The sequence below is a fragment of the Beta vulgaris genome, chromosome 4 (assembly GCF_026745355.1).
Source record: "Beta vulgaris subsp. vulgaris cultivar EL10 chromosome 4, EL10.2, whole genome shotgun sequence".
In the NCBI taxonomy this organism is placed as follows: domain Eukaryota; kingdom Viridiplantae; phylum Streptophyta; class Magnoliopsida; order Caryophyllales; family Amaranthaceae; genus Beta; species Beta vulgaris.
This window is the reverse complement of record NC_079205.1, coordinates 24,318,851-24,390,939: the sequence shown is the minus strand read 5'-3', so window position 1 is coordinate 24,390,939 and position 72,089 is coordinate 24,318,851. Positions and strand designations below refer to the sequence as shown.

Here is a 72,089-nt window from a genome sequence, read left to right as displayed (position 1 = left end):
AAACAATTTTTTTTTCGAGAGGAAAAAAAAATTAATTTTGTGAACGGAATGAGGCTCTGTTGCAAACACAATCGTAGATTTGTTATAATAAATTACAGAAAATAAAGAAATAGAGATAATTACATAAAAAAAGAATACATAAATTACAGAAAATCTAATTGTATACAACTCCACAACAATATTGTTTTGATTCTGCACATAATTTATTACTGTTACTATCAAAAAAATGTATTACAAACTAATCGAATAAGAGAAAAAAAATATGTAAAATAAATACAAATAATTACATTTTGCAATAAAAAAAATATGTAAAACGAAAACTGAATCTAGAATCATGAGAAAGAAACTGGGCAAACGATGTTTGTCGATGAGCTTGAAGAGGAAGAAGGCTTCGAGAACATGGCTTCGAGATCTGAAAACGAAAAAAAGGAATTTCAGAAGAGAAAATCTAAAAGAAAATCCTAAATCTGAAAAATAAACGCTAGACTAGGATAAATACCATAAAAAAAAAATGAGATTTAAGAAAAACGAAATGATATTATTTTCAGTTTTATAAAAATGAAAAAACTAACTTTCAGATAAGAAAATTAAAACAGAAAATTAAAATGGAATACCAAGCAAATCAGATATAGAAAATGAAAAAAAAATCGACAAAGAAATCAACAAACAGATATTCAATTGATGAAGTGAAAGAGTACCGAGAGAAGGAGATAGTGCTTGATTGTGCTTCAGATCGTGCTGATGTTGTGCTTCAAAACTCGACGGGGGTCTTCAAAAGCTGGTGTTGTTGTTTAGTTTTTGCCAAAATCAACTCGACGGGGGTCTTCAAAAGCCGGTGTTGTTGTTCAGTTTTTGCCAAAGTCAACTCGACGGGGGTCTTCAAAAGCCGGTGTTGTTGTTCAGTTTTTGAGATTGAGAGAGAAGGAGGGGGGAGAGGGAGAGAGTATGGTGAGAGAGATTGAGAGAGATCTAGGTTAGAGATGGAGAGAGAGAAGATGAAGAGGAAACAGCTGAACAAATGTAAATGGGCTTTTTATATGGTGTACTAATTTCAGTTTGTTAGGGCTCCAAAAAGTAAATAACCCAAGTGATTTGCGTCGGATGGGCCTACGGGTCCGACGCAAATCACCCTTTTGCAACGCCCTTTATAGAGGTGCGACGCAGATAGTGTGAAAGGTTTTTTTTCAAAGATGAGACGAATTCCGTCGGATGGGCCAGGGGATCCGACGCAAATTGGGCTTTTGCAACGTACCTAAGGCACGTGCGACGCATATAGTTCGTATCTGGTGATTATGTACCCATGTTGTGTGTCGCACTCCTCCCACATGCGACGCAACTCCCAACTGTGCGTCGTTTCAGTTTCTGTGCGACGCAATTGAGGGGACGCAAATCATCTTTTTTCTACTAGTGCTAGTAGAATAATTGTTGCGACTATATTGCTGCGATTTTACCTATACGCAGCAATAAACCACGTCAAAAGAAAAGAATAAATAGAAAATAAACGTATTGCTGCGGTTCCCAACCAAAACCGCAGCAATAGATGGTAATGGGACAATTTTTCAAATTTAATCGACTATTTTGACTAACTATATTGCTGCGGTTTTTTAAAGAAACCGCAGCAATAGAAAGGCCCAATATTATATAATGTTGTTTAAGATCGCAGTACCCCTCTCACTAAACCCTAAAAAAATCGTGCCTCTCTCCTCTCTCTCTCTCTCTCTCTCTCCTCTCACCCTCATCTCACGCGTCTCACCCTCCTCTCACGCATCCCCCTCTCTCTCCTCTCCTCTGACGCCTCTCTCTCCTCTCACGCATCTCTCTCTCCTCTCACTCTCAATTCTTCGCCTCTCCTTTCCTGCATTCAACAATGGCGACAGAAGAATATGCGCAGGCGAAAACACATCAGTTTCACGCCTCCGTCGTCGTCGTTCTAGTTCGTTCCGACGATACCACATCGTTCCATAATTTTGCAGCGTTCCGGTTTCACGCCTCTGTAGTCGTTGTTCGTTCTTCGCTCGTGCAGCGTTCCAGAATTTTGCTCGTTCGTTCTTCGTTCCAGTTTCACGCCTTTGCAGTGTTATTTTGTAATTGTTATTTTTTTTTGTAATTATGGTTATTATAATATTTTTGTAATTATTTGTGTAGAAAATTACTACTGAGTTCGGAATGGCTTACAATAATGAAGAAAACTCAGAGTAGATTGGCGGCCATTGATGGAGGTAATCAATCTCGACAATTGATTTCTGATTTTGAAAATGTTGTTGATAAAACTACAATAGCAATGCGAGTAACTCAATCTCCAATTAAAATTGAGATTGAAGATGTTCAAGAGGAGATTGATTATTGGCAATCCTCTGTAATTTGCTATGTGATGGGAGCTAATCCACCATTTCCTGTTATGAATGGATTTTTGCAACGAATTTGGGCAAATAAAGGAATTGAGAAAATAGTGGTTGTGAATAAGGGAGTCTTTATTGTTAGGTTTTATAATGTGGAACAGAGCGATGGAATTGTGGGAGAAGGATTTCATTTCTTTGATAAGAACCCCTTAATTGTTAAGAAATGGCACGCTGAGATGGATGTGCAGAAAGAGGATATCAAGACAGTGCCAGTTTGGGTACAATTACCTGAATTAGATCTGAAGTACTGGGGGAGAAGTGTCTGTATAAGCTGGTGGCAGGAATTGGGAAGCCTATTAAGTTAGACAAAGCCACAGCTAACAAAGATAGGCTAATGTATGCAAGAATCTTGATTGAAGTGAACATATATCAAGATTTTCCTAGCCTTATTGAGTTTGAAAATGAAAGGAATGTTCAGATGAAACAGGAAATCCATTATGAATGGAAGCCAATGAAGTGTACCAAGTGTCATGGTTTTGGCCATGCTTTGAATGAATGTAGGAAGGAAGAGAAACAGAATAAAGTGCTTAAGCCAGCTTGGATCCCTAAGAAGAAGAAGGTACAAGTAGACAATGAGGGATACCAAGTGGTCAAGGGACCAGGCCAACCTGAAACACATGAACCAGAACAAGTAGATACAAAGAATACCTTTGCAGTGTTGGCAGATGAAGTTTTAGAAGTGGAAGCTGAAGGAGTGAAAGGCAGGGATTATGGTATTGGAGTTCATGGTGAGGAGGGGGAGCCTCCTACCATAAATGGATAATGTGCTATCTTGGAATGTGAGAGGGCTAAACAACAAGAAGAAGTATATAGAGGTGAGGAATTTTTTAGTTTCTCATCATATTAGGCTATTTAGCTTTCTGGAGACTAAGATAAAACCTCACTCACTTGGTGAGTTTTATCTTACAGTATGCCCAGGATGGTGTATTACCACCAATAATAGTTGGCATGGAAATGGGAGAATAATAATTGGCTGGTATCCTACTTCTGTGCATGTGAATATCTTAAAATGCACAAGTCAATTGATACACACTGAGGTGGAAGTTATAAATGGTGGTAGGAAATTCTTATGCACGTTTGTCTATGGCTTTAATGATAGACAGGGAAGACAAGAGTTATGGAAGGATATAAGAAGTGTGGCTAGTGATACTCAACCTTGGATTATCCAAGGTGATTTTAATGCCATAATGTGTATAGAAGATAGAATAGGGCAGAGAGTAAGAATAAGAGAAATTGTAGACATGAGAACATGTATGGAGGATTGCCATGTGAGGGAACTGAAAGCTTCTGGTCAGTTCTACACTTGGAATAACAAGCAGGATGGCTTAGATAGGGTCTTTTGTAAATTGGATAGAGTGCTTGGAAATGATGCTTGGTTTGATGATTGGCCTCTCACTGAAGTTACTATACTAGCTGAGGGAGAATTTGATCACTATCCACTACTACTGAAATCATATACAGATCACACAAAGAAGAAACCTTTCAGGTTCTTCAATATGTGGTGCAAGGCTGAAAACTTCCATAGCATTGTTAGAAGAATATGGGAGAGAAGAATTGTGGGCACCATTATGTTCCAAATAGTGTCAAAGTTAAAGATGTTAAAACAAGACCTGAAGCAGTTGAATGTTAGTCAGTTTGGTAATGTGTCAGAACAGAACTACCTATGCTACAATAGCATGCTTGCAGCCCAGAAGAATCTTCATTCTCATCCAGAAGACAACACATTGAGGGCAATAGAGAAGGAAGCTAGAGAGGCATATAATCTTGCTCATAAGAATTATGTTGGATTCCTAAGTCAAAAAGCAAAGATTAGATGGATTCAGGAGGGTGATGATAACACAAAGACATTTCATCAAAGTATTAAGCTTCAAAGCATGCAGAATAGAATCAACACTATTAAGAAAGAGGATAGGAGTTGGGCTAGTAATTCTGAAAAAGTCACTAAGGCTTTTTTAGACTTATCTATAAAACCATAACAAAGCTCATTTGCTCAAAACTTGGTAAAATATTACCAGACCTTGTTTCCCAGACTCAAGGAGCCTTTATCAGTGGAAGAAGCATCATTAGCAATATCCTGCTTTGCCAAGACTTAGTGAAGAGATTCAACAGAAGCAACAATCAAGTCAAAGGGTTGTTAATGAAGATTGATCTAAGAAAGGCCTATGATTCAATAGAGTGGAAGTTCATTCAAGATTTATTAGAGGCATACAATTTTCCCTCCCATTTCATCAAATGCATTATGGAATGCATTACTACTCCCAGCTTCACTCTCTTAATCAATGGAGGTACAGAAGGGTTTTTTGCTGCAAAGAGAGGGTTGAGGCAAGGGGACCCAATGTCCCCATTGATCTTTGTTCTATGTATGGACTACCTGACAAGAATTCTAAACTACATAGGAGAGCTGCACGAGTTTAAATTCTTTACTGGGTGTGTAAGTCTGAAGCTCAATCATCTGTGCTTTGCAGATGACTTGCTTCTTTTCTGCAAAGGGGAAGGCAAGTCTGCTTATTTGATATTACAAGGGATTCAATTGTTCTCTGAATCTTCAGGCCTTAGAGAAAACAAAAGTAAGTCTGCTTTATATCACACTGCCATGGAGGATAGGGAGATCACAAGGATAGAGTAGTTTTCTGGCTTTTTCAAAGATAAGCTTCCTTTTAGGTATCTAGGGGTGCCAATAAGCTCCAAAACACTTAGAGCTGCTAACTGTGAAGCTTTAATTGAGAAGATGATCCTGAGAATTAGGATATGGAGCATAAGAAGTCTCTCATTTGCAGGGAGAGCTCAACTTATCAATTCAGTGCTGCTTAGTGTACATAGCTACTGGGCTCAGATTTTTGTCCTTCCTATTGCAGTATTAAAAAAAATTAATGAGGTGTGCAGGCATTTCTTGTGGAGTGGGAAAGCTGAGAGTGATAAAGCAGGGTATATTAGATGGGAGCTGGTGTGTAGTAGCAAGAAGTATGGAGGATTGGGCTTTAGAAACATCAAGATGTGGAATAAAGCAGCTGTGGACAAGCTAGTCTGGCATATAGGCAGCAAGAAAGATGACTTGTGGGTGAAATGGATACATACTGTATACATTAAAAACCACAATTGGTGGACTTTCAAGGAACCTACAGGAGCAAGTTGGATAGTGAAGCACATATGCAAAGTTAAAGATGACACTAGAGAAATTGGGATGCAAAACTGGGCGCCTAATCAGCAGTATTCCATTAGTAAGGTGTATAATCAGATGATGGGGAGAACATCCTACAGTGCTATGGGTTAAGGGTGTTTGGAATAGACTGTCATTGCCCAAGCATAAATTTATAACATGGCTTGGCACCCATGACAGGTTGAGAACAAAGGAGAGACTCTTCCAACATCACATCAGTAGGGATGACCTGTGTTGTTTATGTGGCAGAGAACTGAACCAATACACATTATTTTTTGGGTGTGTATTCAGTACAAAGCTGCTGACAGAAATGTTGAATTGGCTTGGTGTACAGTATCAGAGGAGGAACTTGATGCAATGGATGACTTGGACCAGGCGTTCATATAATGGTTCTAAGGCAAGGAAACAAGTGTTACTTGCAACACTTGCTGCTACAGTATATATGATTTGGAAGAATAGGAATGAAGCCTTTTGGCTTTCAAAAGTTCATAGTATTACCTGTATAGCTATAGAGATTGAAAACATAGTTAAAAATAGAATAAACATGTGTAATAGAAGCAAATGGAGTAGAAGAGACTGTGAATGGAGTAGCAATTTGTAAGCTACTTTTTGGCCTCATGTGGCCTGTTGGTTTCAGCTCCTCATTTGGCGCCTAGGTTGTATGTTGTTGAGAGTGAGCTATACATTTCCTTACTTACCCAAAAAAAAAAAAATTACTACTGAGTTATATGATTGTTGTTATAAAATTTTCAGATCTCGTTTTTTATGGTATTACTATATTATAATTGTAGTTACATTCTAAGTTATATGATAGTTGTAGTTTTTTGTGGTATTACTAATTATTTGTGGAAATTACTACTGAATTGTGAAGTATATTTTTTTTGGAGTTACATTATTGTTCTTTTGTTGGGTGATTTTTATGATAATTGTTATAATTTCTTTTCAAAACGGTTTTTTTGGTACTATAATTTTAACTTTTTTATAATCTGCCTTAAATATATTTTAATAATATATTTCAATATGTCTTTTTGTATTTTTTTATGTTTTTGAATTTTGTATAATAATTTTTTATCATTAATTTCAATCAGTAGTGTTTTATTTTCTTTCAACTTTTTTGTCTTTCAAATTTGATGGAAAAATGCAAAAAATAAAATAAAATAATTACTTGTACAGTACCTATTGCTGCGGTTTTGGCTAGAAACCGCAGCAATAGGTGTAATATATTGCTGCGATTTTGGCCGGGAACCGCAGCAATATGCTTTATAAATCTGATATAAATTAAATATATTGATATGGTTTTACCCAGAAACCGCAGCAATATGTTCAAATATTGCTACGGTTTAAAACCGCAACAATATATTAATTACTTATTGCTACCCCCTTAATTGCTGCGCGACCAAAATCGCTGCAATAGACCAGTTAATGATCGCAACAATAAGCATTTATTCTACTAGTGTTAGTTCCTCATCATTATGATTAATTTCTTCTGGACGAGTTAATCCAATTTCAAAGTCATTGTCATGACTTTGTTCCTGCAGAGATCTAGTTTCCAAATATAATATAGATACTTTCCTCAACACAAATTGTATGCTTATTGTAGACACGGTAAGCTTTACTATTTGAGGCATATTCCAGAAATATAGCCTCATCGATCACTTCTAGCATCTAACTTTCCTAAATTGTCCTTTCCATTATTATTATGTACAAATCATTTACATCCAAAAATTCGAAAGTGAGAAATATTTGGTTTTTCTTCCTTTGAGAAGCTCATAAAGAGTCTTCAATGTAATTGGCCTCATGATGTGTTTACTGCTTCCGCACAAAAGTTCTTCGAAAGACGGCTTGCAATTAACATTGTCCTTATCATATTGCCATATCCTCTAGGGTCCGGTTCTTCCTCTCTACTACACCATTTTGTTGTGGCGTTTGTGGGGCTGACAAGTTGTGATCTAGACCCTCATTGATGCAAAATTCATCAAACTTAGAGTTTTCAAACTCCTTTCTATGGTCAGGTATTAGATGTGTTAATTTGTAAACACTAGTTCGTTGAATTTTAGAAAACGTTAAAAATTCATTGAATGTTTTGTCTTTGCTGTGAAGAAAGATAACCCATGTATATCTTGAGTTATTATCTACAATCACCAAAACATATCTCTTACCTATTCGACTTTGAATGCATACAGGGACACATAAGTCCATGTGAATGTGTAACAACACCCCAGAATTTCAAAGCGAAAATGAAAGAAATAATAATAATAGTAGTATAGGACGATAGCGGATTCATCATCTTCTGGAAATGTCAATGCTACAAGAAATGTATTTAAAATCTAAGTGATAAAACTAACATAAAAAATAGTATAAATAAATAGTATAAATAAACTCCCTAGGTTGCGATTTAGGTGGTTGGCATGTTCTTCACCGGGGACTACATCTATCCAACCGGATATCTTAATCTCAATAATATACTTCTACAAATAAATACTATAATTTATTCATCATATATAAATAATAATGATACCCTTCAGGCCTTACACCTAAAATCAGCAGAAACTAGGATCGCAATCCAAGAGTCTCAATTCAACAATATTTATTTTTCTCAAAGTAATAGTGATAATAATAATGCCAATAAAAAATCATTTCGCCTAACCAAAAAGAGTAAGCACTCTTTAAAACATAATTATACACCAAAACACAGTATAATCAAATACTCCAACTATTACACCCTCGTTGTCTGAGTTTTGATACAAAGTTAATTACAACGTCAGTTATAATACCCCCGGTACATAACTCTTAGCAAAATGGTACTAAAGACAATATTATTCTCCCTTGAGTACTGTAACATCGATAACTTAGATATTGATTTATAAATTACTACATTATTGTACTCCCAATTTAATTACAAAGAACAATACCATCATAAAATAAATAAGACACTCACTATATTATAACTATATGTAAATATATCATTCAACTCATGTACACATATAATAATAGTCATATATAAATATATTAATCAACAAAGATAGATGTAATTCTCCACAACAACCCATCTGACTATGTCAAGCACTATCCCTTTTACTGCTACAGGACAATGATATAATATATATTATAATTAACAAAAGAAGAAGTAATTATCACAACTAACCATCTACTTATTTCAAGAACTCATAAATCAAGGATATTATACATCACGGAGGATGTATCAAAAACTTTAAGATTATGTAAGACATAACAATCTTGTTAGCAGCTATAGAAAGAAAAGTCACGAACAAAACTCTTTCTTCAAACGACTTATACTAACATACATTAGACATTCATGCTCTCAATTACCAACATCATGATCATGTTCAAGCTAACTCATAACTGCATAATGATATGATTTACAAAATTTACTAATCAAAACATAAGTTATACAGAAGACAATAAAACAAGAATTGTAACCAGTAAACTCAAGCAAGAATAACAACACGATAATTCAATTTTCTTCCACGATATTTAACACTCATCATATTTCATGTATAACAAGTATAACATCAAAAATATGAAGCTTTACCCACCCACAAATCTTAGGATAAAAAATTTACCCCAACTTAGATATTAAGAACCAAATAATTCCTAGATGGATGCTAGTCGTGTGAGGGTCGCCATTAGTTTCCTGAATTTTAGGTGGAAAAATAATACGAGAACGGAGGAGAAAGAAGAGAGTAACATGGCTCCCGAAAACTCCAAGAAAACTGGATGACTCGTCTGCTTGAAACGCAAACTGCAACCAATTCTTCCAGTTTAATCTAAAAATCACAGAGGAGGAAGAAATAATTGTGACGATTGACGATGATTCTAATTCGAATGGAACTTTGAATATCTCAATGTCTATTGTTGGTAGGGTTTTGTCGAAGACACCTTACAACTTTGAGGCTTTCAAGAAGACAATAAATCATGTATGGATGATTTCTAAAAATGCTTTATTTAGCGTTATTGAGAATGGCCTTTTCATTATTCAATTCGCTACACTCCGAGATAGGGAAAAAGTGCTTGATGGACGCCCATGGACTTTTGATCAGAATTCAGTGTTGCTCGATGAAATTGCGAAAGGGGTTCATCCCTATGAGATTGTTCTAAAACATAGCCCTTTTTGGATCTGGTTATACAATCCCCCCCTGGATTGTCAATTGGAAAAACATGTTCGATCTTTTGCGAGTAATATTGGCGAGGCATTGGAAGTTGAGAATGATGGAGTTAAGTGGGATAAATCTGCGCGCCTAAAGATTGCTCTGGATGTGACTAAACCCTTACGGCGGGTGCTTCGTTTTCGCAATTGTGTGGGGATTATCTCCATGATCGAAATAAAATATGAATGATTACCTACATTTTCCTATGTGTGTGGGGTCTTCGGTCATATTGAAAGGGATTGTGTGGTGGTTACAGAGAATGAAAGAAGTATGGAACATCAATGGGGATCGTGGTTGCGGAGTCCTCGAGGAGGGGTCGTCTTAAGATGCAGGAAGAAGCTAAGGTTTTTCTGAGTTGCTGTAAGGTTCTCAACTTTGAGAGCCTTAGTGTCCAGCGACCGACGATGGGTGCTTTGAATGTTGCCCCTCGAGAGCAGGATGTTAACATGTTGGCGGGGGATGTGGGATTAGGGGCTGATGATGGATTGGGGATAACTGATTCTGATAATCTAGAGGAAGGGGATAATTTATTGTCGCCCCCATGACATGTGTGGACAATCACCAGACTCCCGTCATTATTGTGGGGGATCTAAACTTGGGTCAGAATGTTAGTCCCAAAATCATTAATGCTGAATGAGGGAACTTCGCTGCTACAGGACAAAACGAATGCACGGGGTAACAGCTGAGGATTCGAATTTGGTGGTAAGTGTTGTCTTTAATATTGGTGTTGGGGGTATTGGGGGGGTCAGTCAAAAAAATGAAAAAGCATCGTAGTAGTAAAAAACCTGTTATACGTAGCCATGGAGCCATGGAAGTGGATGTAGTATCTCCTAGGAAACGAAAGCAGGATTTTTTTTTATAGTAATATGCATGTGCAGCTGGACGAAGTGACTGGGAAACGAGTGAAATGTAATTAGGCGGATGTGTTAGTGTCTGTCAAAGTAGCGGAGGTTGGTGTTGCCCAACCCTGCGAAGAGCCTTGAATATATTAAGCTGGAACTGCCAAGGTCTTGGCCATCCTTGGATAGTTAACTCTCTCCCTACGTGGTGTTAGAGAGATAGGCTGAATATCGTTTTTGTTATGGAAACGATGCTACATTTAAATGATCTGGTAAAAGTACATAATAAATGTGGTTTTTCTCAAGGTTTGTGCATTAGTTGTACTGGTAACTCAGGAGGACTCATGTTATGGTGGAGGGATATTAATGTGGACATCTCTTCTTTTTCGGATCATCATGTTGAAGCGGTTGTTAAGAATGAGGAAGGAGTGCCGATGTGGAGGGCTGTTGGGATTTTTGGATGGCCCGAAGCTTCTAACAAATATAAGACTTGGGAGTTGATGAGGAGTTTACATGGAGAAAATTCATTGCCTACAGTAATGTTTGGGGATTTTAATGAGATCACGTTTATGTCTGAAAAAGAGGGTGGTGCAATACGTTGTGAAAGACAAATGGACGCGTTTCGAGGGGCAATTGATTATTTTGCCATGTGAGATTTGGGGTTCCATGGGAGTTGCTTTACATGGAGGAGGGGGAATTCTCAGGCTACTTTTATTCGCGAAAGCCTCGATTGTTTTCTGAGGTGTGTGAGTTGGTTCGAGGTCTTTCCCTGGTGGCATGTCCTTCACTTACCTATATATAAATTCGATCATGCACCCATTCTTCTCAAAGATGGGTAGCAGGATACTCGGGGGAGAGGTCGACGATTATTTAAATTCGAATCCTTGTGGCTTTCACGAGAGGAATACGAAAAGGTGGTGGCTGATTCGTGGCAGGTTGGGCTGGGTGATGCTATGCATCACAGACTTGAAAATGTGGCTGCCAATCTGTCGAAGTGGGCAGCGTCGACTTTTGGTGATATCAAGAAGCGCATAAAGGATAAGGAGAAGTTGTTGCAGGAGGCTCAAAATAACCTCCCTGATGCGATTATGTTCGCAAAATGTAATGAATTGTCGAATGAACTTGACGATTTACATAGGTTGGAGGAGTCCTACTGGCATGTGCGTGCTCGTGCAAATGAACTTCGTGATGGGGACAAGAATACGAAGTATTTTCACCATAAAGCAAGCCAAAGGCGTAAACGGAATAGAATTTCGGGGCTCTTGGACTAGAATAATAATTGGAAAACGGACGAGGATAATTTTGTGGAGATTATAAATGACTATTTTAGCAACTTGTTTACATGTGGGAACCCGACGGGTTTTGAGGAGGCTATGGCGGGCTTGCATGCGTGTGTGACAAATGAGATGAATAGGGTTTTGGATACGGCTCCAACGGGGGAAGAAATTCGTAATGTTCTGTTTGAAATGCACCCGAACAAAGCGTCGGGCCCTGATGGTATGCACTCTCTTTTCTTCCAAAAATTATGGCATGTTATTGGCAATGATATTATTACCTTTGTTCCGTCTTGGTGGTTGGATAATAATGATTTATCGGAGATTAATAAGACTTGTATTCTATTGATTCCGAAATGTGTTGAACCTAAAAGTATGAGTGATTTTCGGCCCATTAGCTTATGTAATGTTCTATACAAGATTGTGTCGAAAGTGATGGTTAATAAGCTGAAAATGTTTCTGGGGTCTATTATTTCTTCACAACAAAGTGCCTTTGTCCCATTAAGACTGATTACTGATAATGTGTTAATAGCTTTTGAAGTGTTTCATGCCATGAAAAGAAGAAATGAAGGGACAGAGGGGTCGATAGCTCTGAAGCTCAACATGAGTAAATCATATGATATGGTGGAATCGAGTTTTTTGGCGAGTGTCATGGACAAAATGGGTTTCAGTTCTGCTTGGATTCAGAGGATTATGAGCTTGCTGGCGTCGACTTATTTCACTTTCAAAATCAATGGTCGAGTAGAGGGTTCGTTAACCCCTTCGAGAGGATCGAGACAAGGTGATCTGATATCCGCCTATTTGTTTCTTATTTGTGCTGATGCTTTCTCCATGTTGATTGACAAAGCGGCGAGGGCAAGTGAGATTCATGGTGTTTCAGTTTGCCGGGGAGTTCCGAGGGTGTCCCATCTGTTCTTTGCGGACGATAGTATTCTTTCTGTAAAAGCTACGTTGCAAGAATGCTCTAGAGTTGCTGATATTATCAGTAAATATGAGAGCATCGGGTCAAATGGTTAATCTTAGTAAAATCGAGGTAGTTTTTAGTAAGAATGTCTTTGTAGATAGAAGAAGGGATATTATTGAAACTTTAGGGGTGCGTGAAGTGGACCGTCATGAGAAGTATTTGGACTTCCCGACGATCGTTGGCCGATCTAAGAAAGCTGTTTTTACTTGTCTAAAATAGAGAATATGGAAGAAGCTGCAAGGTTGGTAGGAGAAGCTTTTGTCTAGACCCGGAAAGGAGATAATGATCAAAGCGGTGGCACAGGCTATCCCTACTTACATGATGAGCATATTTAAAATTCCTGAAGGCTTGATTGATGAAATTCACTCCATGTTTGCTCGTTTTCAGTGGGAGTCGACGGATCCTACTCGAAAGCTTCACTGGCACAAGTGGGAAGCGCTCTATCTTCCGAAGGCTATGGGAGGTTTGGGTTTTCGTGACCTTAAAAGTTTCAACTTGGCTCTGCTTGCTAAACAAGGTTGGCGCCTCATTCATAACCTAGGGTCACTTTTGCATAACATACTGCAGGCACCATACTTTAAGCATGGCACGTTTATGGAAGCAAATTGAGGTTTTGGCCCTAGTTTTTCATGGAGGAGTATATGGGGAGCAAAAGAGTTATTATTGGAACGGGTGAAATGGCGTGTGGGTTATGGGGCCAATATTCGGATATGGGATGATTCTTGGCTCCCGGGGCATGGTTCCCACGTAGTCCCAACGCCTACTGAGCGTTTGAACCCAAGCCTAGGAGTTTGTGATTTAATATGCTTCGAAATGGGGAGATGGCGAACACAGATGCTTGTCAAAAATTTTGTTGCAACCAAACAGCGGGTCATTCAGGACATTGGTGTCACGATGTGTTGTATTGGTGGCCTAACAAAGACGGCATCTATACGGTCCGATCAGGGTATTGGTTGGCAAGAGGGGGGTACATTCGCGCATGGCAGACACAAAATGGTGTTGAGGATATAGACCGGTGGCATCATGTATGAAAGGTGGAGGGACCTCCAAAACTTTAACACTTTCTTTGGAGAGCATGTAAAGGAAGTTTAAATGTGCGGGAAAGGTTGAAGTACAGACACATTACCATGGATGCAAAGTGTCCTATATGCGAGGAGCCCGAAGAAACCATTATCCATTCTATATTCCATTGCAAATATTCCAAGGAGATTTGGGATAGTAGTGCGTTGAAGGGGACTGTTTTACAAGCCTCCCCCCCCCCCCCCATCCTTTGCTGGCATTTTTGAATGGATCCACGCCAAGGTGAGTAAAGCTGATTTTGTTTTTTTTGCTACTTTATGCTGGGCGGCTTGGTTCTCTCGTAATACTGCTATATTTGAGGCCAATATACCGCAACCTTTGGAGATTGCTAGGGGTATGATGGTCAATGAGTATGTGGAGTATGCGCATAAAGTTTTTGTTCCAAAGCTAGATTCTCGTGTCTCTGGTATTTGCAAATGGAGTCCTCCTCATGAGGGGTTTGTTAAGTTGAATGTTGATGCTCATATTATGGAGAATGTGGGAGTGGGACTGGGTGTAGTTGCGCGTAATTCTATGGGCCAGGTGGTGGGTATGGTGGTGTGTCGATGTAGTGCAAGGTGGGAGGCTCCTATGGCTGAAGCAGCAACGATAAAGTTTGGGACCATGGTTGCTAGTAGACTTGGGTTAAGGCAAGATTGTGGTAGAAAGTGATGCAGAAAAGGTTGTGAAGTGTATTACAAAGGAAACTCATGGTTATGCACCAATCTTTCTATTTTATGATGCTATTAGAAGAGCTAGTAGTACTTTTTCTGCCTTTTCTATTTCTCATGTCAAGCGTGCGAGGAATTGTGTTGCCCATTTTGTTGCTAGATGGGAGATCAATATGGACTCTGAATATGTATTGTTTGATTCGTTTTCCCAAAGCATTTTAACTTTGGCGGAAATTGATTTAATATAATTCTAACCCGCTTTTCCCCTAAAAAAAGGTTTAATTGCATTAAGATGGGTTAATGGAGGGATGGCTCTACACCTTTTGGTGGTTACAATATATATATATATATATATATATATATATATATATATATATACTACCTCCGTTCTCTTTTAGTTGCAACGTTTGACAAATTGCACTATTCATGTTCTCTTATTTAACCACATTTATTGATTTATATGTTAAACAAAATATAGTCATGTGGGGTCTTGTTTGATTTGTTTCGATATAAGCTTTCATAATATCAAATTTTTATAATTTTTACTTACATACAATTAGAGATAAAACGATTTGAAATTGTACATTGGCAAGCGTGAAAGTCAAAATGTTGCAACTAAATAAAAACAGAGGTAGTATATATATATATACTACCTCTGTTTTTATTTAGTTGCAACATTTTGACTTTCACGCTTGCCAATGTACAATTTCAAATCGTTTTATCTCTAATTGTATCCAAATTTCAGAGCCATATTTTATCCAAAAAAACACAGGTAAAATTCTTAGCAGGACTCCCAACCATCCTAGGAGAAAAAGTCAGAAACAGAATCCGGGAAGACTTTGGGGAACATATCATCCTTTATGATAGACTAACCTACGGTGAATTAGTTAGCCTAACCTCTAAACAAGGCCTTCAAATCCTGACATATTTGAAGGCCTTGTTTAGAGGTTAGGCTAACTAATTCACCGTAGGTTAGTCTATCATAAGGGATGATATATTCCCCAAAGTCTTCCCGGATTCTGTTTCTGACTTTTTCTCCTAGGATGGTTGGGAGTCCTGCTAAGAATTTTTCTTTCCAAAAGGGTTGGTTAGAATCTTCCCTAAGCATAACCCTAGTGAGAAAAGTATTCTTATATCATTGAAAATCACTAAGTTTTTCGCATCTAAGATTAGATAAAAGATCTGCGTTTTTATCTCTTAGATGGGAGGAATCTCCAATGAAATGTAGAGATAAGGTAAAGATTAGGGTCGAGACAGAATCTTGGGTTGGTTCTCCATTCTGGTTGAGAATGGGAACCCCATCTTCTGTTGTTTGGATAGCATTTAAAATGTCCAGTTGCTGTTGTTTGGTGAGATAGAAATCCCACCATCCCTTTAACTGGCCAGAGAAGCCTGCAATTAACAGTTCTGCAACCGTTTTATCTGACGTACCAGATTGGGTTTTATAAGCATTTGAAGCCATGGTCATCTGTTGTAAAAGGTTTAAAATCTGGTGTTCACTCATGCCATCTATGTTCCATTCATAAATGGAAGATGCGTTATATTTTGGTTGAACAATTATGTTAGGCTGACTTCCAACCTGGAATTCACTAGATCTTATAGGAATAACATCAAGAGGACCAGAATTTTGCCAAGAGAGCTTAGCTATTTCAGGTGTTTTATCATGGATGGAGGTGGTCTCGGTATTGGTGTCTTCACCTAAGTTTAGGACACTGATAGTGTTATTCTGGACTGTTTCTTCCTCAACAACTCGTGAGGTAGAAGGTTCCACCCTGCTAAGTTGGTCTTTGATAGCTTGAAGAAATTCGGTTTTTGAAGTCATGACCTCGTTTTGTGCCTTTTGCGAAATCTGAAATGGTTTAAAAATCGGATTTCGGAGGATCTTATCTACAGGGGTTGAGACCGAGTTTGTATCAGTTTTAAGGTTATGTTTCTCAATTCTGGAAAGTTGCTTTCCTAACGTGTTAAGGGTAATATTGGTGAAGTTGTTTTGTAGGACAATATTTTTGAGGTTTGTGATATCTTCATCTTGAGGTATCTTTAGAGGTGAGGCCTCTACCTTGTGCTCTCCTATGGAGAAGGTAATTTGTCGCAAAGGAGGATGGTCAGCTTGAACAGTGCCATCTGGAGTCTCCCAGACGGATGTCCTTTTGCTGGTGTTTACAGGTTCTATGGATTTAAAAGGGTAAACAATGTTGTGGTCAAAACTATAGAGTTCAAACCAGTCAAAAAATAAAATATGAGCTTTGTGTTGAACTAAAAAGTTGTAGTAACTTTCTTGTATTTGTGCACGTATATCTAGGAAATGTTCAAAAAACCACGTTCTCTTTGAGAGATTATGTGTGGCATAAAAGTCTTCATGAACTAATTTTTTATTGACCTCAAAGTTCTTTTCAAGGACGTTTAGCTCATTTGCAATGTTCTCAGTTATAACCGAAGCCGATGGCGAGTCTGTAGGAGACTGTCGTTCAGCATAAACGGGGTGTGGAACTTGGGTTCTATATTCAACATTTTGGATGGAAGGTGAGGGTATATCTGAGGTAGAATACCTTGGCCTTTCTGGATAATTGTTTCCAGGACAACTGATTTGTCGTTTGTAATGCATGTTGTTTATAGAAGGTAGATGAGAAGACCTTCCAAGGTTTTCAACAGAGGAATGGTCTGAATATCTGGAGCTAATACTCCTGTTAAAACTAAGTTTTACACTACCATCAGAGTACTGTACAACTTGTTGTAAATCGGTGTTAGGTTCTGGAAGAGCTGGGGATTGCTCTTCAGGTTCAGCTGCTCCCTCGAGGAACCTATCATCAGGAAGACTGACGTCATTCCATTGTATTGGTCTAGGGATTCTTATGTTAGACCTAGATAGGTCGGTTTGGAGGAGGAGAGTTTCTCCTTTCTTGCTATGTTGTATGTTTTTAGTATTAAAAGCAGACATCATGGCTTTGTAGTGGACTTTATAAATCAAAGCTACTGGTATAGATACATCGAACATTTTGTAATTATGAGTTTTGATTTGCAAAAGCAAGGAGGATAAGATATTTTTATCACTTAAAGAGACACTGAAATTTGGATAACAATCGAACGAGACTGGACCCATGCATAAACTTGACTCTATTGTTCCTAATAAGGAATCATTAAAGTCTTTGAATCGGCCATCTCTGAGAGCCACAAGGACTGAAGAATTCAATCCTTCTTTTGTAAGAGGTTTTAAACCTACTTGAACCAATCCTATATGGATGTAACGATATCCCTTTTCAACATGTTTTTGCAAGGTTTTAGCTGAAAACAATTTTATAGTATCAATAGGCTTTGTTAAATGTATATCACGTTCTTGGGATTTGATAATATAATCTGTTTTAAAAATATTATATCTACTCATTTTGTAAATTTGGTCTTTATTGACTCTGGGTATTTCCCAATTGTCAATACTTTGTTCAAGATTTTCTATAGTAAAGGTTTCATTTTTTACCAGCTTATTGGCTTTACTACTACTATTATGAGAAGAGGATGAGGTTCCTCTGCTCCAAATAGAACTCATGAATCTGGTTAAAAAACTTAGACCAGGGTTAACACTTGGTACAAGCCCTATAATCTACCTGCCATAGAGAAGGTGTAGCCCTATGGTCTGACCGTCACTTTTGGGACTTACTGCCTCTACAAACCTTAAAAATAGCCGAAATAAAAGGACTGGAGCAAGAGTTAAGAATGGAAAGTACTATAACCAGAAAGATAAATTTTTATAAGGAACAAAAATACTACAACCCCTTGGCTCTGATACCAGGAAAAAAGACCAAGGATCTGGGGTTTTAACAGATAATACAGAGATAAAATAAAATGTTAAAATAAAACATTAAACAATTAAAACTAAGGCGGTTTAACCAGCCATTGCTTAAAATGAAAGACTTACAAATCGTCTTGATATGAAACTGAAAATACTAAAGAGAGTTACAAATTTATTTGTGGAAGAAGAGAGAGAGAGAGAGATTTTCTGAGGAGCTTTTGTTCTCGTGTATTATGCTCTGCAAAGGGGTTGTGTCGATTTGTCTTCTGCTTTAAATTGTTAATTTAACAATTATAGGCAGGGGAGAACTAGTAATGTCACGTTGTTTTACTGTGTATGAACAATTTGTCTTCTGCTTTAAACTGTTCACAATTTTGTCTTGTAGAAGCTTTATACTGTTGATGAATAGTTTTGTAGCTTTATACTGTTGAGAAACTTGTCTGTTGCTGTTCAAAATTACTATTGAGACTGTAGTTCTGAAGCATTTTGTCTGTTTGCTGCGTAAAACCTGTTGCTGTTTTGAAGAAAGTGAGCGATATCTTTTTTTTTTTTTTTAAGTCTGGAAACCAGCATCTTCTTCATCGTCACTCAGGTGGATGGAGGAGTCTGCTATTGTTTCATTGTCCGAGGTTATGGAGGATTCAGACATGCTATTAGCTAGCTGTCGAAGGATCCGTGCGTAATCTTCGGGGTTTTAGCTGAGGCAAGCAAGGAATTTGCTTGTGATTTACGGGCTAGGAACTGAGATTGTTCTGCCCCTGATGTCATGATACTGTGTTACTATTTTTCTTTAGCCATTCTCTAATGGCTGGTTCGAGAATAGACTGCGGAGCATTGAAGTTTGACCACCATCTAGTTTTAAATTTTCTTTGTAGGACCATGCCCCCTTGATCTTGGTTGATTTCGAGGAACCATTGACAAACCCAAGGGAGGTAGAACTTCATTGAAAATAAACTAAGGCAGGAAAACGCCTTTCAATATTTGAAGGTTTATATTGGGTTCTAAAAGTATTATAGCTTTTTGTGACTTCAGGGTGAAGGATTTCTGTAGAAGAGCCATAGAATTTCCACCAATGTGTAAACCAAGATGGCAATTTTTCTGGCTGTATGGTTTTAGTGTTAAAGTAGATTAACCAAGAATGGGATAATCTATTGTTTTGTATTAGGAAGGTGGAGAACCAAGCCTGTTGGTAATCCCAATAATTAAAGGTTTTACAATGTGGGAAAGTGTTGTTGAAGCTAATAGGGAAGGCTTGTGTTTTGAAAGGTCTTGATTCCATCGTGAGGACTGAGAACCTTTAGGATTTTGATGGTTGAATAAGATGGCTCAGTATGTTCATTCTTATAGAAAAAGTCTTGAATTCAGCAGAGCCAGTGGTTTCAAGGATCGTCTGGTAATAATCTGTTGTTTTAGTACGATCCCACGGTTTGTAGAACCAGTTTTTCCCAAAAATCTTTTGAATTGAAACATAAGGATCATCATCATGATACCCATGTTCAATAGTTATAATGTTTTGAGAAGCAGTTTTTACAAAATATTCGGAAGTCTCATTTTTCTTTGGTTGAGCCAACACAACCTGAGAGCTGCCTGTTTTAACAAATTGTTTTTGAGGAAGGGTTTTTTGGGAAGATTCTCCTTCCTCTGGTTTTGAAATAACTGTAATATTTTTACCTGCGTGATTTTTGTCTTCTAGACTGCTTTGTTGGAGTTTCTCCTGGCTTTGCTTTGAGCTTTGGAAAGCTTGGAGTATTTGGGGGTGTTTTAGGATAGAAGAAGGGTGCTCAGAGATGGAAAGGAGCCAGTCTTGAACTTCCTGAGTTCTATCAATGGAGGAGGTTTCACTTTCCATATTCTGAACTGCGTCGTACCAGGTTTTTATTGGCTTTTGTGTGGTGCATATGGTTTTCTCAGGAGGAGGTCGGGACTTCTCCTTATCTTTTGTCTTTTTTGGCATTTCTGTAAGAAATTCACGGGTTAAGAAGTCAGGGATAGAATTCTCTTCTCCTTTTATATGCTCAATCTCAAATTCAAAAATGCTTAAAATAGACTGCCATCTGGCAAAAATGTGTTTTGCAGCAATGTTTTGGACATCCTTTTTTAAAAACTTTAGCAGCTTGACAATCAACTCGTAAGAGGAATTTTCTATTTAATAAATCAGACTGGAATTTGTAATACAAAGAACAATTGACAACATTTCTTGTTTTATAGTAGAGTATTTTTTCTGGGTATCATTCCAGTGCCCTGAGGTAAACCTGATAATGTATTCTTTTCCATTGTCGACTTGTTTTAAGATACCTCCGTAACCTTTGTCACTGGCATCTGTTTCAACAATTTTAGATAGGTTAGGGTTTGCTAAACTAAGGCATGGAATTTCTAAAACACGGGTTTTTATTGTTTTAACAGCCTGGGTATGGACATCAGACCAAGGTGGTGGGTTTTTCTTTAATCTATCATGGAGAGGTTTGGCAATTCTACAAAGATTTGGATAAAAGTCTAAGACATAATTTAAGCTACCAAGAAATCTCTGTAGCTGTGTTTTGTCTAGGATTTTATCAGGAAATTTGCTGGTGAATTGGAGAGATCTATCAATAGGGGTAATAGTTCCACAAGACACCAAGTGACCAAGGAATCTAATCTTTGTTTGAAATAAGGAAATCTTTTTTGCTGAAACGACGAGACCATTTTTTTTTATTAGATAGAAAAAGGTCTTTAGATTTTTGAAATGCTGGTCAATCGTGCTTGAGTAAACTAGCACATCATCAATGTAAACTATGCAAAATTCTGAATAGGGGTTAAAGATATCGTTCATTATCCGTTGATATTCAGAAGGAGCATTTTTAAGGCCAAAAGGCATTACATTCCATTCATATTGGCCAAAAGGAACAGTAAATGCGGTTTTATAACGGTGTTGTGGTTTGATCTGTATCTGCCAGAATCCAGATTTCATATCAAATTTTGAAAAGATGAAAGCATGGTGTAACTTCTGCATCAAGTCTTTTTTATTGGGTATAGGATAACGAATCCATCTAAGGGCGTCGTTAAGAGGTTTATAATTTATAACTAATCTGGGTGTGCCACGTTCAATTTCTGAAGCTTTGTTAACGTAAAACGCTGCACAACTCCAAGGGGAGCGAGATTTTGAAATTAAGCCTTTACTTTCGAGAAATATAATCTCTTCATGACAATGACGTTCTAAATCGGCATTCATCTGGGTTGGCCGGGCCTTGGTAGGGATATTCTTCTCATCATAATCTGGTTCATAAGGTAAGTCGACCATGTGTTGCTTTCTATCCCAGAAGGCATTTGGAAGATCAGAGCAGACTTCTCGTTCAAGGAGACTTTGGAAGTCAGCTATTTGGGTTTTTAGAGCACTACTTTGTAACTGATCTTCGATCTTTTGTAAATGGATTTTTTGTTTTAGATCTGCACATCACTTTGCTTTCGGTTGATAAGAGAATTTATCTCACTATTGTAAATAGAACTTGCTTTTATAATGTTGAGATTCCTAGTTTTTGGTTTTTCTAGGAAAAGGAATTCTAGTTTCTTATTTTTGGTTTTGAAGGATATCCTATCATAGCTAACTTGTAAGGGGTTATTATATTTATGAAAGGTGTTCCCAAAATTACAGAATGGTGTATATTGGTAACAAGGACAAACTGGCTTTTTAGTGAAAGACCTTGATTAAGAATGCTGGCTTCAGTTTTTCCTTCTATTTGCATCTTGGTGTTATTAGCCGAGCTAAGTCTTTCAGAAGTTTTTTGATGAAAACGTCTCGGGACAAGACTAGATTTAATACAATTTAAATCTGCCCCGGTATCGAATAAAGCTATGGTATTAATTATGAAATCACTAGAAAATTCAAGTGTAACCTTTATATAATATTTTCTGAACTGATCTCTTTTAAAACAAAGAGGAAATCCTCTGGGACTTTTGGGCTATTTTCTTCACCTGGGTCGGTGTCAGGATCACTCTCGTTAGGGGTGTCTGTAGTAATATGAGAGGTTAGAAGTTGAATTATGGCAGAGTCATGCTGTTGTTTTGTTTTAAGATCTCTTATGTCAGCTTTAATGGTTTTAACTTCGGCTTGAAGATCCTGTATGGTTCTTTCTGGCTTCTTTCTAGAACTCCTCTTTTCTAAAATAGAGGTGAGGTTGTATGGTTCAGTGCTGGGGGAGGGGGGTTGAGATCTTTTTCTTTAGGTTTTTCCTAAGGGATTCACGAAGGCGCTCAAGGTATTGTTTTTGTAAATCAGGGTTGCTAATATCCTGGATAACATCTAGGATAAGGCTTTGTTCTTTGGTTAGAACGTTTAGGGTATAAGGTTCATCTTCTTCCGAAGATGAGGATTCAATTTCATCAATCTGAGGTCCATGACTCTCAGCAGAATTATAAGATTCAGTCTCTTCATCAGAAGATTCTATTAGAAGAGCTGAAATTCTTCCTAGAGTCTCATCATCTAGGTCAAGATTTTGGATCTTGTTAGAAACTCTACAATATCTGGCAGTATGACCCTTTTTACCACATTTGAAACAAGTTATATTTTTAAAGTCAGGTTTTGGGGTGGTTTGTTGGTGTTTCTTATGGGTCTTCCATTTTCGTTGCTCAAAGGGTTTTTTATGGAAGACTTTCTCAGTCTTTTTATAAAACCTTCGGTTCTATAGGGTTTTTGGTAAGTGGTTGGTTTACTACAACTTCCTTTGCAAGTTTTTGCTTGGGGGAAGGAGTTATCAAACTGTTGGCAGAAGGATCCTAACTCCTTTTTAGTTTCTTTTAACTCCTTCTTAAGATGTTTTTGAAGCTTCAAATCCTGACATATTTGAAGGCCTTGTTTAGAGGTTAGGCTAACTAATTCACCGTAGGTTAGTCTATCATAAGGGATGATATGTTCCCCAAAGTCTTCCCGGATTCTGTTTCTGACTTTTTCTCCTAGATGGTTGGGAGTCCTGCAAGAATTTTTCTTTCCAAAAGGGTTGGTTAGAATCTTCCCTAAGCATAACCCTAGTGAGAAAAGTATTCTTATACCATTGAAAATCACTAAGTTTTTTGCATCTAAGATTAGATAAAAGATCTGCGTTTTTATCTCTTAGATGGGAGGAATCTCCAATGAAATGTAGAGATAAGGTAAAGATTAGGGTCGAGACAGAATCTTGGGTTGGTTCTCCATTCTGGTTGAGAATGGGAACCCCATCTTCTGTTGTTTGGATAGCATTTAAAATGTCCAGTTGCTGTTGTTTGGTGAGATAGAAATCCCACCATCCCTTTAACTGGCCAGAGAAGCCTGCAATTAACAGTTCTGCAACCGTTTTATCTGACGTACCAGATTGGGTTTTATAAGCATTTGAAGCCATGGTCATCTGTTGTAAAAGGTTTAAAATCTGGTGTTCACTCATGCCATCTATGTTCCATTCATAAATGGAAGATGCGTTATATTTTGGTTGAACAATTGTGTTAGGCTGACTTCCAACCTGGAATTCACTAGATCTTATAGGAATAACATCAAGAGGACCAGAATTTTGCCAAGAGAGCTTAGCTATTTCAGGTGTTTTGTCATGGATGGAGGTAGTCTCGGTATCGGTGTCTTCACCTAAGTTTAGGACACTGATAGTGTTATTCTGGACTGTTTCTTCCTCAACAACTCGTGAGGTAGAAGGTTCCACCCTGCTAAGTTGGTCTTTGATAGCTTGAAGAAATTCGGTTTTTGAAGTCATGACCTCGTTTTGTGCCTTTTGCGAAATCTGAAATGGTTTAAAAATCGGATTTCGGAGGATCTTATCTACAGGGGTTGAGACCGAGTTTGTATCAGTTTTAAGGTTATGTTTCTCAATTCTGGAAAGTTGCTTTCCTAACGTGTTAAGGGTAATATTGGTGAAGTTGTTTTGTAGGACAATATTTTTGAGGTTTGTGGTATCTTCATCTTGAGGTATCTTTAGAGGTGAGGCCTCTACCTTGTGTTCTCCTATGGAGAAGGTAATTTGTCGCAAAGGAGGATGGTCAGCTTGAACAGTGCCATCTGGAGTCTCCCAGACGGATGTCCTTTTGCTGGTGTTTACAGGTTCTATGGATTTAAAAGGGTAAACAATGTTGTGGTCAAAACTATAGAGTTCAAACCAGTCAAAAAATAAAATATGAGCTTTGTGTTGAACTAAAAAGTTGTAGTAACTTTCTTGTATTTGTGCACGTATATCTAGGAAATGTTCAAAAAACCACGTTCTCTTTGAGAGATTATGTGTGGCATAAAAGTCTTCATGAACTAATTTTTTATTGACCTCAAAGTTCTTTTCAAGGACGTTTAGCTCATTTGCAATGTTCTCAGTTATAACCGAAGCCGATGGCGAGTCTGGAGGAGACTGTCGTTCAGCATAAACGGGGTGTGGAACTTGGGTTCTATATTCAACATTTTGGATGGAAGGTGAGGGTATATCTGAGGTAGAATACCTTGGCCTTTCTGGATAATTGTTTCTAGGACAACTGATTTGTCGTTTGTAATGCATGTTGTTTATAGAAGGTAGATGAGAAGACCTTCCAAGGTTTTCAACAGAGGAATGGTCTGAATATCTGGAGCTAATACTCCTGTTAAAACTAAGTTTTACACTACCATCAGAGTATTGTACAACTTGTTGTAAATCGGTGTTAGGTTCTGGAAGAGCTGGGGATTGCTCTTCAGGTCAGCTGCTCCCTCGAGGAACCTATCATCAGGAAGACTGACGTCATTCCATTGTATTGGTCTAGGGATTCTTATGTTAGACCTAGATAGGTCGGTTTGGAGGAGGAGAGTTTTCTCTCTTGCTATGTTGTGTATAGTAGTAAAAAAGCAGACATCATGGCTTTGTAGAATGCTTAAAAAGCTACTGGTATAGATACATCGAACATTTTGTAATTATGAGTTTTGATTTGCAAAAGCAAGGAGGATAAGATATTTTTATCACTTAAAGAAACTGAAATTTGGATAACAATCGAACGAGACTGGACCCATGCATAAACTTGACTCTATTGTTCCTAATAAGGAATCATTAAAGTCTTTGAATCGGCCTCTCTGAGAGCCACAAGACTGAAGAATTCAATCCTTCTTTTGTAAGAGGTTTTAAACCTACTTGAACCAATCCTATATGGATGTAACGATATCCCTTTTCAACATGTTTTTGCAAGGTTTGCTGAAAACAATTTTATAATATCAATAGGCTTTGTTAAATGTATATCACGTTCTTGGGTTTGATAATATAATCTGTTTTAAAAATATTATATCTACTCATTTTGTAAATTTGGTCTTTATTGACTCTGGTATTTCCCAATTGTCATACTTGTTCGATTTTATTAGTTTATTTTTTACCAGCTTATTGGCTTTACTACTACTATTATGAGAAGAGGAGTCCTCGAGTTTTGCTCCAAATAGAACTCATGAATCTGGTTAAAAAACTTAGACCAGGGTTAACACTTGACAAGCCCTATAATCTACCTGCCATAGAGAAGGTGTAGCCCTATGGTCTGACCGTACTTTTGGGACTTACTGCCTCTACAAACCTTAAAAATAGCCGAAATAAAAGGACTGGAGCAAGAGTTAAGAATGGAAAGTACTATAACCAGAAAGATAAATTTTTATAAGGAACAAAAATACTACAACCCCTTGGCTCTGATGCCAGGAAAAAAGACCAAGGATCTGGGGTTTTAACAGATAATACAGAGATAAAATAAAATGTTAAAATAAAACTTAAACAATTAAAACTAAGGCGGTTTAACCAGCCATTGCTTAAAATGAAAGACTTACAAATCGTCTTGATATGAAACTGAAAATACTAAAGAGAGTTACAAATTTATTTGTGGAAGAAGAGAAAGAGAGAGAGAGATTTTCTGAGGAGCTTTTGTTCTCGTGTATTATGCTCTGCCTTTAAACTGAAGAAGAGTCCTCAATATATAGGCAGGGGAGAACTAGTAATGTCACGTTGTTTTACTGTGTATGAACAATTTGTCTTCTGCTTTAAACTGTTCACAATTTTGTCTTGTAGAAGCTTTATACTGTTGATGAATAGTTTTGTAGCTTTATACTGTTGAGAAACTTGTCTGTTGCTGTTCAAAATTACTAGTGAGACTGTAGTTCTGAAGCATTTTGTCTGTTTGCTGCGTAAAACCTGTTGCTGTTTTGAAGAAAGTGAGCGATATCTTTTTTTTTTTTTTTTTAAGTCTCGAAACCAGCATCTTCTTCATCGTCACTCAGGTGGATGGAGGAGTCTGCTATTGTTTCATTGTCCGAGGTTATGGAGGATTCAGAGAGAGATTTTCTGAGGAGCTTTTGTTCTCGTGTATTATGCTCTGCCTTTAAACTGAAGAAGAGTCCTCAATATATAGGCAGGGGAGAACTAGTAATGTCACGTTGTTTTACTGTGTATGAACAATTTGTCTTCTGCTTTAAACTGTTCACAATTTTGTCTTGTAGAAGCTTTATACTGTTGATGAATTGTTTTGTAGCTTTATACTGTTGAGAAACTTGTCTGTTGCTGTTCAAAATTATATGAGACTGTAGTTCTGAAGCATTTTGTCTGTTTGCTGCGTAAACCTGTTGCTGTTTTGAAGAAAGTGAGCGATATTTTTTTTTTTTTTTTTTAAGTCTCGAAACCATCATCTTCTTCATCGTCACTCAGGTGGATGGAGGAGTCTGCTATTGTTTCATTGTCCGAGGTTATGGAGGATTCAGACATGCTATATATATATATATATATATATATATATATATATATATATATATATATATATATATATATATATAACTAATGAAATTACAAAATAAATATATATACATTTTAAATTAATAATCACATCAACATAATACAATAATTAAATAATTATACACTTCCAAAAATAGTTTTTAATAATAAATTATTTTATTTTAATGGAAAATATCATTTCAATATAAACAACGCCAAAAGTAAACAGTGAAAATTATAGGGTGTTAGAGAATTAGTTCCATTGGACTTTGTGTGCTTACCATTTTCTTTGATTTGAATGAGGATCCCACTTGCTTTCCTTTTGCACAAGGATCACGAACACCGAGTTGTTCCTCAACTGTCTTAGCCAAGGTCACCATAAACAGCAGCAGTGTTTGACTGTGAAAGCAGGAAGGGTTCCTCTAAGTCAAAAATCTTTAGAGGTGATGAATCAACAATATCATCACTTGTTTCATTGTTGAGTGGATCAAAGAGAGGGTTAGTGTGGACGATCAGCCTGTTTGACTTATCAGATGATAGTTGCTTCCATATAGATGTGAGAAGCAACGAATGATGGCTCGCGTTCAGCCAAAGCGGTTAAGCCAAACATAGTGGTTTCATGCTCCTTATATGAATCATGCATGATAGATGGTTCAGTAGCAACAGGCTTAGAGAGCTTTCTCTTCCTGGTAGGAACATTTTAAGTTCGGAGCTTAGCAGCAGCGGCAGCAACAACAACCTTTTTCATTCCTCTGGTGTGAAAACTAAGAGTCATATCATCCATAAAGTCACTCAACGTTATAGATTTTCGTGGGGTGTCGGTAGAGTTTTCAAAAGATTGAGAGATGTTCTTGTTTGAGGCCATCTCTCATATTTGTTGTTGATGACGAAACAGAGATGAGAGGTAGAGATGGTCCCACCGAGCGTGCCAAAATTAGTATACACAAATTCGAGTCAAAATATGTAAGACAGGTTACAAAGTAACAAAGACATTATATTTCAATAAATGTATAGAGTATAATCTTTGTAAATATTTTATAATGAAATTAAACTAAATCCTCTGATTTTATTCAGTAGCTTGAAAGTGACACGTGTTGTCGACATGAAGCTGAGTGTAGACTGGCGTTTTGTCAATGTTAACCTGAGTTTGAGTATGGGATGACGCTTTGTCAACGCCAACCTGAGTTTGAGTTTGAGTTTGGTTTGAGTGTATTCGAATGAGGGCTGACAAAAGTTTGAATCTTAATTGAATGCGTTTGAGTATATATGAATAGTCGGCACGGTTTTGATGTGGTTGTTGACTATTTGCAAAGAGGACTCTAAGAGAATTTTATGAACTCTTGAAAATAATGATTTTTCGGTCCTTTCAACGGAAGGAGAAGAGGTTTATTTATAGGGAATGGAGATCCCGTCATGTACTTGGTGGTTTATGGGTTTGAACCCGTTTATGACTTGGAAGTCTTTTTTACCTTTGTTATTTGACCACCTTATTTGGACTAGTAATATGGACTGGCCCGTTGGCAACCCAAATTATATTCGTTGGATTTAATTTGTTCATTTATGTGGGCAAAATTAATTAAAGTGGGCTAATTATACATAGGAAAAATTGGCATGAATAATCCCAACTTTCATCAATCTTCTTAAAATAATCACAACTTTGAATTATTATAGAATGATTCCAACTCTAGGGGGTACCTTCTAAAAATAATCCGAACTATCATCGATTTTCAACATATTGTAGACCTGAAATGGATAAGTGCGGGCAAGAAAAAAGATAATTTAGATTATCTTGAGAAGGTCCCCTCAAAAGTTGGGATTATTTTGGAACAATCTAAAGTTGAGATTATTTTGAGAAGACAGGTAAAAGTTGGGATTATTGATAAGAGGTTTTTAGTGTGTCGTTCAGGCACTAAGAACCGCTTTCCAAACAATATTTATAATCCTAACAAGCAACTACTAAGGGAATAGTAAGGGCAAGTCAAGGGTCGATCCACAGGGAAAATGGGATTGATTAGAGTCTACCTAGTCTAGACTACCTAATTGAAAGGTATTTGGGGTTTGAAAGATGTTTGGTGACAATTAGGACTATCTAACAACTAGAACAATCAAATATCACGAGTTCGAATATCAAATAAAAGCACTAGAGTTAAGGTTACTAGTATGAATAAGAACGGATGATGATTGTTAATGCGATTGCGAAGCAACAAAGACGATTATGCAAGGTTTAGTTTCCCTCTAAATTACTTGAGTCCTCTCTCGAATGGTCCTCAAGAGTAATCACTCAATCAATCAACTAAATCCTCTCTCGAATGGTCTTTAGTTAATTGATTAAGAGATTCAATAAGTTTGGAAAACCCCTAATGAAGGATCCCCTTAATTTCCATCCAATATCTTGGTATAGAAATTAAGTTGATTCTTGGGGATGATAAAAGAGTTCAAAATCCGATTTAAGAACGTTTGAAATCAAAATACCAAAGTATAAATGTGATCAATATCTATCCTAATGTCTCAAAACACCAAGATCAATGCATAAACTTCTCCATACATCACAATCACATCAACATCATAATTAAAACCCTAATTCATACTTTCACCCTAACCCTAGATATGAAACTACTCACTAATCATGGATTTAAAGCAATTAAACATAAAATCTATGACTAATCTAAGGTTAAACATGATTAAACTAATGAAAAGCGCAATTCATAAACTAAGAGAATGAAGATCTTAAATAATATAAGAACATAAACAAACACCAAGAGAATGAAATAAAAACTAAAACTTTGAATTGAATTGAATGAAAAGTACCTTGAATGTAAATCGAATCACAAACTATGGTCTCTAATCTCAATTACCAATGAAAACTAAAGTGTTTTCTCTCTAATACAAAACCCTAAAATATTGTGTGAAAACTAGAATAAAGCGTAAGTCTAAAACTGAAAAGGAAAAGGGGTTTAATGATCGAAATTTTTGTTTCGGAACGCATGGTGCGGGCGCACCATAAGGAGGTGCGGGCGCACCATGCTCAGGTGAGGGCGCACCAGACCTCAGGTGCGGGCGCACCTGAGTCTTCTGCCTCAAGGTGGAAATTCCCCGTCAAAAGGTGCGGGCGCACGAATGTGAAGGTGCGGGCGCACCAGATACAGGTGCGGGCGCACCGCATGTAAGGTACGGGCGCACCTAAGTTTCTGCCTCAGCTTGAATTCATCCGTCAAAATGTGCGGGCGCACATAGAGTTGGTGCGGGCGCACCAGGCGCAGGTGCGGGCGCACCTTGTGCTTGGTGCGGGAGCACCAATGTCGTCTGTTTTGTGCTGCAATGTTGGTTGATGGTGCGGGCGCACCAATAGCGTGTGCGGGCGCACCAGACGCACCTCAGGCTAACTCTCAGCCTCTAGCTTGTTCCCTCGTGCCATGCCTCGCATTTCTCGGCCCCAAAAAGGGTCATACCTGCAATAGAAACACGAGCAAACATGGTGAAAGCAAATGTGCTAGAAATTCGATCAAAATAGATCGAAAATCTAGCAAAATGTCACTATGATCAAGTATGATCAAGTGAATGAAATAAAAGGGAAAAGTGAGGAGAAAGAGGAAAGAAAAGGGGAAAAAGAAAACCAAAACAAGCCAAAAGGAAGCCATAAAGTGCGTTAAGAACGCACTTATTAATTATTCATGTGAATTTTTCCTTATTTTAGCTCAATAATAATCAATTTATTTTAATGTAAAACAGTAATAAATTTTTAGCGTCTACAAGGTGAATGCAGTACGAATATGCTAAGTAATCTCATTATTTGATATCTTAACTTCAGAATATGAGTATGGGGTAATTGAGGCTCATTACTTTCTTTATTTCATTTTTTATTGCACTATTTCGTTTTTGGCATTATTAATTAACCAACTTTGTTAAGCTATCTCGCATCATTATATAAGAAAAATATAGTTAATTGCCAGATTCGCCTCAATACAAGGATTCCAAATATCAGATTTTTATAATACATACTTATATGCAATTAGACATATTGATGTTCAATAAAACATCTTAACAAACTTGAAAAACAAAATGTTGCAAAGTCTACAAACTAAAAAAATATAGAAAATATACAAATTATGAGAGGATTTTTTTTAATAGATTTTAAGAGGTTATTGTCTAAGAAATATAGAATTCATTTTCCTTCCTATAATAAAGTGAAACCTTTTGTACTTACCTAATTAGGAAAATTCTATCTGGTAGCTCTTAACTATTTTTTTTTTCCTCTTTGGTAGCTTTTCTTATGGGTTGATGTCCCTAGTAGCCCTAAGTTAATGCATATGCTAATTTTGTAGGCTTAATTGTAATTCAACCGTTAAATCGTTGTTAGTGAGTGGTTAACCTAACCTTAAACCCTAAACCTAACCCTCTTCCACCATCACCCCCCTGCCCAGTAGCACCCCTCCCCAACCCTCACGCAACCCCTAACCCTCCCCCACCTCAGCACCCGCGTCGTTTTCCCCACCCCCGCAGCACCCCGCCAATTTCCCCACCCCCGTCGATTTTCGCACCCTCCCCCACCCCAGTCGATTTTCGCACCCAAACCCCCTACCTCTGACGATATTCACGAAGTGGAACAACCCTAAAGCCCACGCGAGCCCAGAAATCGACAGGGGTGGGGGTTTGGGTGCCGAAATCGACAAGATGGGGAGTGCGAAAATTGACGGGGTGCTGCAGGGGCGGGGAATACGACGCGGGTGCTGCTCGGCGGTGGTGTGTAGGGAGGGGTGCTGCTCGGACGAGGTGGTGGGTATATGGGTCAAACTAATGGGATGGGTAACTCACTAACTAAACGTTTTTCATTAAATAATCCTATTTTACTAACATTTTAATTAATTTAGGCTACTATGGACATTAACCCATAAGAAAAGCTACCAAAGAAGGAAAAAAAAAAGTTCAGGAGTACCCTAGAGAATTTTCCAACAATTTTTTTTATTTCTCAACTAAAAAAGTTAATGAAATTGAAACATCTTAAGGATTCATACTTTTAAAATCCAACCAAACAATCACTATCTCACGTTTGTTATAACTTGATTGAGCTACAACACTCATTTTTATAGTGATAAAGATTCACTTAAGGAATTATTCTTGTTCCACTCAAATGAACCTCATTTATCTTAATTTATATAAAAAGTATAGCGTTTTAACTATAACAAGCTAATACTAATACACGTTCAAACAAAAAACCACTATAAACAAATCCAATTGACTTACAATAGAACTTGTCCATCAAATGAAGTATACCCCAAAATCAAATTATTATTATTAATTTTTTAAAGGTATGAAGAAACTTTCACAAGTTGGGAGAATAAAGGAAATTGCATTTTACCTAAGATGAGACTCGATCCGAACACCTTTTGGAATCGAAAAAAAAGTTATAACCACTAAATTATCCCACACTCTTTGAATTGGGGTTTTGTGTAAAGACAACCTAAAAAAATTCTTCTAAAAAGTTAAACCGAACAAGAACTAAAATGTGACGCGAAGTAGATCCATTTAAAAGGAAGATAAGTGTGAACAAGTTAATAGTTTTTTTTAAAGCTACTACATTACATAAGAGTAAATGTGACAGTACACAAGCATCTAGTAGTACTAGCCTTTTAACAATAACGATAGAGTTAGCATATCAAACAAAATGTAAGCCCCACAAAAGAAATATCAACGATATGAAAGTACAATGGCGCTACAGGGCAAAAAGTAAAAGCAATAAAACCCTGCATATTTACAAGCTTCTTTTTTTTATGAAGGAAAAAGTAGAATATGGTTAAAAGGAATACAAATTCCCACCAGTTAATTCCCCCCATTCATTAAACCCAATACTTCAAATAACTAAGCAATTAAATTTTTTTTTGGTAAAATAAATTTGGAAATGTCAAATTTTGTTAATTTTACCCATATCTATGACCTCTCTTTCTCTTTCTCCTTCTCCTTCTTGTTTCTATTACTACTATGATGCTGCTGATGATGGTTTCTAGTAATGCCGTTGTTGCAACCTTCTTTCTTTTGAGGTTGCGAAGAAGAAGAAAACAGTTGTCCAAACCCGAAAACACCAGACTTAGATGATCCACGAAGAGAGCAAACAGGGACATTAAGAACAGGAGTAATCCTAACATTAGCAGAATACGACCTCTCCATTACCCCTCTGTTTTGTTTGTTATGCCTTGGTCCGCCATTAAAACTACTTGGACTACTTGAACTTCTCTCCAAACTCTGAAACACAACTCTACCAGACGGATTCATTCTTGGGCTATCAACTGAAACTCCCCGACTCACTGCTGTCTTTTCTTTCCTTATTCTTGACCGCACAGGTCGAACTTTTGGTCCCGAGGAGACCGATCTGTTGCGCTGAGTTACAGTATTTGGCTTTTCCGCGTCTAATGACAGGCGTGGGAGTTCGTCGTGATCATGCCCAGATGAAGATGAAGACAGAGATATTCTAGAAGATGAGATGCATATTGATTCATACTCTAATGATGAACAATCTTTTAATAATAATGGTGAGCTAAGAGATGTATCACTGTCAGTAGATGACGTTACCGTTTTGGAGTTCCTATTCAGAAACTGCCTGATAGACAAAGACGACGCCGTTTTGTTGGTGTTTTGAGGAAGCTTCTTCAAACCGAGAAGCTCCCTCCATCTGCTAGAACACCTGGGAGCTTTTGGGGAGAATAAAGATTGGTCTTCGGTGCAAGGTTTTTTGGGAGATTTGACATCTTCTTCAGGCGGATTTGATGGCATTGGAGCTAACTTAGCTGATGAAAGATGGAGTGGAACAAGTTTGCCGTCTAAGAAGAGCTCATCAGCTGGGAGCATAGTGACGTTATCTCCAAGACGGAACTCGAAATCTCCAGTATCTTTGGGTGAAGAAGATTCTTTAGATTTAGATTTCGAGTGTTTAGAATCATCATCTTTGTATTCTCGGCTTAGAGATAATCTCGGAGTTAACCAGCCGTAGCTTGAGTGGTTGGTTGTGGGTATGTTATTTACACAAGCGGACGCCATTTTTGTTGCTGATCATACAAGAGATCGATGGAGAAAATAAAATTATAAAATGAAAAAAAAAGGTGGGGAGAGTTGAGTGTGACCTTTGGAGAATCACATTCACATCAACTAGGAAATGAATGAAGTGAGATCCAAAAGGATGAAAGAGGAGAGAGAGAAGGGGAAGGGTGAAAGAGGAGAGAGATTTGACTAGGGTTTGAAATTGAAGGGTGGGTGAGTGGGTGGGTGGGTTTGTTGGCGTGAGATGTAAAAATGGGGATTTAGAGGGTATTTTTCTACAATGGTTTAATAAGACATATGTACCTAGGGCCTAGGGGTGTGGAGAATTGTGAATGGGTGAAAATGCGAAGGAACTAGGAAGGTGTGTTTAAGCATGGTTTTCTTCTCAATTTGAGCGTTTTGATACGGTACTCTTGATTTTTTTTTTATTTAATAAGTACAAATTATGTTCTTAAAACTTTTAGTCATAGTCTCATAGAGGTGGTTTAGGGGTTTTTTTTGGTATAAAATAATTGGAGTGAACTAATTGCAACTGAACTGAGCTGGATTAAATTATAACTAAGGACTTGTTTTCTTCAGCGTAAAACAATTGAACTGAAATGATCTGATTGCAACTGAACTGAACTCAACTGAACTGAACTTAATTAAATTATAACTAAGGGCCTCTTCTCTTTGGCATAAAATAGCTGAACTGAATTGAATTGAACTGAAATGAACTAAATTGAACTGAATAGGGATATGTGAGAGTAAAAGTATTGTCAAGAGCTGAACTGAACTGATCTGAACTGAATTGAACTGAATTGAATTGAACTGAACTGAACTGAAAATAAGCTGGGAGAACAGGCCCTAATAGTAGTGATAATAATATAATATAATATTATTTAATTAATTAATAATAAATTCATAATAATGATTTATTAATAATAATGAGTTATTAAATAAAAAAAAAATTCATTAAATGATCATGTGGATTTCTTGATTTTTTGGCAATTAACAATTGATCATGTGCCATTTAGGTTAATGAGTGGTTTGTATTCATTCTTTCTGTTTTGTCATTTGAGGTATGTTTTCTTCGTAAAAAAAAAACAACTGAATTGAATAAGATTGAATTGAACTGCTTGCAACTGAATTGAGTTGAACTCTTGATCGTTTATCCTCCTCTAAAAGTATCTAGTTTGCAATGAGTAATTCAAGGCAAATTTCACTATGGATGTTGTTACTATACTTTTAGGAATCCTGCCCGAATATGTCTCTCCCGCGGGTAAAGTACATTACATCAACTTCCATTACGAATTGGTTTATATTACCAATATGAAAGAAATACACAAGGCTTGGAATGAACTAAAGAAATGGACTGGTATCGGATGGAGCGAAGATGGTTGTCCTGTTGTTGATACGAAAAATGAAAAATGAAAGGGTTTTATTAAGGTACTTATTATTATTATTATTATTAATAAAATAATATTAAAAGAAATAGTAACAAGAGTAATAATAATAATAATAATAATAATAATAATAATAATAATAATAATAATAATAATAATAATAATAATAATAATAATAATAATAATAATAATAATAATATAATAATAATAATAATACTAATTGTAATCATGATATTAATATTTATAATTGTAATAGTAGTAATAATAATGATAATAATTATCATTGTATTATTATCAGAGAATCAAATGATTGAACTGAACTGAACTTGACTGAACTGATTGCAACTGAATTGAACTGAACTGAAAATAAGGTGGGGAGAACATGCCTAATAGTAGTGATAATAATATAATATAATATTATTTAATGAATATTAAATTCATAATAATAATTTATTAAAAATAATAAGTTATTAAATAAAAAATTAATTAACCGATTATGAAAACTAGTTAATGTTCGATAGTACTATGATTTTGCCTAGTAATTCAACTATCAAAACATGTAGTTTTTTTTTATTTCAACAATGAGAAGTATTATTGTTGTTATTATTAATAGTATTATTATTGTAATCTATTAAAAAGTTTGTGCTTTGAACAATGACAAATATAATTGCAATGTGTACTTCTTAGGCTTCAACTATCATTTCAATATAATTAGCCGAATCATATAAAAGAAGTATTAGCAAAACAATAATTAGTAATATTAAAATAATAATAATAATAATAATAATATAATTATTATTATAATTATGATATTAATATTTATAATAGTAATAGTAGTAATAATTGTTGTAGCCTAAAGATCAACACCTAAAAATAAGACATGTGGCTCCATCCAGCACCTACGCGTGTCCCTTCGCTGCTGCAGAAAGTATTGGGTCCAAAAAGGTGTATGATCTAAAGTACACTTTTCTGGAAAAAAGAGTTGTACTAGCCCTCCCTTTTGGCCCAATTTGTACTTAGGTCCAACATTTGCAAAAGGCATTAGTGTAGAGTGGATGATGTGTACTCTCCAATTAATGCTTGCCACGTGTCATAAAACTGTTGCTCAGCCAATCAGGTTCTCCCAAATTAGCGTGACCTCAGGGTACCGTAATTACTTCAGACACTATAAATAGTCCTTGAAATCAGGAGAAAGGTACGTTTTTGAGAGTAGTGTACTGTTATTCTGCCATAAATTCTCTCTCTATCTCTACTTTCTCCCTCTAAAAGTTTCCTTTCTACTCCTGATACCTGACTTAAGTTTCGGAGGGGGAAGTACCACCCAAACCTCCAGGGTGGATCCCTTTTTGCAGGTCCGAAGGCGGAGCTCAGGTTCGGGTTTGGGTCTAGGCGTTGTTGCACAAGTCTCATACTATAGAACGTACTATTGGGGATAGTAGTACTATTTTACGAGTTAAACATTACGTAACATTTGGCACCGTCTGTGGGGAGACGCGACAATGTCTGATTGTCACTCATCCAATGTTGCTAGGAACAGGAGTTTTGAGATTCGAGTGGAAGATACAGTGGACGATGAAAGGCCACTAAGAGGAAGAGATAGCCCCCCTACTGTTGTCAACCTCTCTGGACGAAGCAGGGAGCCTGTCATTCAGGAAAATCTTGAGCGTTTGGTGACAACTGCGGACTGCCCATCTAGAACACGTCTTGAATGATTTTCAGACTAGGATGGCTGCTGTCGTTGAGGAGCAAATTAAGAATAACATGTTATTTTTCCAGGTCAATCCAGACCTAGCTACTATAACTCCACCGAAGGGAGAGTCCTAAGAAGGTCGGCCAGGGCCAAGCAAGCGTCCTCGGCTGGAAGTGTCCAGACAGGATTCAAAAGGAAAGCAGCCGACGGTTAGTGAGCAGCGGAGGAAAATGGACTATAAATTGGTGGTCCGGCCAATGGACAACTTACCTCCTAGCGGTCATAAAACGGAGACAGATGTTAGGGAGTATCTAGAGGCAAAGAAAGCAGCAACTCTATAGTGCTCAGCATCAGGGTTCACACCCTATATGAGAGATCCTCCATTAAGGCTACCATCCAGAACTGCAGGAAGGAGTCAAGGACCATCTGCTGTCCTACCAAGGCAAGAAAAAAATGTTGCAACCTATGGTGTATAGGCGTCCAGGCCTAGCTAACACCTCTTCTAATCCCGTGTTAAGGGAATATCGTCGGGAGCACATACCCATTGAGGGATCTTGGGGAAACTCAAGATTAACTGGTCGAATCCATTCTCGGCCAGAACCATGGAGTCTCCTCCGTTCCCAAAGGTTAAGCTACCCACGATAAAACCCTTTGACGAAACTACCGATCCAGACGATCACCTATCGGCATACAAGCATCAAATGTATGTGCATGCAGTCGATGATGCTACTTGGTGTAAGAATTTTCCAGCTACTTTGAAAGATGTAGCACAAAAGTGGTTCAATAATCTCCCTCCTAACTCAGTGAATAGTTTCACGGAGCTTAGTACTTTGTTCACTAGCCATTTTGTAGCAAATCGGCAGAAGCAGAAAACTAGCATGCATTTAGAGAAGATTATCCAAGGACCAAAGAAGGCTTTAAGAAGTTTTGTTGAGAGATTTAATCTAGAGGCATTGCAGATTCAGGACCTGAATGCAGGAGTGGCCTTTGACGCCTTCATCAGGGGTCTGAGGCCAGGAAGTTTCAAATTTGATTTGGTGAAGAAAAAGATCATCATTATTACCGAAGCCATCCAGGAGGTTGAAGCATTCATCCACGCAACATAAGTATGTGCTGAGGCAAAACATCCGGAAATAAAAAAGACTGAAGAAGCAATTCAACCAAAGAATAATAATCCCAAGAAAGCTGAAACTTGGGCGTTGACTTCAATGACGACCTCATCTAGGAGAAGTAAAAAAAGTGAACCAGCAGCATCAGCGGAACCTATAGAATTTAGTAAAGATCAATACTCCATTCTTATGGAGATAAAAGATCAACATGAATTAAAGTGAAGAAAAATAATAACATGCTGAACTAACCATTCAATGCGGGCATATAATATTTCTATCTTATATGACATTCCTATACTATCCATTCTCACAATGCAACAAATAAAACTTTAAAGGGAATAAAAATAATGCGGACAATCCTTATAATTTTAAATAAAATAATAATACTAAGTGTCGAAAAAAAATAAACTAATGAAAAGAAAATTTCGGACATCTTAAAAAAAATTTTGAAACATCAATAATTCGGAAAAAAAAAAATTCGACTCTATAAAAAATTTAGGACAATGTAAAATAAATTTTCGGGCCATTAAAAAACAATTGGACCCCTCTCAAAAATATTTTTCGGTCCTCTAAAAAAATATAGCATAACATATATTCCTATAACGTTTTTCAAAACGAATAAGTAGGAGCAATTTTAAGAGTGTATTCAAATAACTAGTAAGTTAGTTAGGCGTCTAAAACATTTGAAAATAACCTAAATCTCCCATATACCAATTTGTAACACCCCGATAATTCTCCCTTTTCAGAATTAACCTTTTAATATAAAACATAGAGAATTACCCAAGCATTATCGCCCGTGTGATAACGTATCGGCTTATTCAGAATTTTGCAACAGAAAACATATAACTAAACTTCATACTTTAATATAATAAATAAATAAGTACTTAAAACCAAACACTTTATAAATGTCTACTTCACCAAACTTATTATAATATGTTCCTACTAAAGCAGTAAATATAATAAAATATTACATAACCTCTCCATTTTCATATTCCCAATGATGCAACATCTGCAAACTTGTAAATGTCAATGCTCTAAAGAATCTGCTCACCAAAATGGGTCATCACAGGATCAATAAGGCAAAGCCATGATCAACAATCACAAACAAAGCACGTAATCGGCAAAGCTGAGTACTACATAGTATTACATAAATATTCCTAACATGATACTAATAATTAACATGCAGGGATAAATAATAATATGACAATATAACATTCTGCAGATAACTTCTACTGAACTAAACTTTGAACATCTTTTTATTACTATAATGGAATAATTATTGGACTTGAGTTGTCTTATCTAAACTTGTCTTCCCCTAGGAAGACAAAATACGGGCGCTACTTCGTATTTCAGAAAAACCTGCGATATCGAGGAACCTTTGAAAAATAATAGGGATGGTGATCAATTTACCAAATAAGATCCACAGTCCTTATGAAGTAGTGAAAATAATACTGTAAGCAAACACATGATTAATCATGATTCTATCTCAATAATATTATTCATTCCCCCATGTGAATTAATAGCTAAAGTTCCCATTACTAGTGGAAAAAAGTCCATTTGATGCGATCAAGACCGGACTTCTGATGCGATTTTGGTCCGCATCAAGTGGGATCGCAACAGATCCTATTTAGTTACTAATGTGGTCCAAAAGCGCATCAGTAAATGATTTACTGATGCGGTCCAAAATCGCAGCGGTATACACTACTGGAAAAAACTACTTTTGCTACTTATCAAATGCTCCACTTGACTAATCAATCCGAGCATTTGTGAAAATTTTAATTAAAAAAATCACAAATGCTTGGGCTGATTAGTCAACCGGAGCATTTGGTGTCAAATGATTTGGTTGACTAGTCAACCCGAGCATTTAAACCCTCTCTCAATTCATGAAACCCCTCGCACTGTTACGTACTAAAATGATTTTCGTCTCTCCTCATCAGTCATTCTCGTTCCCTCTCTTTATTATTTTCTCTCCCTCCCAAGTCCCTCGATTCCCTTAATTGAAACCTCCGCCATCCCTCCCTCCGTCATCCCTCCTTATCAAGACCCCTCGCCGCAGTTCAATTGATTGCATCACAAAGCATTAGCCATTCGACCAATTTCTAATCGATGTTTCTTCAATCAACCTGCTGAACTTCTTTAGGTTTGATGTCCTCCCACGAAACTAAAGCATTCACCACCAATTGAGGAAGACGAACAGAGATTCCTCCATCAGTTACCGCGCCACTGTCTGCTACCGAGGGTATCTCGCCCTTTTCATTTTTTTTCTTATTTGTCGACTTTTAGGGTTTTTTTGTTTCTCTTTTGCTTATTTTTCTAGATTTGGAAGTTTTTGGATTTCGTTGTCTTGATGTAAGATCTGCTTCATTAAAGTATTCAACTTCAATACTTGTGAAGTTTCCTTTGATTTGATTTTGAGTTGGTTGAAGATTCGGTTTTAACTTTTTATTTTGGTACATTCAAGCTTATTTGATTAATGGATTTGAGATTTTGTTGAAATTTCGTGCTTAATGGGAGGATATCCTTTTAATCTCTTTAAATTTTTGCTGATAATGGATCTGAGTACTTCCAGAAGATGTGGGTGGTTTGCTAAGTTTAGTAAGCTGTGAATGAAGTAGTTGTTGGTGTGGGGTATTTAATGAGATGTCGAATTTCGGTAACTAGGACTACATTTGGGAAGCCCAATCTGTGGTATATCTTCAAGTGTATGTGACTTAATGTCATGTTTCTTCACCAAATTTGCTATGTTCTTCTTTTGTTGTGTCTAGAAATAGAAATATATACTATACTATACAATTTCACTTTATGGCGCGCCCAAAAGATTCTTCTGATTCATGAGATCTATCCCTTGGAAGGCATATTAGGTTAATTTCTGGGGATTTTGTGAAACGATTCGAACTCTTTCTCTGTACTCCTTCGTCTTCGTCTTCTTTACTCTTATTATTCAACGTCAACATAATCTGCCTCAATTACTTTCTCTTTCTTAGGGTTCTCAATTGATGTTTTTTGCTGCATTTTTCGGGATTTTTTTGGTTCATTCATGGTTTCCCCTTTCTTATGAGTTTCTTCTATCTAATATCTCTTTCTGTTTTGTTTTTATTTTGTATGTTGATCTGAATTTTCTTTATTTTTTTTGGATTTCATGTTAGTCTACGATTTTGTTGTGGTTTAGATCTCGAGTTTTGTGATATTTGTATGTTGATCTATGCCTTGCAGGAGCATTTGGTGATTTTTTAACAGTGTCACACCCATAAACTGGTCAAAATTGAGTCATGCGTATATTTTATCCTTGATTTAGGTTTACTTTCGACTTCAATGGAGCTTTGTGAATTAGCATAAAGCATGGTCCCATAAGCATTGGAGTCAGTTGCATTTGTGCTGGAACAATTGCAGTAGAGCGTAAGTCTCATTTCGAAAATATCTATCTAAAGAATATGAAAATTGCAGGTCAAACAGGCAAAAGCTCCGTGCAATACTAATAGTGGAGGGGAGTAAGTATATAATTTTTCTTGGCCAAATCTTCAGCTTCTCTCATGTTAATCTATGCTGTTTAGTTTTACCATTAATATATAGTTTATGAGAGAAACCTTGGATCTACATATAACTTGTCATGTTTTGTGCTTGTAGGTAGTTGAAGCAACGCAAAATGTGGAGCTTGGTAACAAAGAGTTTTCTCAGGCCATACAGAGGAATAGTGGTAGTAGAACATTTCTTTTGCTATTTCTGATTGTACTTACTTTCTCAGTCTTATTTCTTGACTGGTATAACTAGTGTATGTAAATATCTGGTCCAACATTTGCAAGCTTAACCCCAGTCATAACTCTAGAAGGTAGTCCTTGTTAATTTTTTCATGGAACTAGAACAGCCAAGATCTGTGCATGGTCATGACCAATGGTACCGGGGGTGTGAGACTAACAAATTCGACCAATATGACTTCAAATTGAGATTATTATCCAGTCTGATTTTTTTGGTGTGTATCATAATACATTAGCAGGATAGAAAGTAAATCCCATGAATGGATTTTTTTTTTGTGCCGACGCTAACATTTGGAATCTCTTTAGACTCCTTTGACATGTTTGTTCGTCATTGAAAGTTGTAAGTTAAGATGTTGAAGTTTATTCGTGTTGTGAAGGAAGTTCCTCATATAACTTATTACATCAAGGATAAACCACTTCTTTTAGAAGACTGCGTTCACTTCCCTTTTACTGCTTATCTACTTTTAAGGTACCTACATATCTCCGAAATCCCTTGCCCGTGATGGGAAGATGTGGCATGTTTGTTCTCCTATCAAGCATACATATGCTAAAGGTCAAAGCATTCGACAATTGGAAGACATTTGTTAAATCATTAAATTTAGGAAGACATTCATCAACAATTGTAGTACTACATAACATAGGAAATGTTATACCTAAATGATTATTCTAATTGATTTATAAATTATGTAAACCATCTCAATTCTATGTTTCAATGTTATTATTTTTGGTTTATTAGAATTTTAAGAGGATAATGTCCTCTTTTAGTACCTTTCGCAGCATGGGTAACTTCTTTTTGTTGTGTCTTATTTTCTTTTTGTTATGTGAACTTCTATCTCCAAAGCTTGTCATGTGTACTTTCTTTTCTGTTAAGATGTGTAATGCTTTCTTCCCCTATCTCTATGCAACTAACACAGACATCTCTATCTTGGCAGCAAATTCATGGACTTGTTATGCATATCCAGCTTCAGAGATGGGGCAAACCAATCCTAATGTGAAGCTGAATGCTTCTTCACCCATACCCGAGGCAGGTTAGTAACTTTATCTATGACTATGGGATGCTCAATTTTCTACATAGAATAGGTCACAAGGGTAGTAAAGATTTGGCGTAGAGTTTGTCCTTCTCCAAAAACTAAGACGGTCTAACAAATTATCTAGGAGAAGCTTGAAATTGCTTTATTTTGATTTATTTATCGATGGTTCAATTCAAGTTTATCTGTTGAAGTCATACTTGCCTCCTTGATTGGAGATTTGGAGGTTAAGATTGATGCCTATGTAATCATTTGAAATTTGTTCTATAGTATATATGAGTGTTGAACTGCTTTATCTGCCCTTGGCAATGTAAGATGATTGTACAACTGTTCTTAACAGTGCCAAACTACATGATGAGTGGAGGAATGTGAGATCAAAGAGCATTTTAATCTTAATGCACTTTGTTATTGGAGTTGCTTTCTAATCTTAATGCACTTTACTACATTTTGATATTGTTATATTATTTGATTTGTCTCATTTGGTGCAGAGGTTGTTGTGGTGTCCTGAGGAGTAGGTTTTGAATCAATCTGATGGTGATGATGTTTTTAGCGTGTGAGAAGATGATGAAGCTATTGCAAGGATGGAGGAATCACCATGTAATCCCCCATAATTTTAAAGGATTTCATAAATATATTTTAGTATATATATATTTATATTTAAACATAATCTAATTTTAAAATGATTTGACTATTTAAAAAGGTTGACTTTTAAAAATTAAAAGAAATTATTTTAAGGATTTAAGAAAGTTAAAAATATTTTAATTAAGCATGTTGTGATAAAAGTTTTAAATACTAATTTCTATCAAAAAAGAAGTCTAATGGACTTGAGGAACCTAATAAGGATAAAGGAGTCATATTAATGATAAAGATTCTAATTTGTTCATCTTATTCATCATCAATTATCATTAAGTCCAATCTCCTTTTTCCTAAGCCCAAAAGGGAAGCCCTTATAAATATCCTATCACTTAATTATTTTACCCCCACACAAAGAATATTTTCTCTCTCTTCCTTCTCAAACTACATGGCATTCACTCTCTCTCTCCTTTTCCACGATTTTCTTTCTTTCTCTTCCAAGTTCTCTCTTTCTTCTTCATCAAGTAACGTTTCTTCTTCAACAAGAAACGTCACAAGCTTCCAAGAACCACCGTGACTCGCGCCACAGTGCTGCTGTCGTGGTCCTTAGTTCCGGCGCCCTTCTTGTTCTTCCTATTGTGGTTGTTTTCTTTTCTTCGTCCTCAAGATTCCATTTAAAGACTATGTTTTTATGCTTTCTTTTGATGTTAATCATGATTATTGGATTTAAATTATTGTTTTAATTAATAATCTTGATTCATATATATATTATATTATGAGAATAAAAATTCAGATTTGTTTATTATGATTAGATTGAAGTTTTAATCATTAAAGCATGGATTTTTAGGGTTTTAATTACTAGAAAACCATAGTAGCATGTTAGATACTATGAGATTGATTTAGATTATGATTTTAAAGATGTTTATACATGTTTACAGAAGGTTTTATAATTTTAAAAGTTACTGGAATTTCAGAAAAGGTTTTATTAATGGAGATTTAATAGTTTTAGTTACTAGTATGGTGGTACTATGCTAGGAATTAAAAGTAATTGAAGTTTTGATATTAAAATCAGCTTTTGAATATATTTAAAGGAGATTTTAAATATTTTAGAGTTGTTGTATTTTTATTTAAAAGTATTGATTTTAGTTTATATTGATTTCTAGGCGGAGAATATGTCGTAGGAGACTTTTAAGGAACTAAAAGTAGCCTGTAGACTAGTTTACACAAGGTACGTACATACCTGTGTGTTATGTGATTAGTATCATGATCTAAGGAGCAAGAAATTTTAGTATCTTGTATAGGAACTTATTATGTTCATATATGATTTCTAGTATTTGATTGTTACATGTTTTATGCCTGTGTGAGTACGTACATACTAGTATGTTTTATTTGATTTCTAGTATTTATGAATACTAGAATGTATGTTTGTATGGAATATTTGATACAAGCATGAAAAGAGAATTTATTTATTAATTCGCATGAGGAATTAATATATGTTATAGAGTTTGAATCATGTTATTCATGTATTCCCTGACAAGTATTATTTTTAATATCTTATGAGGACTGTGGGCCTTGTTTAGTAAGTTTGATAAGTTATGCCTTTTTAAAGGTAAGATTATTGTTGGCTAGGTTCAACAAATAAAGAAAGTTGAGATAAAAAAGAAAGTAGTCTTGGATTGTAAGTTGTGATCACTTATTAAATACTAAGATAAAAGAAGTTCAGTTGTGACTGTTTGATTATTATTTCTATGTTACTTGTATGTGTGTCATAACAAGTGATAATACGTAAATAACGTAAAGTGCAACGAGAATAGTTATAGACTTTAGACTGGTGCACGTCTAGAGTTGGACATTAGGAGTTGGAGTACATGGTGAGCGAGCTATGGCTTTTTACAGGAGATGGATTGATCACCATCCCTTTTTCAGTTAGCAAAAGTTCCTCGATATCGCAGGTCAATCTGAAATGCGTTGTAGTGCCTAGTAGCACCCGTATTTCGTCTTCGTAGGTGAAGGCATAGTAGATAAGACAACTCAGTTCCAATAACTATTTAAAGTAATAAGAAGATGTTTAGAGTTTAGTTCAGTTAAAGCTATTTGCAGATTATTATATGATTATGATATTATTTGTCCCTGCATATTATTTATTAGTATCATGTTAGGAATGCTTATGTTTTAGTATGTAGTACTTAGTTTTGCTGATTACGTGCTTTTTTTGTGATTGTGATCATGGCTTTGCCTTATTGATACTGTGATGATCCATTTTGGTGAGCAGATTCAGTATAGCATTGACATTACAGGTTCGCAGATGTGTATCATTGGGAATCTGAAATGGAGAGAATGTGTAACTAGTATATTTTATTTTTCTGCATTTATAAGAACATAAGTTATTGAGTTTGTTTGAGTAGACTCATTTAGATTGTTTGAGTTCTAAATACTTATTTATTTATTTATTTATGTATGTATATATTAATAATAAAGTTTAAAGTTTAGTTATATGTTTTCCGCTGCAAAATTCTGAATAAGCCGATACGTTATCAGACAGGCGATAATACTTGGTTAATTCTCTAAGTTTTATATTATAAAGGTATTTCTAAAAAGAGAGAATTATCGGGGTGTTACACACCATCAGGCAAAAGGGTGACATGCATCTTTCTTTGGTTTAGATTTATAATTCTTACCTGTTATTCACAGAACTTTTTGTAGAATACTAATTATGGTGTCGTAAAGGCATATGAGATTTTTTTTGCAATTATTAGCTAGTTGTTTATACTTGTGTCATGGCATATTAATTTTTTTATTTGATTAATAAAATTTCACTTTCTATCCTTTTTATTTGTTCTTTTGATTTTTATAAAAGTAGTCTTAGGGGCTGCGATACTAAAAGCTACTTGTACTGAGTACCTAACCAGTATTGGTAGAACTTCTTACTCGTTGTTGGTGTATTATTGCTGTACAGCTTGCTTGCTGAAGCTGTACAATTTTTTTTATAGAAAAAAAAAACTCTCAAATGCTCTGTTTATTGAGAAAAACCGAAGCATTTAACAAACAAATGCTCCGGTTTTTTCTAAACAACCGGAGCCTTTGAGTTACAAAATGCTCCAGCGAAAACCGGAGCACTTGTGAAATGCTCGTATAGCGTCTGCTACGCGCTAAATACGAAGCATTTAGGGCATGTTCTCTTCGGCATAAAACAGCTGAACTGACTGTACTGAACATAATTAAACTGAACTGAATTGAACTGAACGGAACTGAACTGAAATGAATAGTGATATGTGAAAGTGAAAGTATTGTCCACAGCTGAACTGAAATGAACTGAATTGAACTGAACTGAATTGAACTGAAAATAAGCTGAAGAGAACATGCCCTTAATGGGTTTTCAACCGGAGCATTTAATGTTTTTTCTACTAGTGATGATTAACTGCTGCGGTTTTGGGTCAAAACCGCAGCGGTTGACCACCCAAAAAACCAAAAAAAAACTTTTTTTTTGCATTTTTCATTATTAATCAATACAAAATCAATAATATATATCAATAATCATTTTATTAAGCATATTATGCTCAATTGAAGCATAAACATAAATAATTAGATACATAAGAATAAGGTCTACATAAATCTTCAACAAAAGCAATAAAGCCTCGAGCTCCCATCTTATCTTGGGACCCACAAGGAAGCACCTCCATCTTCCAAATTGGCTTGACAAGCCTCGAGCTACCTCCACAAGCTTTTGACCCTCATCGATCCAATGGTTGAGGTCATCATTTCGCTTCTTGCGTCGTTGAACCTGAGAGGAAGAGATTTCTCTATAAAGCTCAAGCATCCCAGCACTTAGGGATTCAGTTTCACCCTTGAGAATTCTTTTTCTCTCATCGAGGCTGGCCACCCCATTAAATAGTTTAAAAGACCCAAAAATCCCACAAATATGGATACCAACTCCACAGCTAATACTTTCCTGTATAAAATCCAATACATTAAAATTCTATGTTTCCCCAAATGGCATAAAAACAAAATCCCAAATCATATTAAAATTAACAATTGTTCCATCAGCATTTATATTACTACACATTAGTTGATTCCCAAATGTGCCACGCCACTTTCTATGAAGGATTTCAGACCGATAAGCCTCTGTACGGTACTGTATAAGATCCTGTCGAAAACGCTTGCCAACAAACTTAAATGTATCCTCCCTACCATCATCTCTCCTAATCAGAGTGCTTTTGTCCCGCGCCGGCTGATAACAGATAATGCACTTGTGGCATTCGAAATTTTTCACGCAATGAAACGACGGGATGTTATGAATAATAAGATGTGCGCATTGAAATTAGATATAAGCAAGGCTTACGATCGTGTCGAGTGGTGTTTTCTGGAGAAGGTTATGCAAAAGATGGGGTTCTGCTCAGAGTGGATTGATAGGATAATGGCCTGCATTTCAAGTGTTTCGTTTACTTTTAAGATTAATGGTGTGGTACAAGGCTCCCTGACTCCTTCCCGTGGTCTTCGTCAAGGTGATCCCATATTACTAAGGCAGCAATCGAAAAAAAGATACATGGTGCGCAAATATGCAGGGGTGCTCCCAGGATTTCACATCTATTCTTTGCTGATGATAGTATATTGTTTACTAACGCTTCTGTGCAAGAATGTTTTGTGGTGGCTGATATAATCAGTAAATACGAGAGAGCATCGGGGCAACAAGTCAATTTAAGCAAGACAGAAGTTGTGTTTAGTAGGAATGTGGATAACGGTTGCAGGAATGAGATTGTCAATGTCCTTGGGGTTAAAGAAGTGGAAAAGCAAGAGAAGTATCTGGGTCTCCCCACTATCATTGGGAGGTCAAAGGAAGTGACGTTTGCTTGTATTAAGGAGCGTATATGGAAGAAACTGCAGGGTTGGAAAGAGAAGTTACTCTCTCGTCCGGGGAAGGAGGTGCTTATTAAAGCAGTTGTCCAAGCTATCCCCACGTATATGATGAGTGTCTTTTGCTTGCCTAAAAGTCTTATTGATGAAATTCACTCATTAATTGCTCGTTTTTGGTGGGGGTCGAAGGAGGGTGAGAGGAAGATGCATTGGCATAGGTAGGAGTCTCTTTGTTTGCCGAAGTCGATGGGGGGTCTTGGATTTCGCGATCTACATTGTTTTAACCAAGCTTTACTAGCGAAACATGCTTGACGCCTCTCCCAAAATTCAGCTTCCTTGCTCTCTTTACTGTTGAAGGCCCGATATTATAGGAAAGTGGAGTTTGTTGATGCTAGGTGTGGATACAATCCAAGTTTCACATGGCGTAGTATATGGGGGTCTAAATCCCTATTACTAGAGGGGCTAAAGTGGTGTGTGGGCTCGGGGCGACGTATTCGAGTGTGGGATGACGCATGGCTGCTTGGTGAGGGTGCGCACTTCACTCCCACTCCTCGTCTTGATAGCGACATGGAAATGCGGGTGAGTGCTTTGCTGGACTACGAGGGGGGAGGTTGGAATGTCGACCTCGTGCATCAAACGTTTGTGGAGGAGGAATGGGATATGGTACTTAAAATCCTTTATCCCGATATTGGCTTGATGATCATGTGTACTGGTGGCTACAAAAAATGGTCTTTTTTCCGTCAAATCATGCTATTAGCTGGCTCGCCTTGGTCATATCCGTACGTGGCAACTCCATCACGGTGAGCGCGATTTAGAGGTGTGGAGGAGAGTATGGAGTGTTCAGGGGCCTCCCAAAATGATTCACTTTGTGTGGAGAGCATGTAAAGCTAGTCTTGGTGTACAGGAGAGGCTATTCTTTCGGCATATACCTGAATCTCCTTCATGCTCAATCTGTGGGGCGAACCAAGAGGCGATCTGTCACGCTCTCTTTGACTGTACCCAGGCCCACGCTATATGGCAGGTTAGCAATTTTTCATCTCTCATAGCTGATGTTCCCCGAACCTCCTTTCTTGAAAGTTTTGTGTGGATGGTCAATAAGGTTTCGAAAGATGAGTTGAGTGTGGTATGTGCTATTCTGTGGGCAGCTTGGTTTTGTCGCAATAAGATTATTTTTGAGTCCCAAACATTGTGTGGTGTGGAGGTGGCAAGTAACTTTGTGAAAATGGTGTTGGATTATGGATCATACGCTGAGAATGTTTTTCGACCAGTACCGTCGGTTGCCTCAAGTTCGACAAAGTGGAACCCCCCTGCTGCTGGGCTGTTGAAGGTGAATTTTGATGCTCACGTGAGAGAAAATGGAGAGATTGGGCTGGGTGTTGTGATGCGTAATTGCGACGGCGAGGTGAAGCTTCTGGCAACTAAGCGTATTGGGGCGAGGTGGGATGCCACGCTTGCTGAAGCGATGGCTGCGAGGTTTGCTGTGGAAGTGTCGCTAAGACTTGGCTATGATAAAGTGATCTTTGAAGGTGATGCATTGTCTGTGGTGAATGCAGTAAAGAATAATGTGGAGGGTGTGGCTCCTCTGTTTAGAGTCTTTGATGATATTCGTAGTCTTGCTCGGAATTTTATATGTTTTTCCTTCTTACATGTTAAACGAGCGGGTAATGTTGTGGCCCATCTGTTAGCCCGTTGGGATTGCCCTTGTAATTCTGAGATTGTTTGGCTTGATGCTTTTCCCGAAAGCATTTCTACTTTGGTGGATATTGATCTAATATAAGGGTCCGAATTTCCTTTCAAAAAAAAAAGATCCAAAAAATACTAAGCATAAAGTATATACTAATTAAAAAAGATTGATGTATCGAAAAGCAGAGTTACACTATAAATCAATAAAATCAGGCTTAATGAATGAGGGAGTAAAACATTAATATTACGTGTAACATAAAAAAACTGGGTATTTGAAAATTTAACAGTACAGCAAAAACCCAGAAAAATCTACCATTTAATTTCACGTCTAACTTCAGAAAATTAAATTTCATATCAAATTTAAGACAAAAGATTGGACCTTGATGAGTAACTATAGGTAAACATCGTTAGATTTGGGCGTAGTGCACTTGGTTTTCTTGCTTTTGCCACCATCCTTCAAATTGATACCCTGCAACAAGCAACATTAAGGTACAACGGAGTAAATAGGAGAGAGATAGAAGATAGAAATGGGGAAGTAAGAAAGAGAAAGTTACCATGGTTGTGCAGCGGTGAGCTGAAGATGATCTGGTATGGTGGTATCGGCTGAAGCTATAGCAAAGAAAGGAGAAGAAACTAGGATTTTTACCCTTTTATATTCTTTAGCAATTCTGGCTTGGCTGTTCTAGGTTTGGATCCATGGATATTGTTGTGTTGGGCTGTAAATGGGTATAGTGTTAACGATTTGATTTAATGGGTGGACTTGGATGGTAACAACAAACGCATTCAAATTCTCCAATCACAAATCGATCAAAGTTCAAAACAGATAGAAAGAAGTAAAAATCAGTAAAGTTCAAAAATATGAGGCAGAAAAAAGGGGTAAAAATCTTGCAAATCTTGGACTAATCGCGAGTGAAATATCAGCAGAGATGACAGAGTAGTTTACACCAGCTATTGCAACACATGTTCTGATTCATCCAGAAAAAAAGAGGAAAAAAATTAAACAATTATACAAAATTGTAAATTGAGGAGATGGAATTAGGTAGTTACAAATCAAACACGCACCAAGAATAAGTCATTGTGCACATTTACAGTAAAGATAAAACCAAACTCTACTAATACTAGCTATATTATCTGACAAGAAAGTTAACCTACAGTACTAAAAATGCCACACATCACCCCATAGTGATTGAAATTTCAATGAGATTATTCAACAATCAAAAGCAATTAAATGTTTGATAATCTGCCGCAAAATCAATGGAGAACTTAAATTATATGAATATATGATACTAAAAGAGTATACAAACACGAGTTTGTACCATGAAGATACCTAGATTATCAAACTTGTGATCCAATTAGTCCATGTAATTAGGGCTGACAATGATGCGAGTCGAGTTCGAGTTTGACTAAACTCGACTCGAACTCGAAAACTCATACTCAAACTCGACTCGACTCAACTCGAAAACTCGCGAGTTTCAAATTTTCAAGCTCGAACTCGAACTCGAAACCTAAACTCGAACTCGAACTCGAGCTCGAACTCGTTTCAAGCTCGAACTCGAACTCGTTTCAAGCTTTTTGATCATTTAATATAGTTTTATATTTTATAGAAAAAAATCTTTACTTTGCTTTTTGGTCATTTTATACATTTTTTTTCATTTTTTTTTAAAAAGTACAAGTATTTTTATAGAAAAAAATAAAGTTAAAATTTCTTTAAAAAATTAAAAGTATATATATATAATTTTATCGAGTCTCGAGTCGAGTATTGAGTTGCTCGGCTCGATTCGTTAACCTATCGAGTCGAGTTCGAGCACGAGTCGAGCTTTGACCAAGACGAGTTCGAGTAGCTTGCGAGCTGTCTCAACTCATTGCCAGCCCTTCCTGTAATCACCCTCTGCTTGCTAAAGCTATGTGAACAAGCCACTAGCAGCCGCGACATGAACCAGCCAGAGCTACACATATATAGAGCATATAACTTATATAAGCACCACTTACATAGAGAATAGTGATGTGCATCCTGGTAGATATTTAAGAAAATACCATAAAATTAGGTGACATCTGATGAGTATTCAGAATTGTGAACAACAAAAGAACTGCAAACACGGTAGGTAGGTATTAATCATATGGAAGTGTAAAAGCAAAAGCTCAGTTCAGTCTAATGACATAGCACATAAACCTCACCAGTAACAAGAAAGGTGAAAGAATTTGAACTTACAGGTCGGATAGGTTGAATCCTCTATTGCAAAAAAAAGGGGGACAAAACAAAATCATTCTAAAACTCCGACTCTTTTCATAGTATTTTAATTACGAAAATGTCATCTGATTCACAAATTTCGTTAATTTTAAACATGAACCAGCCAGTTTTCTCATTGATGCAATAATCAATGATCTCATCAACAAAATAGTTATAGAAGATTAATTCTAAGTTAATCATGATAATATTTCATCATTAAAAAAACTGATCACCATCAGAAGGTCTAGAATCTCCTCCACCGGGTCTAATATCAGCTTTCAACAATCCTCCTAGTACAAGATTCTTTTTCTTGAGGAATTCAACAAAAAAAATTCATCGTTAATTTCTTCCCAAATTAAACAATTATTATATACAAAAATTTGCAAGGAAAAAAACAAGTGAAAATATTTCTTCAAACTTTTATCATCGTTAGAAAGCTGCTACGTCGGAAGCATACTTCTTCGTCGGAAGCATGGAATTCTGATACGGAACTTCGGAGACTGTCATTTTACTAAAATGATCGAGAAATTGCTCGTAATTTGCGAGAAATGTTCAATTTTAGCAAAAAAAATTCCAAAATATGCACTTAAATAACGTCGATAATGAAGATGAAAAAAGTTTAGGTAGTGCTATTATTCTCGTTGCAAGTCGGAATTTGCTGCATTATTGCTGTCAATGGTGGCTGGGTTGGGAGGAGGGGAGGAGGGAGGAGGGAGGAGAGAGGAGGGTGAGAGAGAGGGAACTTAGGGAGTTAGGGTTTTGTTGAGGAGAGAGAATGAGAGGAGGATGGTAAGGTGAAACGGGGTAGGAGGAAATGGGCTATTAAGCTATTGGGTTGGGCGTGTATTGGGCTGCTTGTCCTTGTGAGGCGTGCAATTGGCCTGCACTTGAGTGAAGCGTGAAATTGTGAAAAATTAACGGATTCGGTTAAATGAACCGCATTCATTTTTTATTAACTGATTCGGTTCACTAGAGAACCCCGTCAGTAAATTTGACCGCGTTTTGCCTCTCATAAATTGGTTGATTTAGGGATTCGGTTTTGTAAAAACCAGATCTGTTGTATTGTGACATATAATGTTTTTACCACTAGTGCATCCACATGCTTGCATCAATAGTTTCATACAAACATGAGAATCTTTAACTTATAATCAAATCTCAATATCAACATGTTTGCACATAGGTATAAAACATGTAAAATTTAATCATACTAGAAATCACATATGAACTTATAAAGTTCCTATACATGATACTACAACTTTTCCTTCTTAAATCATGATACTATATCACATAGCACGTAGGTATGTACGTATCTTGTGTAAACCAATCGATATGCCACCTATAATCACTTAAAAGTCACCTACTGAATAATCTCCGCCTAAAATAATCAATATAAATCAAAGTTAATACTCTAAATAAAGTACATCAACTTTAAAATACTTTAAATCCCCTTTGAAAATATTTAAAAGTTGTTTTTACTATTAAAACTTCAATTACTTTTGATAACTAGCATAGTACTATCATACTAGTAATTAAAATCCTTAAAACTCCATTATTAAAGCCCTTTCCAGAATTCCAACAGCTTATAAAATTATAGAACTCTTTTTAGACATACATAAGCATGCTTAAATTCATAATTTAAAACAATCTCATAGTATATAACATGTTACTATGAGTTCCAATATTTAACACCCTAAAAATCCATGCTTTGATAATTAAAAACTCAATCTAATAATAATAATCAAATCTAAAATTTTATTCTTTTAATACATAATATATATATATAATCCATGATTAATCATTAAAATAATAAATTGAAGTTAATAATCACGAATAGTACCAAAATAAAGCATAAAGACATGATCTTTAATTAAAACTTGAGGAAAAAGAAAAGAAATTAACCAACGAATCAAGGAAACAAGAAGAAAGAGGGTACCTGCAACCCCTAGCAGTGGCGGCAGCAGCAACAACACGGTGGTGGTGGTGGTGAAAATTGTGGTGTTGTGACGTTTCTTGGCGAAGAAGAAAGTGTTGCTTGAAGAAGAAGAAAGAAAAATTGACAGAAAGCAAAATCACGTGGAAGAGGAGAGAGAAAAAGTGGCCGGCTGGTATGAGGGAGGAGAGAGAAAATAAATTTTTGTCTGGTAAAATAATTGGGTCTAAGGTATTTATAAAGAGGCTTTTCCATTTTGGGCTTAGGAAAATGAGATTGGGTTCAAATAGAGTTTGTTGATGAATATAATTAATAAATTAGAACTCCTAACATCAATATAAATCATTTTCCTAATCTACTTAGAATTTTGGATTTCTCAAGCCCATTTAAACTTCTTTTCCAAATCAAATTAGTATTTCAAACATTTTTCAAAGCATGCCTAAACAAAATATATTTAACTTCCTTAAATACTTAAAATAATTCCTTTGACTTTCAAAATAGTCAACCCTCTTTAAATTATTATATCATTTCAAACTAAATTATGTTTAAATATAAATATATAAATACTAAAATATATTTATAAAATCCATAAAACTACGGGGGATTACACCCTATGTTGAGTCCAATTAATCCTTAAGCTCCAATGTAGTGGTTCATATACGTCAATTCCTTTAAGCTTCATTCTTGTATTCATATTCCCCAGAACCCATATTTTTTGATTTCTCATAAGGTACAGACAACCACCTAAATATAACATACTCGGATCCTTAGTTGGCATTATTTATGGTTGAGACTATTATAGAATTTGATCGCGTTCAAGCCTTCAATTTTCGAACTTGATTAATGAACAACCTTAGCAAATTGTTCTGCAATTGTTCATCTTTCTTAAATCCAAATTTCAACCTAATGGAATTAGAATTAATCCGTAAAAAACTACTTATACAAGGAGTATAAACACAAAAAATGAGACTAACTGGTGACTAACCCACTAATAATAGCCTGAAAACCCAAATCACTCGAAAAACGACCCAATGAAAGTTTAACAATAGTTTAGTGAAGATAACAAAACAGTAATGGGATGTCTAGGAGACTCTGGGCCCATTTAGGAAGCCCAATGTACTATCACCATAAATAGGGGTGTCTGGGAGAGTTTAGGACTCATTTTTGAGGCCAATGTACTACCTTGGTACCTGCCATAACTAGCTTTGATATTCATCAATCTGTGTAGACGTGTTTTTATTTCGCCTACGTGGGATGAGTGCATATTAGTTTTGACTACCCCACTGTAAAGGTTATGTATGAAAATTGTTATGATGTCACCAACAATTCTTTAAAGGAAGAATAAAAAACCTAATTAAATATTGGGAATCATAGGAACAAATTAGGGACTTATCCAATGTAGATTTTCCAGTCTAGACTCCATAAATGGTCAACATTAACCAAAGATTGAGCTTGGGGGTGAGGGTACAATTTAGTCAGGAACTATGTTACCCATTCATGACCTATACTAAATAGTGATTCATGTCAATGTTTATGTAAAAAGAATAACCACATAATGTTTTAAGCACCCTAAAAATAATTATTAACTTAAATAAAAAAAATAGGAAATTTATTTTAAGGACCCTCGGGATTATACCGTGGCTTGGGTCTGCAAGATTGACAACCTTTAGGACGAGTAATCGTGAAGCTTGAAAATCTGAATGTATGAAAGTATATATATTTGAATGTGATTGTGTTTGAAAGTATGAGTTTTATAGGGAATTTTGGTAGTTCGTAAAGAGGTTCGTAAAGTATTCGTTGAGTGTTATGTGAAAAATTCATTATGTAATCTATAAGGAAATTAGACCTATTTATACGAAAAACGACACTTCGACTCATGCGCCCGCTACGCTTGAGGTAGGCTGATGTGTCAAGCGCATGACGCGACATGCCCAGTAAAAGCGTACATGTGGTACGCGTTTTCAAAAAAGTAAGAAAGAAAAGTCTCGTCTCACGCAGAGAACTGCGCTTGACGCAGGATTCTGTGTGAGTCAAAAATCCACGTGTCAGGTGCAGATTGGTGCACCTAACACATGTGGACAATGGTGTGTCTGACGCACTGACGTGCGCTAGGCGCAAGCTGGTGTGCTAGGCGCACCAGCCTGGCTTTTGATTTGTTTTTGACGGCTTTTCTAAAACGTGTTTTAAAAGATTTTCTTTTATCCTTTAATTCCAGGAATATGATTTTACGGGATAAAATCTGATTTTAACTATACAAAATTTCTGTGAAAATATTTATTTTAATTAATTAAAGCGATTAATTATTATCAAACAATAAATTGGGCTTTTCAAAGTATTGGGCTCAAAATACAATTAACTATCATGAATAATTAATTAGGCTTTAGAATAGGACTTTAACACTTTTCGCAATGGTTTTTGAATGGCTTTTCAGACTGCTCTTCCCCTTGGGTCAGACCAATTAAGACCATGGTATGTTTCATCATCGGATACTTAAATGGGGAGACACGATTATGTGTCTATATTTTGATATTGGCACCCTTGATCCGGGCCATCCCTGTCTGAAGGAAGGAGGCCAACACAACATGATGTAAATCATTGGGTGCAAATCATAGGGTAGGACCTATTTAAGAACACAACTAGATCTTAATGGGGGAGAAGGGGGAGTTTGGGGCCCATTTCTGAACCCAACGTACTGCGCATGTACTTTTCATAACCGGCTTTGGTATCCACGGTACCCATTATTTGGGCCATTTAAGATACCCAATGTACTAACTGAATACTAGCATGTCGTTTAAAGAGATTAATAACTATTACAATATGGTTCTTAAACTCTGTACTACACATTACAATACGCTAACTTTTGAATAGGATGTTTAAACTAGCAAATACGACAATACCATTCCAAGTACGTTAAACGGCTACGCACCAAGATGTGTTTCGAATAGATCATATCAACCATCTAGTTATGTAGACGGCTTTGGGCTGGAAGATGCCCTTTTTTTACTTGTCCCCCGCGTTTCTTACCTCTATTTGCACACTATATGTTCCTCTTCTTCCTTAATTGAGAAATTTGAGAGCTATATTTTTTTTATCAAAAAACTTCCAACAACTTTTAAATTGGTGGCATTATTCTCAATTTCCTAACTGAAATTCAAAATAGGGGTGCAAGGGGAAAGTGGGGAAGAAAGAAAAAAGGACATAGTTCAGTCACGTGTCTTACTACTGAGACCAGTGCCTACAATTCTTTGTCAATGGGAGTAATCCCAAAACGAGTAGCTTCCAACAATAAAACGTTAAATAAAATGTTATTTAATGTTTTTCCTAAAAGTAGTTTCCAACAAAAAAGTTTCCTAAAACCAAAACAACAATAGCAAACCTCCTATTGCTTCTAAATTATAATTGGCATGCGCATTCTTGAATCTTGAGGCTCGCTTCTCTTTTGCACCAAAATAAAAGGCAAAATAATATATTTTGGCCTTCTACTTTGGGTTTTTCTACTTGTTGGTAGGCCAAAAAAAATTTATATCAAGTGATCTCCTACTTTGACTAATTATACGTAGTGACCTTAATCCACTTAAAATCTAGTTAATCCATTATTTGAAGTAAATTTACTAACCTAACCCTCCTACTTAACTACTCTAATTCGAAAAACCCCATCGCTCTTCCCTCAAAAGAAAAAACAACCCACATTAACTACTTGACAAATTCGATTCAAAATGTTACTTCTTTCCTACTTACCCAAATCAAGTTTATGAGTAATCATCTTTTGAACACTATATTCATCAATCACAAAGGGAAAATAATTTCTCGGGCGGGAATTCTTTTGGTCATCTACTCACCTAACCATTGAAACTCACTTGCAATAATCCTAATCATAATTCTCAAAGACATTTTTTTAAGACGTCTCCCATTCGCTCGTGAGTTAGGATCATCTTCTCTGTGAGGAGGGTGAAAATATTTGTTCATTCTATATCTTCATCTTCTTTGTGTGTGTGATTTGTAATATCTACTCATTTATATCATCAATCATCATTCTTTCTAAGAAATTCTCGGTTTTTAATTTCCAAAAAAAAAAAATATATAATTGCCCATTTCTGTCCAGTTTAGGAGTATATTACTATTTACTGTCCCAATTTATCTCAGAATTTTCTTCTTCAAGATTACCTTCCTTTTTCATTTTTTTTAGACGAATTCTAAACCCAATTTGATTCATCCTCAAATCTCCCCTGTTTTTATTTGATTGTTGTCTATACAATCCAAAATATGCCATGGCATCTGCAACTCTAAGATCAAAATCAACTAAAGGAACATCAATTTTAATTGCTTACCAATTCAGATACTTTGTGATGAACCACATGATGCATATGCATATGGGTCATATGGCAAGTTATCATGCTGCCAACAAAGTTAAACAAAGAGATTTTTTTTATAAACACGCCTTATCATTTCATGTCCTTCAAACCTATTTCACTTCGTAGAGAATTCGTGAAAAGGAACGGGATATGTGCATTTAATTGGAGAATGGCAGGGTTTGTATCCTTTAAAATTGTAATTAACTAAGGGTAGGTTAGTAATTTAATTAAATGATGGGTTAGCTAGGTTTTAAGTGGATTAAGGCCACTAAGTATAATTAGTCAAAGTAGGAGGTCACTTGGTATAAATTTTTTTACCCTGCCACTAAGTAGAAAAACTCAAAATAGGAATCCACCATATAGAATTTCCCAAATAATAATTGATATACCTAACACCCAATTAGAGTTAGATGCATTTGACAAAATACAATAACTTGAATGGCACTTCGCGCATCTTCCACCTATGAGAGTGTAACTAGGGACGATAATGTAACACCTAGGGACCCACTAGTAGATATTGTCCTTCATGGTCCCTAGCTCGCAAGGTTTTGCTTTGGTGTATAATCAAATTCATACCCAAAAGGCCTCTATTAGGTTGAGGTGTCCACCTCTATATAAAGAATGTTTTGTTCTCTTTAAATTCCGATGTGGGATACCAAGATTTTTGACACCTTCTCTCTTTCTTTAAAGAGCCTACGTCCCCGTAGACACTACAATACATTGGAATGGGCCCTGGATCATATACCATATGTAACACCCAGGGGAACACTAGTAGATATTATCTTCTATGGGCCCTAGCCCGCAAGATTTTGCTTTGATGCAAAACAGGTCCTATCCAAGAAGTTGCTACTTGGTTGATATGTCCACCTCTATATAAAGAAGGTTTTGTTCTACACAACTTTCTGATGTGGGATAGCCAAAATATTAGCTAAGAAGGCTTCCACCTATGAGAGTGTAACTAGAGGTGATAATGAGTCTTCGTGAACAGTTGGAGCTCGGCTCGATCAAAACGGCTTGTTGTGGCTCGGCTTGAATTTGAGTTCGGCTCGAGACCTTAACGAATCGAGTTGAGTTATGACAAGCTCGTCCCAAAAAGCTCGTAAACAAGCTCGATTATTTTTTTCACATATGGAAATAATGTATTATGCATGCATATACAAATATATTTATTCTATATATTACACAATAATAAGTTAATGTTTTATTGTCAAAGAATAAACTAAAAAAACAAAAATATTCAAAAAAGAAATATATATAGAAGACGGGTATTCTAAAGATAATTATAAGTCAAGCTTGTTCGTGAACAGCTAGATAATCGCTCGGTCAATGCTTGATCAAAGATCGGTTCGATCAAAGCTCGACTCGTCAAGTTTTGAGTTCCGCTCGGGTTTGACTAAACTTAAATAAACAAGAGCCGATCTAGCAAGAGTTCGAGCTCAGTTCAATCGATAAGCACCCCTAAATGTAACTGCTTTAATTATACACTTATACGCCCTTTCTTTTTTATCCTTCTCACTTTTCTATGCAGGTTTCCCAATGCAACTCTTTGAACTTAAATATCCTTCGTTATATATTAGTTAAAATTATAATGATTGAATATTAAGAAAGTACTAATTTGAGATGAACCAAACAATATATTTTTTGTTATAAATTGTCTAATTGATTAATCCTCCATCTAATTGTTATAGAGGGCATACTTGTTATGGATGGCAATAATCGAAATTACAGAAATAATCGAAACGCCCAAAATGATATAAACTTCCACCATAATCCAAATAATATTAAGTTCAATCCAAGTATTTTTAACAATCCTCGATTCCAGATGGCGTTGCAATTTTTTAGTAGTTAATCAAGGAAAAATGGTGTTCAAATAACACCAAAAAATCCTCATTACTCTCCTTCAAACCAAAATGAACTTCAAACTTCCCAAAATTTTCCAATGTTTCCCATGTCTCAACATTTTGGTGAACGAATTGAGTATTCTCCGGGAGGGGATGGTAGTGGTAGTAGAAACCCAAATGAAGAAATAAGTAGAGTGCAACATCTAGAAGACATTGATGAAGTTGTCGTTCAATTATTTCCCGAAAAAAGTACCAAAAAGGGGTCTCCGAGGGTGACTTTTAGTATAAAAGAAGATGAAGCTCTTGTCTCTGCTCACAACAACACGGGTGAAGACGTGGGGAAAGGGACTAATCAATCAATGAAGGTTTTATGGAAAACTTTATGAGGCTGCACGACGTTCTAATCCAACCGAGTTGAATTAAAGAACTATAAAATCATTGCAAAATCGTTGGGATCATATTAATCGCACCGTTTCAAGATGGGTCGGTGTGTATGGTTTTTGTCTAAGAGACAAAAAAAAAAGTGGACATACAGATGAAGATGTGGAGCACAACACTCATCGAAATTATTCAAAATTGTATCATGGTAATAGATTTAATTTATTGCATGCATGGAAAATCATGAAGACCAGAACAAACTGGCAACCTACCGGTGGCATTCAATGTTCGTCAGAGAGTGGGGTAAGCTCTAAGAGGTCAGAACTAGATACACTCACTAAATAAGTTGGAAATGGTAGACTAGATGGCCTGAAAAAAAGCTAAGAGGAAAGCAAAAGAAGCTGCTACTGCCAGTACCTTAAACCTTGACTCTTTTCAAGCATCTCTTGAAGAAATTAATGATAGAAGGAACACTATAGGATACCAGATGCTCAAAATAATGAAGGAGTGAAGTGGAGAAGAAAAGGCAAAATCAGCAAGAGGCAAAGATGTGTATGTTAAGTACGTTGATGGCAAAACTCGTTCTCGATGAAGATGACAAGCAATTATACTTGAAACTTAAGAAGTTTAAGAATATATATTATTAGTATGTTGAGGTGTCTAGATATGTTGTAATATGTTAAGATTCTCAACCTTTTAAATTAGTGTGTGTTAAGTATATATTTCCTATTTTAGTATGTTAAGTATATTATTGTTTGTGGGTTGTTGTCAACTTTAAAGTTATTGGAAGTGTGTTGTTTCATTAATTATTTTGGTTTATATTTACATTTCAAATTTTTATTTTCGTTGTTAAGCAAAATCATATAATTTACTATTGGAATACTTTACAGTTTTTTCTTTTAAATTTGCCAAATCATGTCCTATAGCTTTTACTGATGGTGTCCCATACAACTTTTTGCATTATTCAGTCATATCAAATAATTTACTGATGGTGTAATATTTAACTTTTTCTTTCCAGCCAATTATCTGAAAATTGTTCCTGAATCATTTCAGGAGTTGTGCAAAATATTGTCTTCTGGATCATTCAATTTTTTGTAAATTGTGTGGTTAGAAAAAAAAGGCATGTCAATCATTATCATTCAAATTGTCTATATATTATGAGATCTACTTAGCTCTATCCACACAACAATATACTAAAAAGCTATTTATCCTTTACTTACAAATTCACCTTTAAATATATCTAAATTGAAAGTTGATTTTGACAATAATTCTTCTAATTCAAGTGATAAAATATGATGCAAATACACCTCACAAACTCACTACTCTTTTTATGTTTTTATTTTTGAGAGACTACAATGAAAGAAAGCAATAAAGATAGGCTCCCAAATCTCGTTTTTGGAGAGGTTTTCTTGTAGTCGCTGTTCAAGATTTACACACAAGATCACAGTCTAGTGTATTTCGAGTTAACAACTATATAACAAGCTCAAAGCTTACTATTTCATTCAACAACACACCACTTACATATGAATACCTTAAGGTTATTTATGGGCTAAGTACAAGAGCTAAAAGTATTAAAATAACAAAGATATAAGCTAAAATTCTAAGCTAAGGCAATTGAAATTGTCGGGTGGGTACACTTCACCAAGATAGAAGCTTCTTTGCCATTGGATGCTCGGAAACAAGTTGTAACCAGTAGGAAGCTTTCCTACACTTGAAGTTTGATCCATCCAAGGAAAGAAATTATTGAAATGCTGCAAAAAAACCTCCTGCCCAAATCAGACGAAAAGGGGGGTGCTTTACATGCCATTCAACTTTCTTTTATGGTTCAGCAAATAGGAAATTTTCCTAACTAGGAAGCAAAGCTTGGAATTGGCTCAAACTAAGCAAGTAGCTTAAGCACCTCAATGACTCAGCTGGTAGGTTGATAACCCTTGCTTTACACGTCCAAATAAACATAATTAGTGAAAGTAAAGCATGTTTAGAACTAAACTAACACAAATTAGCATTAATCACCTCAAGCACACACCTCACCACCACCCATGGACAACTGCTTGGTTGACCTACTTAACTTCTTCTTTTTTCGTGACAAACACGAACACATTTGCTGTTTATGTGGCACTACTACTGAAACTCACAACCATCTCTTCTTTGAATGTGAGTTCAGTAGACATTTGCTCTCCAGAGTGCTGCAATGGCTAGGGTTGTAGTACAGGAATAGAACATTGAACCAATGGCTGAACTGGGTTAAAAGGGCTTACAAAGGGACCAGAATAAGAAGGAAATTGGTGTATACAGCAATAACAGCAGTGGTATATTATGTATGGAGGGAAAGGAACGAAGCACATTGGAATTCCCTTGTTCATAATATAGATAATATAGTGAAAAATATTCAATGTACAGTGAAGTATATAAGTAACCTAGCTAGTTCTTCCAAATGGAGTGATAGAGATAGAATGTGGATTGATGATTTGTAAATAGTCTGTTTTACAGGAGGTGTAGCCCTTTGAGGAGGGCATGTTAGGATGTCTTTTTTGGAAGTGCAATATATTTTTTCTTACTTACCAAAAAAAAAACACGAGCACATTAGCAAAAAAATCGAACTAACTTCTAACTTTGCTAATTAAACTTAATTAATTATACATTACAAAAACAAGAAAATCAAAGGCTAATTAATTTCACATCATTCTCCCTTTCTTCAAAGAAACTTGTCCTCAAGTTTCATCAAAACATGGAATTAAGTCACTAACTCCAAGTGTAGCGCATATCCCGTTGCTTAAGAGAACCTTATAGATGTCATAACCTATTCTTTCAGCAATTAGGTATGGCCCTTCATCCATAGGCTCGCCATCTTTGTGATTGACATGAAGCTTTTGAGCTGCCAAAGACAACCACACAAAGTCGCGTTCATCAAGCTGCTTGTTATGGCGTGTGTAGAGCATCTTCTCACGCCTCTCCTTATTGTTCATTGGTACTTCTAACACTTCTTCCCTGCATGAACTTTGACAAACATGAAGTTTAGTTTTAGAATTTGCTGCTAGTGAGGTTGAGATCTTCTTTGGAGGTAATGGTTATAAACCAATACACTCGTTTCCTACTAGAACAGAGTAGATGTTCTCTCTTCCATGGTGAATTACATAGCGGTATAATTGTCATGGTCTTCCAAGCAACAAAGATCATGCTATCATGGGCACAACATCACACCAAAGTTGCTCCATGTATCCTCCAATCCGAAACGAAACGAGGACTTGTTTCTTCACCCAAACGCCTCCATCATCACTTAGCCAACTTAGCTTGTATGGCCTTGGATGCTCCTGTACCTTTAGCGTAGGTGTGTCTACAAAAGATTGAGCAACAACATTAGTACATGAACCACTATAAACAATTAGAGAAAAGGTTTACCATTGAACAAACGAGTTTGAAAAATATTTTCTCTTTGCTCGTGTTCTTTGCTCTCTTGTGGCGCCGAAAATAAGGCCTTCTCAAGACCAAAACATGCCTCTCTTCTTCAGGTTCGAACATAGAAGTGGATGCCCAAAACTCCAGACCTTATTGGAGCTTCACTCGACTTTTCTTCTTCTTTGCTTGTTCCTTCATTCATCCTCTTGTTCATGAATAGATAATGCTCCTGCATTGTTACAAGTAGGCGGTTTAGACATTGTTTTGCAATATGTCCTTGGCCTTGGCACTTGAAACATGTTCTTGCCTTCATTCCTTACTGTCCCGGTGTGACTATGGTGTGGGTTGCTCTCACTTCCTCCCCCACGGCTTTCTCATTCACTTTTGGTGCTTCTTGTTTAGGTGCCTCCCCTTTTCGAAAAGAGTAACTAACATTCTTCCCCTTAGCTTCCTTTTACTATCTTTCCACCTTAATAGCTAACTAGCATAGTTCATCAAAAGTGTAATATTGCTGCAATTCAACATGGTTAGCAATAGGGGTAGATAAACCAAACAAAAACTTAGCCATCTTTTGTTCCTCCTCATCCTTGTAATCACACGCCATATAGAGTCTTTTAAACTCTTAGATGCATTGCTCCACCGTGAGATGATATTGCTGCAAAGAGTTTAGTTTCACGTACAAGTCTTGCTTGTAAGTATGTGGAACAAAACGCTTTCTCATTTTATCCTTAAGATCAGTCCATGTATTCACTTGTTCCTTGTTCCTTGTTCCTTACCCTCTCTCACACGTTTAGCTTGTAAACTATCCAACCACAAAGATGCATACTTAGATAATTTAAGAATATATAGCATAAGAGAAACGCTCAATATCATCCAAGGGCCCGTTCGGTATTACTATGGTTTTCTGTTTTTAGTTTTTTAATTTTTAAAGTCATATAATATATGTCCTTTAATGAATAAAAAATTAGTCAAATTTATTGGAAACATGATGATTTTGAAATTTGACAACTAAAAAGTGAAAACCACTTTTTCTGATTTTCTGTTTTTGGTTTGTAGTTTTCAAAAAAACTGAAAACTGAAAACAAAAAACGATGACGAACGGGCCCCAAGTTTTTGTGTTGGAGGCGGCATTCCATCCTTTCGGATCAAGTGTGCCATCAAATTCAGGATGATCTCCTAACTTCATCTCCTCTTCTCGTTTTTGAGTTCCAACTGAAGAGAAAGTAATAAAGATAGGCTCCCAAATCTCGGTTAGGAGTTCTCTTGAAGTCACGGTTCAAAATTTACACAAAAGATCGCAGTCTAGTTTATTTCGAGTTAACTCTATAACAAGCTCAAAGCTCACTATTTCATTCAACAACAACACACCCCTTACATATGAATACCTCAAGGGTATTTATAAGCTAAGAAATAGATAAGAGTCTTAGAATAAGAAAAAAAATAAGCTAAACTTCTAAGCTAAGGCAACTGAAATTGTCGGCTGGGTACACTTCACCAAAATAGAAGCTTATTTGTCATTGGATGCTTAGAAACAAGTTATAACCAGTCATAAGCTTTACTACACTTGAAGATTGCTCCATCCAAGGAAAGAAATTATTGAAATGCTACAAAAAACCTCCTGCCTAGATCAAACCAAAAAAGGGCTACTTTACACACCATTCAGCCTTCTTTTATGGTTCAACAAATAGGAAGCGTTCCTAGCTAGGAAGCAAAGCTTGGAATCGGCTCAAACTAGGCAAGTAGCTTAAGCACCTCCATGACTCAGCTGGTAGCTTGATTCCCCTTGCTTTACACTTCCTAAAGTATGCAAATTACAACAGGTTTTACAAAACCGAAAATTACAAAAACTGATTTAGGAGCTAAGTAACTAATAAACATAATTAGTGAAAGTAAAGAATGTTTATAACTAAACTAACACTAATTACGTCAAGCACCTCAAGCACCTCAAGCACACACCTCGCCACCACCCATGGGCAGCTGCTTGCTTGACCTACTTAGCTTCTTCTTCTTTCGTGACAAACACGAGTATATTAGCACAAAAATTGAACTAACTTCTAACTTTGCTAATTAAACTTAATTAATTATACATTACAAAAACAAGAGCATCAAATGCTAATTGATTTCACATCAAAAATATATGATAACATGATGTTGGATTGGGTTGAACAGAGTAAGAGTTTGCAATTTACAGAGCAAGCAATAACTTACGATGTTGCCTCAATCATTCACTAATACGTCCCTAATAGGCCAAGTAAGAAGAAACAAAGGAAAGTTGGTTCTAGAGATCGTGAGGGGGCTAACGAGATTTTAATTAAGGGATTACAATCTGTAACAAACTGTTGTATAATGAAGGCCAGTTTCGGCGAAGATTTCGCATGCGAAAGGAGGTTTTCCTTTGCATTGATAATGCTTTGGCTGCAACTGACCCTTTCGTCAAACAGAGGCAATATTATACTGCGCGATTAGGTGCATCAACTATGTAACACCCCCACAATTCTCTATTTTTCAAAATACCTTTTCAATATAAAACTTAGAGAATTAATTATCAAAGTATTATGGCCTGTGTGATAACGTATTGGCTTATGCAGAATTTTGTAGCGGCAATAATAATAAATGAACTTTGAAAATAAAACTTAGTCAACCAAAATTAAACTCCAAAACTCAAACCAACATAAAGTCAAAAGCCAACTAGAAAATATAGAGTCAACTATAAAATATAAAGTCAACGCGAGTTCTTTAAATATAAACGGCGATGCTCTATTGATCTCGAGAGGTTGTTCACGAAATGGGTCATCACGGTATCAATAAGTCATATCCATGTTGAACACATACACACAAAGCACGTAATCAGCAAAGTTGAGTATTACATAGTAAATAAATATAAAATCTAACATGATACTAATAAACATTAAGTAGGGATAAATAATAATATAATAACATAGGAGACTACTTTTACTGAACTAAACTCCACAACTGATAAATTAATTAATTTAGATGGAATAGTCAATGGAACGAGTTGTCTAAACCAAAACCAGTCTTCAATCTAGAATACAAATTACGGGCGCGACTCCGTAACTCCCCTGACCTGCGATATCGAGGAACCTTTAAAATAAAAATAGGACACGATGATCAATCCGGTCCCAAGAAAATCCATGGGCTACCACCATGCACTCCAACTCATACTTGTCCAACAATTCAGACGTGCAGAAGTCTAAAGCTATTGTTATTCATATTTCACTTTACATGATTAATAATTTATCACTTGTTATGACTCACAAGTAGGACAAATAATATGATCATCAAAGAATCATAAACTTCCATTTTTTTTCTTAGGATTAGATAAGGTGATCATCAACTTAACAACCCAAGACTAATTCCAACATTAAATCCATAACCTTTATTTATTTGTTGAACCAAGTCAATAACCAACCAACCTTTCATAGGTTAAACAACCATGCCAAATAAAGCCCTCGATCCTTATAAAGTAATTTAATAATCCAAAGGGAACAACAATTAAATCATGATCCAATACCAACATAAATATTAATCCCTCATGTGAATTATAAAAATAAAGTTCTCAAATCCCATATGCTTGCATCAATATTCCATACAAACACAATATCATCATCATTATCAACATACTTCACACAACGACATAAAACATGCAAATCCAATTGAATATAAGTCACATATGAGCTAAAAAAGGTTCCTAATACATGATAAATACTACATAAATATCATCATTAGGGCATGATACTAATCCAACCAACACACAGATATGTACATACCTTGTGTAGGCAAAACGAGAGACCACTTTAACAAGCTTAAAAGTCGCCTAAAGAGAATTCTCTGCTTACCACAAATCAATACTCAAAAAATCTCCAGCAATATTAAAATAATTTCAACACTCTTTAAAAGTGCTTACAAATATTCTTATCATTAAAACTTCATTATTAAAGCCTTCTAGTATAGTACCACCATACTAGTTAAAAACTCTTAAAAAGTCATACTTTGATCATAAAAACTCCATCATAAGCATCTTTATCAAATTTCCAGCAACTTATAATATAATAAAACCATTTTTCAAACATAATTTGACATAATTAAAATCATAAGAATACTCAATTTCATAAAATATAATATACTACTATGATTTTCCAACTTATAAAATCCTAAAAATCCATGCTTTGATACTTAAAATCTTAATTTAAACAAAATCAATAAATCTAAAATTTAATTACTCCATTATATAAACTACATAATCTTAGATTTATATTTAAATAATGAAACTATAACTTTAAACATAAACATAATAAAAGAATCCTTAAAAATATAAAGTTTGCATTAAATAAAGCTTGAGGAAGAAAAATAACCAAAGCAAAGAGAGGGAGAAAGGTGCCGGAAAAACAGGAGGAATGACGTTGGTGGTCGGCGACTGCTGCTGTTGTCGGTCGGGCAATGACGGTGGTCGGGCGGGCGGTGATGGTGGTCGGCCGATAGGGAGGAAGCACCGAGAGAAAGAAAGAGAAGAAAATAGAGGAAAAAGAAAGTGAGAGAAAAAAAGAGGAGGACCGAAATTAGGGGGAGGAAGAGAGAGAAAGTAAGTGTGTGGGAAAATTTTGGGGTTTATATAGTTACCCCCTTTTGGGATTAGAAAAAGGTGTTTGGGCTAAACTAATAATTAATGGTCGGGTAATTTGAGTAGTTGTTGGGTTCCTCTAACCCAATATAAAATCCTTGTTGCCAAACCAAAAGGTTTTTTAAGCTATTTAAATAATTTTCGAAGTATGACTTAATAAAATGTTTGACTTCATTAAATCATTAAATAATTCCTTTGACTTTGAAATAGACAACCTTTCAACAAATAAGCATTTCAATATTAAAATATACTAAAACATATATAAATATATGTTAGAAATATATTTATAAAATTCATAAAATTACGGGGGATTACAAACTCTACAAAAATGCACCGCGACAATACGACGATTAGCATATGGTACTTCAGCTGACCAAGTTGACGAATATCTGAAGTTGAGTGCAAGTGCTGCAAGAGAATATCTTACCCACTTTGTTAACTGGGTGACTACTCAATTCTGGAGCGATTACCTAAGAAGGCTCACCGATGAAGATCTTCACCGTCTTTTATGTGAAGGATAACGTCGTAGATTTTCCGAGATGATAGGAAGCATTGATTGCATGCATTGCAGTGGAAAAATTGTCCAGTTGGATGGAAAGGAATGTACCAAGGTAGATCTCGAACATCTACTATAATTCCAGAAGATGTTGCTTCTAATAGAGATCTTTGGATTTTACATGCATTTTTTGGGATACATGGGTCGTGAAACGATATCAACGTACAACAACATTTATTTTCCTGTGTTTGAGGATATTCTTAATAGTCGAGCACCAAACGTTACTTATATTGTTAATGGAAACACCTATCACATGACATATTATCTCACGGATGGGATATATCCAAAGTGGGCAGCATTTGTTGATGTCATAACCGCTTCTCAAACTTCTAACACAAACGATGTTCACCCAACGACAAGAGAGTGCTAGAAAAGATGTGGAGCATGTCTTTGGGGTGTTACAAACTCGATTTGCAATAATACGTCAACCAACACTAGCATGGAGTATCGACCTACTATGAAAAATCATTATGACATGTATTATCATGCATAATATGATGGTGGAAGATGAACGGGGTCTCTATGCAAATTATGAGTTCATTTTCCCAAGAACAACTTACAAATGAAGGTGAATCATCCAACACTATTGTTGAGCCATTTACCATCACGAGCGGACATTATGAGGATGGAGACCTTCATAACTTTTTCACTCAGAGGGAAGATCTTCATAATATGAATATCCATATGTCTCTAAAGAACGATTTGGTCGATCACATATGGAACAGGCTCGGGGTTTGACATTGAATAGTAATATATACCGTAGATGGGCTTTGTGTATTTTTTATATTTAAATATTAATTTATCGTACTTTGTGTGTTATTTTATTATTCAAATGCAATTTATGTTTTTTCATTGTGTTAATTTATTTTACGGATTAAAAACTTATATAATCCTTAGTAGTTAAAGATGACATTACTTAATTTTAATTATACACATATTAATGAAATGAAATACTACCTCTGTTTTTATTTAGTTGCAACAATTTCTACTTTTAGGTGTTTTTTATTAGTTGCAACATTTTCCTTTTTAGGAAAGCTTTTGGGATAATTTGACTATATTACCCTTACTTCACCTACTCTCCCCATTTAATTATAGTACTAGTAGCAGGGGCAAGTGGGTCAATTATACTCTTATATCTCATTTCTTAAAGTTTGTGCAAGAAGATGAATATTGCAACTAAATAAAAACAGAGGTAGTATACAACTAAAACTATAATTATCAAAATAAGCTAGAGAATATACTGTGGGGGTATCTGAAAACCATAAAGTAAGAAAGAGGATGTGGAAGAGATCCTTTTGTTGTAGGAAAATATGTGGAGATGTTAGAAGGAAGAGGATGAATTAGTGGAAAATGAGGTGGAGGAAAGAGAAAAGGAGGTGTATGTCTTTTTTGGACAAATTTTACCAAGGGATCAATTTCCTATGAAAAGAGGCCATCGATCTTAGTAACTCAGTTGAAGTATAAAATTGTTTATTAATGGAGAATTTACTAGAGTAGAATACATTGATGTAGACGCCGAAAAATGACTTTAGAAGAAAAAGAGAAGGATATTAGACATCCTCTCTTTACAAAAGAAATTCGAGAATAAAGAAGAAGACAAGAAGAAAACTTATATTAATTGCTTTAGATCAGACTACAATAGATGAGAGTGAGTAAGAATGAGCGCGCGGGAGTGAGTGGGAGAGTGAGAATGAAAACTAATACATTAACCTTATTTATAGCAAATAAACCCTAACTAATCAGGTTGTCTGCTGGTCATATCCGAGATGTCCGACATCATTTCAGCTTGTTATTGCAACCACCTTGGCTGATTCAATCTACTTTTGTCGCATGTGCTGGTTGACTGATTCAATCAGCTAGGATGTCGCCTATTCTTTAGGGGTTTGAATTTGCCTCCTCAATACATCATATTCCCCCTTCTTTTTGCTGTTCAACTTGTTATTTGTAATAAGCTTTGAGTATGTTACCTACTTTCAAGGGGTTGGCTACTTGACCATATATTGTTAATGCTTGTTTTCGTTGACATTGTTTAACATAGGAAGTTAGAATTTCGTTGAATTTTTTATGTTGTTTCGTTGACAAATTCATGGGAAGTAGAAATCCCTAAAAAGTTCCACTTCCCTCAAAATGGAGGAAATTAGTTACCTAGGGCATCTAGGTAAGTGGAAATTCCCATGAAAATTTTCATTTACCATGAATCACCAAACAACATAGGAAAATAAACTTTCAAGGAATTTTCACCCACAAAAGTGTCCAAAGGAGAAAAGGAGAGAGAAAATATAAGAGGACAACCTCCTCTCAATTGTGGATGCTCTTACAGTATCCGCAAGAGTTGGACCCCAAGGGATTAATGAGGAGAAAGAGTGGTGAAAATAATATAAAAAAAATAAGAAAGAGAAAAAAAGAGAGGAGAGAGAGTGTTAAACCATTCATGAGTATGAACCGTTTAACACTCTTGTTATTACGTAAACGAGGAAATGAGCTACATTTTGTTGTCAGTTTTAGAAAAACAAAGAGCCATGTATCGCAATAAGATAGAGGTGATCATGGGCCGGGCCAGGCCGGGTTCGGGCCGGGCCGCGGCCAAAAAAATTTGCCCATTGGCCGGGCCGGGCCTAAATTCGGGCCGAATTTTTGTGTCCAAAGCCCGCTATTTCG

General features: G+C 36.2%; 2 protein-coding genes and 1 long non-coding RNA gene across 3 annotated transcripts; 1 reads left to right on the top strand and 2 right to left on the bottom strand.

Moving 5' to 3' along the window:
• Window positions 1-13,084: 13,084 nt before the first annotated feature.
• Window positions 13,085-13,411, top strand: LOC109133823 (uncharacterized mitochondrial protein AtMg00310-like). The gene has a single exon (XM_019247672.1). It carries the CDS (start codon window positions 13,085-13,087, stop codon window positions 13,409-13,411), a length of 327 nt encoding a protein of 108 aa, XP_019103217.1.
• Window positions 13,412-32,623: 19,212 nt separating this feature from the next.
• LOC104883365 (hypothetical protein) lies at window positions 32,624-34,697 on the bottom strand. Its single transcript, XM_010667874.4, has one exon. The coding sequence runs from the start codon at window positions 34,039-34,041 to the stop codon at window positions 32,938-32,940; it is 1,104 nt and encodes a 367-aa protein (XP_010666176.2). The 5' UTR covers window positions 34,042-34,697; the 3' UTR covers window positions 32,624-32,937.
• Window positions 34,698-47,087: 12,390 nt separating this feature from the next.
• On the bottom strand, window positions 47,088-51,621 carry LOC104883366 (uncharacterized). Its single transcript, XR_007273317.2, has 3 exons — window positions 50,667-51,621; window positions 50,492-50,581; window positions 47,088-47,527 (listed from the first exon to the last, which is right to left on the bottom strand). It is a non-coding gene; the product is annotated as an uncharacterized LOC104883366 (long non-coding RNA).
• Between the last annotated feature and the right edge of the window lie 20,468 nt (window positions 51,622-72,089).

What these genes read in the sequence shown, in the direction of transcription:
- LOC104883365 (XM_010667874.4), bottom strand. Translation starts at nt 34,041, where the DNA reads ATGGCGTCCGCTTGTGTAAATAACATACCCACAACCAACCACTCAAGC.
- LOC109133823 (XM_019247672.1), top strand. Translation starts at nt 13,085, where the DNA reads ATGATCAAAGCGGTGGCACAGGCTATCCCTACTTACATGATGAGCATA.